The following is a 72,089-nucleotide window of genomic DNA, read 5'->3' on the forward strand; positions in this document are numbered from 1 at the left end:
ACAGCCGAGCGTCTGGTTGCACGAGACTACCTTAGGTCCTAAACTGGTTCCCTACTGATTGGTGTTTCACACGAGAGAAGCGAGATCAACAGGGTACCAGTTTACCTAGGTCCCAACCCAATCGGAACGCCTCGAATGTCTCGTGCACTCGACATAGTGCGCCATTCTCTACCCAGTGTTCTGTGCGCTACTTTTAAAGGGAAAGGAAACGAGAATAATTGTTTATATCATGTGATTATATTATCACGTGATTCCAAACGTTGACAGAGGTATAAGAGACGCTTGCGTAACGCCACCTTTGGTAAGAGAAGCTTGCGTAACGCCCCCTTTGTTGAGAGAATGATAGTGCGCGAGACATTCAAGGAATTCCGATTGGGTCTCAACCTAAACTGGTTCCCCGATGATTGGTGCTACACCAATGGTTGCTATACATAAGAAAAACCCTACTCCGACATGACCCTTTTAAGAGGGTGACCCCAAACTATTGTGAGACCATTTAAGAACCTGCCCTTATAGGGGTCGTCCGAAGACCCTTCGTGGGGTCCAGGATTAAAAACTGGGGTCCCTAGGTATTTCCGGTACCGAGATATGAGCCCTCAAAGAGAGCCCCCTTGGCCGATTTCGACCCTTTTTGCAAGTTATGGGGCTCGAGAATGGGTGGGGCTAGGGGACCCAAATTTGGGGAGGGACCTTGGAGGATTTGTAGGTCTGGGGTCGATGGGGCTAGAGGACCCCAATTTGGGATGGGGCCTAAAAGGGGTCCGTTCTCGGTCGCTTTGGGACAAATCGGCCCTTTTGGGGTCAGGGGTCCTTACAAGTGGGGCCAACATTTTTTGAATTCCGACTGGGCCGAAGTTGATGGGGCCAGACCGGACTTTTCCCGAGTGGCAAAAGGACTGGCCCCACTCTGTTGCCCCATGGGGTCCTAAGGGGCAAAACACCTATCACGACCCTACCTTTCTAAAGTTGTCATGCCAATCCACTCTGGCCCCCTCATGAGGCCTAGCCTTCGCTGAGTCATCAGAGGGCCCCATTTGGGGTCAGTTTTTGAGAAGATGGGGTCCCTAGGTACTTCCGGTACCGAATTATGGCCCATTGGAGAAATGGAGAATTTTACATTTTAAGGGCAAATTTGGTTACTTTTAAGGGCAGGTTTGGCTACCGGAATTATGGCTTTTTTCAAAGACCCGTCACTGCCAAATGGGTGGGGCCAGAGGACTCAAGATTAGGGAGGGGCCTTCCGTGTTGTCTCTCTCGAGCCCCCTGGGGCCAGTTTGCCCCAACGAGGCAGAAGTTTTAGAAAGGTCACCCTTTACTGGAAAACGTGTAGCTCTGGGGTCGATGGGGCTAGAGGACCCCAATTTGGAATGGGGCGTAAGAAGGGTCCGTTCTCGGCCCCTGTTGGGTAAATTGGCCCCCTTGGGGTCAGCAGTTCCCAGAATTTTTTAACCACTGGTCGAGCCCCTCATGATGGGGCCAGACCTAACCCTATTCGTTTTCAGAACTAGTGGGGCCCACTCTGTGCCCACTTGGGGTCGATTTGGGGCAAAGGGCTAAAAACCCTACCCCGGCATGACCCTTTGAAGAGGGTGATCTCAATCTATTGTAAAGCCCCCTTTTGGTCCTGCCCTTCCGGGTGTCGACAGAAAGTCCTTCGAGGGGTCCAGGGTTAAAAAATTGAGTCCCTAGGTACTTCCAGTCCCGAGATATGAGACTAGAAATTTGCCCCCTTTTGTCGATTTCGAAGTGTTGGGGCTCGAGATTGGATGGGGCTAGGGGACCCAAATTTAGGCAGGGGCCTTCAAAGGGAACGTCTTCGAGCCCCCTGGGGTTCATTTGCCCCCTTAAGGCCAATGTTTTTTTAGTGACACCCTTTACTGGAGGACTTCTAGCTCTAAAGTTGATTGGGCTAGGGGACCCTAATTTGGGATGGGGCCTAAGAGGGGTTCGGTCTAGGCACCCGTGGGGGCAAATTTTTCCCCTTCGGGTCAGGGGTCCCCAAAGGGGGGTTAAGAACTTTTAGACTGTCGATTGAGCCCCATTTGATGGAGTCAGCCCCCAATGTTTTGAGTGGCTAATATCATGGGGCCCCACTGCATTGCCCCATGAGGTCGATTTGGGGCAAAGGGCTTAAAACCCTACCCCGACATGACCCTTTTAAGAGGGTGACTCCAAACTTTTGCTGGCCCCTCAAAGGACCTGTTCTTCAGGGTGTCGACAGAACCCCTTCATGGGGTTCAGGGACAAAAAATGGGATCCCTAGCTACTTCCTGTCCCGAGATATAAACCCTCCAACAGAGCCCCACTTTGCCGATTTCGACCCTCTTTGCAAGTTATGGGGCTCGAGAGTGGGTGAAGCTAGGGGACCCAAATTTGCGCAGGGGCATTTAAGGAGAGCGGCTTGGAGCCCCATGGGGCTCATTTGCCCCCTTGGGACCCAAGTGTTTCAGGGTGACACCCTTTACTCGAGAACTTGTAGCTCTGGGGTCGATGGGGCTAGAGGACCCCATTTGGGACTGGGGGATAAGAGGGGTCCGTTCCCTAATCTTGTGGGGCAAATTTGTCCCCTTGGGGTCAGGGGTCACCAAAGGGTGGTTAAGAATTTTTAGACTGCTGACTGAGCCCCACTTGATGGGGTCAGCCCCATATTTTTTAAGGGGCTACTATTATTGGGCCCAACTGTATGGCCCCATGGGGTCGAGTTTGGGCAAAGAGCTAGAAACCTTATCCCGGCATGAACCTTTGAAGACGGTGGCCCCAAACTATTGCCGGCCTATTTAGGGATCTATTCTTCCGGGGATCAACCAAGAACCCTTCAAGGGATCCAGGGCCAAAAAATGGGGTTCCTAGGTACTTTCGGTCCTCAGATATGACCAATCGAAAGTTGGGGATTTTAAACGTTTTTTAATAGCCGTTTTGGCTACCGGAAGATCCGCAATCTGAAAAAATGGCTCACTCTCAAACTTCTGGGATTGTTTACGTTTTTGTTTAAGTGCCATTTTGACTACCTTTTAGGGCCATTTTCGCTACCTGAATAACAGCCTTTTTAAAAGAGGGGTCACTGCCAAACTTGTGGGGCCAGAAGACTCAAAGTTCGGGAGAGACCTTGAGAGGGGTCACCTTCGAGGGTTCTGGGGCCAGTTTGCCCCTTGTGGCCGGAGTTGAAAAATGGGTCACCCTTCACTGGTAGACGTGTAGCGCTGGGATCGATGGGCTAGCGGGCCCCAATTTAGGATGGGGCTTAAGAAAGGTCCGTTCTCGGTCCCTGTGGGGCAAATGGGTCCGCTTGGGGTCATCAGTCCCCATGGGTGGGGCTAGAATTTTTTAACCACTGGTCAAGCCCCTCATGATGGGGTCAGACCTAACCCTATTTGTTTTGAAGATTAGTGGGGCCCAACTCTGTGCCCACATGGGGTCCATTTGGGGCTAAGGGCCATAAATGTTACCTGACATGACCCTTTTAAGAGGGTGGCCCCAAACTATTATGGGTCCCTTTAGGGACCTGCCTTTCCAGGGATCGTAAGAGAACCCCTCGAGGGGTCGGGGGGGGGGGCAAAAAATAGGGTCCCCAAGTACTTCGGGTACCGAGATATGAACCCTCCGAAATAGCCCCTTTTTCTCTTTTGGACCCTTTTTGCAAATTTTGTAGCTCCGGAGTGGAAGGGGCTACGGAACTGAAATTGGGACAAGGACCTTGGATGGGGCCCCCTTGATGCCCCATGGGTCCAGTTTGCCCCCTGGGGCAGGATTTTCCTGAGTGATCACCCTCTAGTGCAAGACCTGTAGGTCCGGGGTCGATGAGGTTAGGATACCCCAATTTGGAAAAGGGTCCTTGGAAGGGGGCGATCTCGATCCCTGTGGGGTCCCAGAGCCCCAGTGGGGTCATGGGCCATCAGGGATGGGGCCAACATTTTTATAGTCAGGACTGAGACCTACTGGATGGGGCCAAACCAGACCCCTTTCTGTGCGAGAAATGTTGGGGTCGCACTCTGTGGCCCCATGGGGCCGTATTGGGGCTAGAGGGCTAAATACCCACCCTGACCACACCCTTCTAAAGGGGTGACCCCAATCCACTTTCGACCCTTGTTGGGAGTTGCCCTTCTAGGGGTCAACAGAGCCCCTTTCTGGGAGTTCCTGTGCGGAAAATGGGGTCCCTAGGTCCCGAGGTATGGTCACCGTGCTTGCTGGAAAGAGGGGTGATTTTTATAGGGCTACTTGGCTACTTGGAGGGCAGAAATGGCTACTGGGTCCTGGAAAATTGTCTAAGTGTTTAGGGTCAAAATGGCTACCTGACAGAAGTGAGGCAAAGGGTCCCCAATTCGACAGAGGGACCCTCGGAAGGGGGCGATCCGAAATCCTCATGGGGTGACATGGCCCCTCCGGTCATCGGGAATCCCATGGGGAGTACTCCTTTTCTTTTAAGGTTTGGTGCTCTGGAACGGATGGGGCAATGGGCCCCCAATCGGTTCGAGGCCCCTTCCATGGGGTGCCTCTCGGACCCCATGGGGCAATTTCCCCCATGCAAGCATTGTTCGCACGAGTGATCTTCCTTTTTGAATAACTTTTTGGGGGTGTTTGGGCTTCCGGGTCTAGTATGAGCTGAAGGGCCCTTCGGGGACGCGACCCCAACAGGTCCGGGGTCAGTGATCCCCCTTTTTTTTGAAAAGTCGGAATTTTGTCCCTTCCCGGTCATCACCTCAAAATCATTTTTTCGCGGGTCCGGAACTGATGGGGCTAGAGAGCTCAAATTACCGGAGGACCCTTAATAGGGATGGTAGTCGCCCCTCATGGGGTCTGTTGCCCCTTGGGGTCGAAGGGCCCATATGGTAACCTTCGAATTTTGGGTCATTTTTGAGTGCGTTTGAGCCCCATCTATGTTTTACCCAATCCTAGAGAGGCATTGTCTATCCTCAAAAGGTTTGTTGACAACAACTCCCCAATGGACCCCATGTTTCCATTTTCGACCTTTTTTCTAAGAGTCGTTGCCCTAAGGTCGAGGGGGTTGGAGGGTTCCAATTTTCGCGAGGAACCTCTTAAGGGACAGCCCTCGACTCCCACGGGGGAAATTTGGCCCCTTGAAATCAGGGGTCAAGTGGGGCCCAAGTCGATTTTTTCACTTTTTTCTACTTTTTTGAAGGGCCGGAAGTCCTAGAAGCCTTAGTGCTAGGGAATCGACATTCACGTGAGATGGGACCCCAAACCTCCCCTATGAGATCCCAAAAGAACAGCGTCGTACAGGGTAGCGGAGATATGGGGTCAGGACTGAAGTCCCCCAAAGGCCAAACTGGTGAAAATGGGCAATTTTTGAAAGACGCTATCTCCAAGATCCGTTGAGGGATCTTGTTGCCCTTTACAGGGCCAACATAGAAAGGATTGTGCAATTTGGGACCCAAAAATCAGGTGCCTGGGTCAAGGGCAAAGGATCTGTCTGACCCCCACCCTAGCCCCACCCTTTTGGGGCGAGTCGGCGACTTTGATTCTTCACTGAGCCCAAGTCTTTGGGGCTACCGAAGACCCCTTAGCACCCAAACATGACCTGGCCCCACTCTATTGCCCCATGGTTGAAAATAGGGGCTAGGGGCCAAGACCACTCCCAAGGCCTCCGGGAAGTAACTGGAGTGTCACCCGTCGCCTTTGACTTCTTCTGTAATATCCTTTTAGGAGCCGATCTGAAATGTTGGGGGTCCTTTGGGGTCGAAAGAAGGGGTCTAACCCCCTTTTCTAAAGGGGCACAACCCTGAAAAAACCATATTAGAGCGAGCCCTGCACTTTAAGGGCAAGTGGCTACCTTAGTAAAACATCATCCTATCCCCTTTCCAGGCTGATTTCAGGCGCGAAACTTGCCAGATCCGTAGGGCAGGGTCCACTCTTTATTACCCCACCCAGAAAAAATCTCTGAGGGAGCGCTTAGCACCCGGGGTGGGGTTGAAAAAAGGCTCGAACTGGCCACCGATATGAGATGTTAGAGCTAGTCTTGGCTTAAAAAAAAACAAACTTCAAAGTCCATCCCCAGCCCCCAAGTTGGGGATCGGGCTGCAATTTTGGGAGGGTAGGTTTTCAACCATTGTCCCTCGGACCAGGGTAAAAATCCAAGTAAAAATCCAAGGATAAAGAAAAACATACTATTAACCCAAAAAAATGAAGTACTTTTGTACTTAGACATTATTATAGGGTAAGTTGGTTATACCCCTTAGACCATCCTCGTTCCTGGGTCCCTTGGAGCCATATTTCTAGGGGTGCTGGGCTATCCCTTCCCACAGGGTTAGCCCTTAATTTTGACCCCCTATTCAACCCCTAGTTAGTTTTATCTAATCCTTTATGGGAAATCAGAGTTTAAGGGCATGTTTCGTCTTTTTAGGGATTTTGCCATAACTTTGTCCAAAAAAAACCCTAGCGTCCCGGGGTTTGGGGCACGTTAAAACTTGGCGATTTCCGCAGGATCTAACACCCACGCCGTGCCCACACCTTAATTACTCTACCCACGGGACTTGATATTTTAATTAGGCGGGCAACTAGGGTTAGGTTTAAGAACACCATAATTAGGGTAAAGCTTATCTGGTATCCCTCAAAAGTAGGTGTTTAGATCGCCCGGTTAACCGGGCTAGTTGAGCCTTGATAATTAACTTGGTATCCCTGAAAGGCAGGTCTAGCATAGGTCTCGCTGGGTGGTAAAGCTTATCTGGTATCCCTCAAAAGTAGGTGTTTAGATCGCCCGGTTACCCGGGCTAGTTGAGCCTTGATAATTAACTTGGTATCCCTGAAAGGCAGGTCTAGCATAGGGCTCGCTGGGTGGTAAAGCTTATCTGGTATCCCTCAAAAGTAGGTGACTTTAAGGCCTGGTTACCCGGGCTAGTTGAGCCTTGATAATTAACTCGGTATCCCTGAAAGGCAGGTCTAGCATAGGGCTCGCTGGGTGGTAAAGCTTATCTGGTATCCCTCAAAAGTAGGTGACTTTAGGGCTCAGGAACCCGGGCTAGTTGAGTCTTGATAATTAACTCGGTATCCCTGAAAGGCAGGTCTAGCATAGGGCTCGCTGGGTGGTAAAGCTTATCTGGTATCCCTCAAAAGTAGGTGATTTTAGGGCCCAGGAACCCGGGCTAGTTGAGCCTTGATAATTAACTTGGTATCCTTGAAAGGCAGGTCTAGCATAGGGCTCGCAGGGTGGTAAAGCTTATCTGGTATCCCTCAAAAGTAGGTGTTTAGATCGCCCGGGAACCCGGGCTAGTTGAGCCCTATTAATGAACTTAGTATCCCTGAAAGGCAGGTCTGGGATAGGGCTCGCTGGGTGGTAAAGTTTATCTGGTATCCCTCAAAAGTAGGTGTTTAGATCGCCCGGGAACCCGGGCTAGTTGAGCCCTATTAATAAACTTGGTATCCCTGAAAGGCAGGTCTAGCATAGGGCTCGTTGGGTGGTACAGTACCCGCAACGTTATTCTTGACATTCCTATCGTGCTCTATCGTGCGTGTATCCTATCTTTTCGTGCGTGTATCCTATCGTATCGTGCGTGTATCCTATCCTATCGTGTATCAGGTTTTCCGTTTTCTATCGTGTTTTGCGTTTATCAGGTCTATCGTGTATCGTGTTTTGCGTGTATCAGGTTTTCCGTTTATCGTGAAAATCGTTTATCGTGTAGCTTCGGAAACTATCGGGATCGTATATAAAATCTAATGAAAAAGTACGATACTTTCCGAAACCTTTATTCGTTTTGTTAAAGAAGCTATTTTTAGGAATCGAGGAAAGACGGTATATTTGAAGGAGAACATAAAGTTGTCGATTTTAAGGCAGAAGAAGAGCTATTTGTCTGTCCAGAGAGAGAGTGAAAATTTATCACAATTTAATTCTAAGTAGTCTGGAAAGTAGGACAGTAAACCGAGCACAGTAAATCTGAAAGCTCCTTCTGAAGTTCATAAACATTTGTTTGTCTAGAAACAGTTATTTGTAATTAACACTAACAGAAAAATAGGGAGTTCCGATTTGAAAGGAAAAATCAGTAAATTACATTGTTTATCACATACATGTATATTTTAATAATGGTTCTTTTTCTTCCGATTTTTTTTCCACGTGTATGCTACTTATATAGCAACTGCTGAACTTGTGCGCGTCCTTATATCTGATTTTGTGTATCACCCGTGTTTTGACAGCTAACATTCTCAGGGACATTGTATTTCACACATTTAGAAGATTAAGTTTTAAAAGGGTGCAAGGGTGTTGCATCCCCCAAAATTCTGCTCAACTGGGCACGATTCCGCTGTCATCGTTGTTTTTTTTTTTTTATATATACCTTGTACATGTACACATGTACCAATACTCGTACGTGTAGATACTGGAAATTTATGTTGGTTTTGATGATTATTTGAATTTTTTTCACACACTAAGCGTTTCAAAATTGCGAATTTAAAACAAGCCGGTTTTTGTTTATGTTTTTTAAACAGTATATTTATGTTTTGTTAACAAAATATCAATTCAAATAAATATGTTCCAATTACTTATGACTATCAATTATCAATCATAGTGTAAAAATATCTAACAGGTGTAGTGCGGTTGATTTTTTTTAAAGCGGTCGTTATGAAAATAACTTGAGATGTTGAATGAGCCGTGAACTTAGAGCTTGATGCAAAATAACCCCCTCCTCGCTACACGCACAATATTACTTGGTTTTATTTCATACTCAAGGTAATATACATTAGCATAAGAGAGCTACTGAAGCATGATATCACTACATTATATTACATTTAGTTAATTCCCTGTATAATCTATATATTAAACATTAGGTGACAATATAAGTTTTAGAATCATTGGCTGATAAAATTCATATAGATATCAAATAATGAATTCAATGCCGTATATATTTTATTATTTTTTTTAAATTTTAGCTGTGATGGCATTAAAAAAAACAAAAAAACGTACGACCGTGGATTAAAGAAATTATATGATACAAAACCGATCAATGTTTTAAACAAATGTTACCGCGACGGGGACAGGTAGCTGATAGTCATCCCGCGATGAGAACGCGGTTTTCCTGAGTTACCTATAGATTACCACGTTAGATTTTTTCTCATCGCGAGAACGCGGGAAACAAGAAATCCGCTTTGTCCGTAATGTAGGTATATAATGAACATTGAAATCCTTCAATATTATTATCAACATAATGTAAACATAATGTAATTATGTTGTAGGTATAAAATTTCGTTCCGTCTAAACCGTTTCTAAATTTACAACATTTCTATCAGGTTTTCCGTTTATCGTGAGGATCGTTTATCGTGTTTTGCGTTTATCAGGTCTATCGCGAAGATCGTTTATCAGGTTTTGCGTTTATCAGGTTTATCGTGTATCCTATCGTATCGTGCGTGTATCCTATCGTATCGTTCGTGTATCCTATCCTATCGTGCGTGTATCGTGTTCTATCGTTTATCATGTCAAGAATAACGTTGCGGGTACTGTAAAGCTTATCTGGTATCCCTCAAAAGTAGGTGACTTTAGGGCCCGGGAACCCGGGCTAGTTGAGCCTTGATAATTAACTCGGTATCCCTGAAAGGCAGGTCTAGCATAGGGCTCGCTGGGTGGTAAAGCTTATCTGGTATCCCTCAAAAGTAGGTGATTTTAGGGCTCAGGAACCCGGGCTAGTTGAGCCTTGATAATTAACTTGGTATCCTTGAAAGGCAGGTCTAGCATAGGGCTCGCAGGGTGGTAAAGCTTATCTGGTATCCCTCAAAAGTAGGTGTTTAGATCGCCCGGGAACCCGGGCTAGTTGAGCCCTATTAATGAACTTAGTATCCCTGAAAGGCAGGTCTGGGATAGGGCTCGCTGGGTGGTAAAGTTTATCTGGTATCCCTCAAAAGTAGGTGTTTAGATCGCCCGGGAACCCGGGCTAGTTGAGCCCTATTAATAAACTTGGTATCCCTGAAAGGCAGGTCTAGCATAGGGCTCGTTGGGTGGTACAGTACCCGCAACGTTATTCTTGACATTCCTATCGTGCTCTATCGTGCGTGTATCCTATCTTTTCGTGCGTGTATCCTATCGTATCGTGCGTGTATCCTATCCTATCGTGTATCAGGTTTTCCGTTTTCTATCGTGTTTTGCGTTTATCAGGTCTATCGTGTATCGTGTTTTGCGTGTATCAGGTTTTCCGTTTATCGTGAAAATCGTTTATCGTGTAGCTTCGGAAACTATCGGGATCGTATATAAAATCTAATGAAAAAGTACGATACTTTCCGAAACCTTTATTCGTTTTGTTAAAGAAGCTATTTTTAGGAATCGAGGAAAGACGGTATATTTGAAGGAGAACATAAAGTTGTCGATTTTAAGGCAGAAGAAGAGCTATTTGTCTGTCCAGAGAGAGAGTGAAAATTTATCACAATTTAATTCTAAGTAGTCTGGAAAGTAGGACAGTAAACCGAGCACAGTAAATCTGAAAGCTCCTTCTGAAGTTCATAAACATTTGTTTGTCTAGAAACAGTTATTTGTAATTAACACTAACAGAAAAATAGGGAGTTCCGATTTGAAAGGAAAAATCAGTAAATTACATTGTTTATCACATACATGTATATTTTAATAATGGTTCTTTTTCTTCCGATTTTTTTTCCACGTGTATGCTACTTATATAGCAACTGCTGAACTTGTGCGCGTCCTTATATCTGATTTTGTGTATCACCCGTGTTTTGACAGCTAACATTCTCAGGGACATTGTATTTCACACATTTAGAAGATTAAGTTTTAAAAGGGTGCAAGGGTGTTGCATCCCCCAAAATTCTGCTCAACTGGGCACGATTCCGCTGTCATCGTTGTTTTTTTTTTTTTATATATACCTTGTACATGTACACATGTACCAATACTCGTACGTGTAGATACTGGAAATTTATGTTGGTTTTGATGATTATTTGAATTTTTTTCACACACTAAGCGTTTCAAAATTGCGAATTTAAAACAAGCCGGTTTTTGTTTATGTTTTTTAAACAGTATATTTATGTTTTGTTAACAAAATATCAATTCAAATAAATATGTTCCAATTACTTATGACTATCAATTATCAATCATAGTGTAAAAATATCTAACAGGTGTAGTGCGGTTGATTTTTTTTAAAGCAGTCGTTATGAAAATAACTTGAGATGTTGAATGAGCCGTGAACTTAGAGCTTGATGCAAAATAACCCCCTCCTCGCTACACGCACAATATTACTTGGTTTTATTTCATACTCAAGGTAATATACATTAGCATAAGAGAGCTACTGAAGCATGATATCACTACATTATATTACATTTAGTTAATTCCCTGTATAATCTATATATTAAACATTAGGTGACAATATAAGTTTTAGAATCATTGGCTGATAAAATTCATATAGATATCAAATAATGAATTCAATGCCGTATATATTTTATTATTTTTTTTAAATTTTAGCTGTGATGGCATTAAAAAAAACAAAAAAACGTACGACCGTGGATTAAAGAAATTATATGATACAAAACCGATCAATGTTTTAAACAAATGTTACCGCGACGGGGACAGGTAGCTGATAGTCATCCCGCGATGAGAACGCGGTTTTCCTGAGTTACCTATAGATTACCACGTTAGATTTTTTCTCATCGCGAGAACGCGGGAAACAAGAAATCCGCTTTGTCCGTAATGTAGGTATATAATGAACATTGAAATCCTTCAATATTATTATCAACATAATGTAAACATAATGTAATTATGTTGTAGGTATAAAATTTCGTTCCGTCTAAACCGTTTCTAAATTTACAACATTTCTATCAGGTTTTCCGTTTATCGTGAGGATCGTTTATCGTGTTTTGCGTTTATCAGGTCTATCGTGAAGATCGTTTATCAGGTTTTGCGTTTATCAGGTTTATCGTGTATCCTATCGTATCGTGCGTGTATCCTATCGTATCGTTCGTGTATCCTATCCTATCGTGCGTGTATCGTGTTCTATCGTTTATCATGTCAAGAATAACGTTGCGGGTACTGTAAAGCTTATCTGGTATCCCTCAAAAGTAGGTGACTTTAGGGCCCGGGAACCCGGGCTAGTTGAGCCTTGATAATTAACTCGGTATCCCTGAAAGGCAGGTCTAGCATAGGGCTCGCTGGGTGGTAAAGCTTATCTGGTATCCCTCAAAAGTAGGTGATTTTAGGGCTCAGGAACCCGGGCTAGTTGAGTCTTGATAATTAACTCGGAATCCCTGAAAGGCAGGTCTAGCATAGGTCTCGCTGGGTGGTAAAGCTTATCTGGTATCCCTCAAAAGTAGGTGATTTTAGGGCCCAGGAACCCGGGCTAGTTGAGCCTTGATAATTAACTTGGTATCCTTGAAAGGCAGGTCTAGCATAGGGCTCGCTGGGTGGTAAAGCTTATCTGGTATCCCTCAAAAGTAGGTGTTTAGATCGCCCGGGAACCCGGGCTAGTTGAGCCCTATTAATAAACTTGGTATCCCTGAAAGGCAGGTCTAGCATAGGGCTCGCTGGGTGGTAAAGCTTATCTGGTATCCCTCAAAAGTAGGTGACTTTAGGGCCCGGGAACCCGGGCTAGTTGAGCCTTGATAATTAACTCGGTATCCCTGAAAGGCAGGTCTAGCATAGGGCTCGCTGGGTGGTAAAGCTTATCTGGTATCCCTCAAAAGTAGGTGATTTTAGGGCTCAGGAACCCGGGCTAGTTGATCCTTGATAATTAACTTGGTATCCCTGAAAGGCAGGTCTAGCATAGGTCTCGCTGAGTGGTAAAGCTTATCTGGTATCCCTCAAAAGTAGGTGTTTAGATCGCCCGGTTACCCGGGCTAGTTGAGCCTTGATAATTAACTTGGTATCCCTGAAAGGCAGGTCTAGCATAGGTCTCGCTGGGTGGTAAAGCTTATCTGGTATCCCTCAAAAGTAGGTGTTTAGATCGCCCGGTTACCCGGGCTAGTTGAGCCTTGATAATTAACTTGGTATCCCTGAAAGGCAGGTCTAGCATAGGGCTCGCTGGGTGGTAAAGCTTATCTGGTATCCCTCAAAAGTAGGTGACTTTAGGGCCCGGTTACCCGGGCTAGTTGAGCCTTGATAATTAACTCGGTATCCCTGAAAGGCAGGGCTAGCATAGGGCTCGCTGGGTGGTAAAGCTTATCTGGTATCCCTCAAAAGTAGGTGTTTATATCGCCCTGGATCTTGAGTTAGTTTGGTCTTAATAATTAACTCGATATCCAAAAGCAGGTTTTGAGGAATGGTCTTTTTAGTGAGTTATAATGTTGAATGAAAGTTTTGAGTTGATTTTGTGTACTGAATGAGGGGGGGGGGTAATTAAAATAATTTCTATGATTAACTTTTGATCAAAAATACCCTTCTGTACTTTCAAAAATAATTTCTAAAGATATGTTACTTTGACCACCGCTAGATATCATCAGTTTTGCTTTTAATAAGACTTCTTATTAAATATTATTTTTTTCCATGTTGCATTCGCTGTTTTATCTACTTCCTAGGGGCGAGATCGAAAGTTCAATGTCTGACAAAAAAACTAAATTCACATAGTTTTTACGTCCCCCCCCCCCTATCCGCCCCCACAACGACCCCCTAAACTAGATATGATGAGTGTTTAAACTATAATCGATTAACAAGTAAGAACAAACGAGTATAAATAACTCTGTATACCCTATCTTCTGTTTATTCACAAATGAAAGTGTAGATTAAAACTATCAAATGTTCATTAAAATGTAATATCGTCATGTAGTTTTAACAGTCACTTGTCTTTCTCCTTTTTCGACTAATGTGTAATCGATGTCGGATGAGAGAAACTTACAGAAGTTTTAACACCCCCCCTCCTCCCCCTAACTATTTGAATTTAGATTTTTATCCGAAATCAATCTGTTGATCTCGCCCCTTACAGTTTTTTATATCAAATTTCTTACTGTTTTTAACATCTGAGAGAATTAGGGTTTGATTAATTATGTTAATTAAATAATACTCTGTATACTTTCTATCAAATCGTATTTCTCTCCATATTGCGTTCATTGCTTTATTTATTTCTTACATTTTTAATAGTTCAGCTAATTAGGGTTTAATTAGTAATCTTAATTAGTAAAAAAAATCCCAACAATTTTCTTTGCCTTCTTTATCGTAAACACATTTCTTTACGAAATTATTCGACGTACGACTTATCTTTCTATCTATGATCAGGGGCAAGTAACTCGTGGGTCACCTGCTTTTGAGGGATACCATCTAGTCATAAATGCAGTCACACTAAAACTCAGCTAGATCAAATCGATCTTTGAAACGATGCATTTGTCCCAGAATGTCTGCAAAACATACCACTGATCAAGACTCAATTCGTTTAAAAAAGAAACCGAAACCGGATACGATGTTAACCGTATTTCTTTACGCATAGGCAATATGTATTGAATTTATTTCGTGATATTCCTTACTGTGGAAGTAAAAGCTAGGAATTTTAGAAAATATTTGACTTTAATAGTGCTTGATGATTTACACAGCCGACTTTAATAGTGCTTAATGGTTTTCACAGGGGGGTTTGCACCCCCGCACCCCCCCCCCCCCCCCTCGGTACGGGCCTGAGTACTGGGGAATCCTACAGGTATTTAAATCGCAAATACATAATACATGTAAGAGTTTAAATAGAGATGAAGGTAAGTTCTACGTCACTTGTATTTAAATACCAACCACAGGGCTCCGGTTAGGGAATATTACCGTCTCTATACAACACCCTCTTTCTCTGTTCTAAGTTTATCGTCTATATGTAACACCCTATTTCTCTGTTCTAAGTTTATCGCCTCTATGTAACACCCTCTTTCTCTGTTCTAAGTTTATCGCCTCTATGCAACACCCTCTTTCTCTGTTCTAAGTTTATCGCCTCTATACAACACCCTCTTTCTCTGTTCTAAGTTTATCGCCTCTATACAATACCTTCTTTCTCTGTTCTTAGTTTATCGCCTCTATACAACACCCTCTTTCTCTGTTCTTAGTTTATCGCCTCTATACAACACCCTCTTTCTCTGTTCTAAGGATTCAGTTATTCCCTATTGTATGTTCTCCAAACGAAGTTTGGAAGCTTTGTTTTTCTTGTTTCTTGGTCTGTTTACTGTGCTACGGTTGGAACGAGCGAAACCTTTAGACACTTTGTACATAACAGGCACGTAGAATTAAAAAAAAATCGAAGTTATTCGGGCGTGTATGGGGCAACTGTCAAAGCGACTTGAGACGTTTGATCCGTATCTTCATTTATCATATACCCATCAGTGTTTCGTGTTTTGATACTGTTGATTTCACAGAGTGAGATCCCACGTTCAGGATCATCTCAGTCAGGTTCAGTATCCTCTGAAACTTATGAAATCACAATGCATCAAAGAAAATATCGACCGCGTCACAAACAAAACCACGGGCACCTGAAGTATGGATATATTACACACACACACACCCCTATATGATATATTTTTGTGGCAATAATTTCTCTAAAATATATCGACGACGTTTTGTCTATAAAAGTAGTATAACGCCTCCCGATAGGGGGTTCAACTGAGTGCACTTTTTATGCAAATGAGGTCAAGCAAGGGCGGCTTTTGATTGGTCAAGCGGTGTCGGGGTCAACGGAGTGGTTCAATATCTAGGACGGGGTCAACCCTAGCAGGGGTTGTAGGCCGGGTGTCCGGTGAATAGACTGGCCTATGGCGGCTGGTCTAATTTTAGCATGCGGTACTTTCGCTTTGAGTTCCTGGAATGAGTTCCTGCTATTTTTCTGAAAATCAAATCCAGTGAAATCCTGTGTATTAAATCTAAAAGAATAACAGTGTATTAAATCTAAAAGAATAACACAAGGTTTTAAGTTGACATGTTTATTAAAGAACAATAGTACAATCCCCAGAGCTGGCACGGTCCCTAGTTTTACCCAGCGCTGTCTACAGGTAATATATATAAAGCGGCGCGCGGTGCATTGGGTGTCACTTTCGACATCATGTCACACAAGTTACCTACTGGACTTCCACGGAGTTATATTGAACAGCGATTGAGATTTTTGAATGATCAGCTGAACAGACAACGGCAGCGTGAATTACAACTCCGCAGAGAGAATCAACGGCGACTACAGTATTTACAGCGGGGAGGGGGGAAAAAGAAACTCATTTCGGATTATTACAAAATTCAACTGGAACGAGGACGTCAATCACGGAAATTTAAAGTCAAGGAAAATGTCTACAATGTTGCCTTCAAACCTATTCCAGAGAAAGAAAATACAGCCTTCATTCGTCGGCTCTTCCGGGATATGTTAAAAAATGTGAAACAGGAAATGCAGTGCAATCCCAATGATTATCTACGTTTAAATATTCGGCACCCGTCTCTGGATTCAGCTATTTGGTACGAATTTACGCAGTCCAATCAGCTCAACGAGGACAAAATTCTGAACAAAATAGAATCCGTCCAGCAATCTAAAAAGGAATTCCTAATCACCGACGGGGCAGTGCAGATGGATTTTTTCCATGTCAAATATCCACAAGGCAGCGGGTGCACTAAGAAAAAACATCTACACGTGGATAAGGAAAAATTCAAAACCTCCAAGAGAGCGATCGTTCGCATTCAAAATCCTGAGGATTCTCTCTGCTTGTCCCGGGCTATTGTGGTAGCACGTCTACACAGCCAGAAATCAAACGACCCGGCATGGGGAACGAAATGGTTACGCATGAGAAAAGGGGATAAAGATTCTCTCGATCAGAAACGAGAAGCGATAGCCTTGATGGAACAAGCTGGGTGTGTTATGAACCAGCCGTGTGGGCCACGTGAATGGGAGCAATTACAGCACGCGCTCGCCCCACAATATCGATTGAAAATATTTCAATTCAAAACGAATACAACTCGTTTACGACTGGAACCTATTTACAAAGGACCGGGGCACGGGACTTGTTTGAATATCCTGCTGGATAACGAGCATTACGATGCCATTGTGTCTATGCCTGGAGTGACGGAAAACAAATACTATTGCGATTATTGCGATGTTGGCTACAGTCACATTGAAGATCATCGGACCGTCTGTCCTCATCGATGCTCATTTTGTTTAGCCGATACCCCCTGTACCCCGGACGGGACTCAGACGAATTGCCCTCATTGTAAGGGATTTTTCAGAAATGCAGCTTGTTACCAGAACTATTTAAAACCCTACAGCAGTAATACAACGACCACGGTCTGCAGTTTAATGGGGCGCTGTAACCAGTGTCAGAAATGGATGTCCAAGCAATTATTAAAACGCCACGCGTGTGGGGGAAAAACCGAATGCCGCATCTGTCACAAAGTCGTCACCATGCCTCATCACTGCTTTGTACAGACGAAACCCAAACCTAAGAAAGAAAAAGAAGAAGAAGAGGAGTTGAAAATATACATTTATTACGATTTCGAATGCAGTCAGGAAAACGGTATTCACATCCCCAATTTATGCGTGGCAGAACGTGTGTGTCAACATTGCGACAGTGTGGATATCGACAAGCCCTGTTCTCATTGTGAAGGATTCGGATCACAACGCCGCTTCCTATTTCAAGGACCCGACACGTTAAAACAGTTTATGGAATGGCTCTTACAGAGCGAGACCGATGAGCAAGGCCATGTGGAACTCAAACACGATGAAGCCACCATCATTGCCCACAATTTCAAAGGATACGATGGGCAGTTTATTTTGAATTACCTGGTGCACACGGCGTGTATCAAACCCACCGTCATCCTGAACGGCAGTAAAATCTTATCCATGCAAGTCTTGGGGTTGAGATTCATCGATTCTTACAACTTTCTACCCTTTGCTCTTGCCAAGATGCCCTCTGCTTTCGGATTAACGGAATTGAAAAAAGGATATTTCCCGCACTTTTTCAACACGACAGAGAACCAGCAGTATGTGGGTCCTTACCCGGCCGCTCATTTCTACAATCCTGACGATATGTCCACCGCCAATCGTGAAGCCTTCTATACTTGGTACCATCAACAAGAGGGCAAAGTCTTTGATTTCCAGAAAGAATTCTTAGCTTACTGCATCTCGGACGTGGATATTTTACGCCGGTGTTGTGCCCATTTCAAGTCCACCCTGTTTGATCTGGTGGAAGTAGACCCCTTTCAAGAATCCATCACGTTTGCCAGCACGGCTAATTTAGCCTACCGACGAGGATTCATGGTTGAAAATACCATCGCCATCATTCCCAATATGGGCTACCGGCCAGCACGACGATATTCAGCTAAAGCTTGTCGATGGCTCGCCTGGCTAGAACATCAACATCACTGCATACGACATGCTAGAAATGGGGGCGAAGTCACGCTTGGACCCTATACAGTAGATGGGTATGATGAGGAATCTCGTATCGTGTACGAATTCTATGGCTGTTACTGGCACGGCTGTCCCACCTGTTTCCCGAATCTGTTGACTGACATGCATCCTCATCGTGTTCAGCATACGTATCAAGACCTCTACCTGGACACCTTAAAACGAGCCAGTGCTTTAGAAGACCAAGGCTATACAATCGTGAGCATATGGGAACACGAGTTTGATCGTCAGACCCTGACCAATCCCGACTTACAGGAATTTTTACAAGGAGTCGATATACAAGATCCTTTGAATCCCCGTGACGCTTTGTACGGAGGCCGGACCAATGCTACACGACTGTATTGTGAGGAGGGTGACATGCGATACGTGGATGTCTGTTCCCTGTACCCGTACGTGTTGAAATACAAGCCATTTCCCGTCCAACATCCCCAAGTCATCACCAGCCATTTCACCGATGTCAGAGACTATTTCGGGCTCATTCGTTGTCGTGTCCTCCCACCCCGAGAGCTGTATCACCCCGTATTACCTTACAAGACCGGGGGTAAATTACTCTTTCCCTTATGCCGCACCTGTGCGGAACAGCGCAACTTAGGACCCGACGAGCGGTGCCAGCATACCGATTCTGAACGCAGTCTCACTGGCACCTGGGTGACCACCGAACTTCACAAAGCATTAGATCTAGGCTATCGTCTCGACCGCATTTACGAAGTTTGGCATTTTGAGAAAACCAGTGACCACTTATTTCGAGCGTATATCAACACCTTTTTGAAAATTAAACAAGAAGCTTCCGGATTCCCCGAGGATTGTCAAACAGCCCAACAGCAGCAACATTACATTGAGGAAATTCAGCAACGAGAAGGCATTGCCATGAACCCGGCAGACATCCAGAAAAATCCGGTCCGAAGAACCATTGCCAAACTCTTTTTAAATTGCTTGTGGGGAAAATTTGCTCAACGATTACAATTACCCAAATCCCTGTATCTCACGGAAGAAGAAGAATTACAACAGAAATTACAAGATGCCACTTTAGAAGTCAAAGGCATCGAACTCTTAGAAAATCGTGAACGCCCCGAATGTGATATGATGCTGATCAATTATCAGGAGAAAGAAGAATTTTTAGAAGACTGTCCCTTTGGAAACGTGGTGCTGGCGTGTTTTACAACAGCTCATGCTCGTTTACATTTGTACGAGACGTTACAGCCTTTGGGAGAGCGTGTCTTATACTTTGACACGGATAGTATCATCTATCAGCACGACGAGACCCAGTTCAATCCGACCATTATCAACAGTTTAGGCGGCTGGACCGATGAATTGGGTGGAGATCGTATCATCAAGTACATGTCGGGCGGGCCCAAAAATTATGCATACGAGACCCAGGGGGGAAAATCTGTCTGCAAAGTCAAAGGATTGACACTCAATTATCGTGCCTCTAGAGTCGTGTCTCTCGATACGTTGGAAAAAATGTTAAAAGGAGAAGAAGAAGAAGTCCATGTCCGTTATCCGCACTTTATTCAACGAACCCGCCAACATGATGTGCGAACCATTCCTCTGGTGAAGAAATATCGCATGGTGTATGATAAACGTCAACGTATTCATGACTATGACACGCTGCCTTACGGGCATTAAAAAGGATATGCTAGAGAAAACCATCAGTCGGCAAAATGACGGACTACGAATCACTACATAACCCGGGTACACCACGTTATGCTCTACTGTCAGATCGAGTAGCGTCGTTTGAAAATGCTCCCGAACACTTGCAGAAGCTATTACCTACCATTGCAGAAGCGGGATACTTTTACAAAGGGTACGGGGATAACACGTGCTGTTTTTATTGCAACTTTGGACTTCACCATTGGGGAGCTGTCGACAATCCTTGGATACAACATGCTTATTGGTATCCTCACTGTCCTTACCTGAAGTGTAATAAGGGTAAACAATGGGTACGCCAAATGTTCGATGCCGTTAGCCGAATGCGAGACACGGGGAAGAATTGGGGAGACTTGTCTGTAGACAGTGTGGAGAATCCGGCTACGACGACGGAGAAATGTCATCTGTGTTTAGAAAGAGACTTGAGAATAGCTTTTTTACCTTGTGGTCATTTATGTACTTGTGCTATATGTGCTACGGGACTGAAACAATGTCCTATTTGTAGACATAGTGTTGAGCAAGCTGTACGTATTTTTATTTGTTAATAAATATGTATGATCCCATGAACTTGTGTCATTTATCAAGATGTATACCTACGAGACACTTGAGCCTTTTCAGTTGAAACATGAATTTACCATGGTGGTGGCTGGACCCTCTAAATCGGGTAAAACAGAATTTGTGAAGCAACTGGTACAAAATACGCAGTGGATTGCACCGCCTCCCGAAAAGATAGTATGGTGTTATCGAGAATGGCAGTCCGCGTACGAATCCTTACAGGACAAGGTCACTTTTATCCGCAATATACCTCAAGACGATGAGCAGATAGTGGCGGATCTCAGTACGCGTCATCTACTCATTTTTGATGATATGATGGGAGGTAAAGCCATCGAATCGATTGTCGACTGGTTTACGCGCAAAGCGCATCATCGCAATACCAGTGTCATTTATATCACACAAAATCTGTTTGATCGAGCAGTACAACATCGTACCATCAGTCTGAATGCTCACTATCTTGTGCTGTTTAAAAATCCTCGAGATAAATCTCAGATTGGGGTATTAAGTCGGCAATTACAAATGCCGCATTTACTTCCAGCCTATGAGGACGCCACCCGTGTACCTCACGGGTATTTACTAGTGGACTTGAGTCCTCAGACGTCGGACGATTTAAGATTAAGAAGTCAACTCTTTACCAACTTGGCAGTGCACATGCCCCCGAGAGTATAAATAATGTCACATCATGGGCAGGTGTATCATTCGAAAGACAGTCTTCACCATGGGTAGACCTTCCGCGAAGAGTAAATTAGTCAAAACGTTACGCCGTTTACAACGGGAACGGGATCCCGTTCAACGGAGCCATCTCATTGAATTAGGACGTAGAGCCTTACTCAACTGGTTTGCGATGGGAGCTCGAAATTTATTGCGAGGCGTCTTACCAGGCAATAAAATCACTCAGCGGTTCATTCAATCCCATCGCCAAGACTTGAGTGTCATTGCCGATAAGAAGTCCAATGAAGAAGAGCGTAAAAAAGCCATTTTGAAACGAGGAGGCGCCGGATTCTTAGGAGGGACCATTATCCGTCATTTATTCAAATGGGAAACAGGCCGTAAGCCCCGTGGGGGACAACCCAAGAAAACCAAGAAACCACGGGCTAAGAAAGCTAAAAAATCACCTCAGAGAATTCCTAAACTCATTATTCGCTTACCTAAGAAGACACCTAAGAAGTCCCCTAAGAAGTCCCCTAAGAAGACACCTCTCAGGATGAAGAATCCGTTTCCCAATTGGGCTCCAAAGAAAACCCCTCTCATTGTGAAGATGCCGTTTCCCAAAGCCACTCCCCCCAAGGCGACTAGAACGTTAGCCGATCTGAAAGCCGGATTAGCTCAAAAGAAAATGGAACGACCCATGCATGGGCCTATAGGAAGTTCCAGAACCAGTGATACTGCTCTACCGAGTTTTGCTCATACCTTTGGAAGCATGAAATTTCAACCCTTAACCACCTCAACACCGGTTCAGGTGCAAAAGAAATATAAATGTAAATTTTGCCCTCTGGTCTTCAATGCGAGAGAGAACCGCAATCGTCACGAAGAGACCGTCCATCACAAGCGTTTTGATCCTAAACATCCGAGTGCCATTGTCCTGGACTAGGTATAAAAAGGAGGGGGAAGGTGCCCCACCCTTCATTACCATGGCTCATACGAAGAAGTGTGAATGTCGATTACGACCTCATTTACCACTCTTGCAGACGTTAGCGGCTCCTCACTATTCCAGCAAATTAAAGACAGAGGTGTTGAAACATTGTTCCAATGAGTGCATTTTAAAGATTTGTGAGATTGTGTACAATCTATTAAAAGGGGTGATTCCTCTCACTCCTACTCAGAAGCGACAACTGGGTCGAAAGAAACACATCTTAAGACGCTTAGTCCGACCTCAACCCGTGAAAAAACGACGAGGTATACTCATCCACCAAAAAGGATTGGGTTCGTTTGTGTGTGGCAAGATTTGTAAGAAATCATGAGTCGAAAAATGGTGTTGGTACCGGAAGCGATGCTCAACGAATTAAAAGGCAAATTACCTAAACCTCCCGAATTTACCTCGACTATTGGTTTACGCAGTGATTTGGACGAGATTGAACATCGAGATGATTTAACCGAGAAAGAAAAAGTGGGGTTGTACGGGCATCAACTTCATCGCTATCGTCAATATTTACAACAAGCTCGACACCCCACCACAGCGACTCTCCCCTCCCCAACCAGTGCAGCCAGTGCCGCCTCACCACCCTCAGCTGCCTCAGCATCCGATGACTTGGAGGAACAGATTATCAAAAGCGTCAATAAACCGGGTCAAAAGAAAGCAAGTTTATTACTCGATCATCTCAAGAAATCCAAAGTGGTGACTTGGAATAAAGAAGGAGAAATCAGCTATAGAGGACGCAGGGTTCCCGATTCCAATATTGTGGATTTAATGACCGAAGCCCAACGACAAAGACCCTTAAGACATCGTGATCCCCCCGCGGGATTAGAGGAATTTGCTCAAGCGTTAAAAGAGACTCATGCCCCTAAAGGATATTTGACCAATCGTGATGTTATAAAAGCCATGGACAAGCCCGGAAAAATCAGTACTCCTAAACCTATAGAAGAAGAAGATGAGAGCGGATTTCAAGAAATCTCTGGTTTTGACCAATCTTTCTATGAAACTCCCAGACGAATGATGACCCCTAAAAATATCAGGGAGGCTGGTAAAAAGACATCACGTGAAATTGGAAAATGGTTAAATCTACCATGAAACCAGAACAGATCTTACAGCAACTGTATTACGATCCCAAGACAGGGTATGGGGGAGTCCAGGCGTTGTATCGTCAAGTGCGTCAATTAGGACACAAGATTACCCTGTCTCAAATTCGAGAATGGGTGAAAGCTCAAGATACCTATACCTTGCATAAACCGATACGGAGGAAATTCAAACGACGACAAACACGAGTGACGGATATGGATGAACAATGGCAATTAGATTTAGCCGATGTCTCCAGCTTGAAACAAGACAATAATGGGTATACGTTTTTATTATGTGCCATTGACGTGCTGTCTAAATATGCCTGGGTCGTGCCTTTAAAACAGAAAACGGGAAAAGAAATGATACAAGGCTTACGACGGATTTTTCGAGAGGGACGTCGCCCCGTGCGCATTCAGTCCGATCAAGGAAAAGAATTTACCAATAAAGAATTTCGTCAAGCCTTCAAATCCATTCATTTCTTTACGACCCGTAATGCCGAAACCAAAGCCAGTATTGTGGAACGTTTTCAACGCACGCTGAAAGCACGCATGTGGCGGTATTTTACACGTCATAAAACACGACGGTATGTCGATGTCTTGGCCGATCTGGTGTATGGTTACAATCATACCTATCATCGCAGTATCCGGCGAGCTCCTGCTCAAGTCAATGCCAAGAATGTCTTGACCGTATGGAAAACCTTGTATGGAAAACAGAGTGCCGATACCACGAGTCGTTTGCAAGTGGGGGATCGTGTACGCATTAGTAAAGCCAAACGTACGTTTGAAAAAGGATATTTACCGAATTGGACCAAAGAACTGTTTACCATCTCTAGAAAAGTGCCAGGACGAAACGTCTATCGCATTCAAGATGATCACGGGGAAGAATTAGAAGGAACGTTTTACGAGAAGGAATTACAACAAGTGATTAAAGACGATGATGTCTACGAAGTGGAAGAAATCTTAGGGTATAAAAAGCGGCGTGTGGGAAAAAAAGTAATTTCAGAAGTCAAAGTGCGTTGGAAAGGATATCCCCCCAGTTTTGATTCATGGATTCCGCAAGCGGATCTCATTCGGCCATGACCGCCCAGTGGACTTTCTTGGGTGAAAAAGTCCCTCGAGCAGAAATTGTGTATTTTGCACAATTATTCCTGTGTTTAACCATCATTATCACCTCGGTCGTCATGTTAGCCTTAGGCGATCCCAATCGCGATTTTTGGATGGTCACCTTAAGTTCTCTCGTGGGCTACGTCATGCCTAGTCCACAAATGACGTTAGCGAGCCCGAGTATAAAACAGGATCGATCTTCTTCAGATTCACCAGTTCACCATGGCTAACACACAGTACGCCTGGAAACAAGAGGGAAAGAAAACGGCATGGTTTGCGGATAAGCAGATGTGTTTGATGCATTGTAAACAACACAAAGTGTTAGATCAACCGGTGTACTTGTACAAACGTATACTGATACCTCACGGATGGTCAGCCTTTATCATGAAGACTAAGTATCAAGAGTTTCGCTGGAAAGTCAAAGCCTTCTGGGGATTGATGGGACGACAAGACGAATCCGATTGGACCTTAAATGAGAGTCCTTGGTTTGACCATTCCGAGGACTGTCTCAGACATTTCAAAGACATGATCAATGAAGGTTATGATGTAGCCGATTGCTGGGGAACCCGACACTATCTGGTGATGCGACGACGCTTAGTCCCGAGACGAACCCTGACGTTACCAGACTCGGATGCGTTGATGTGGGTTGGTGGTGGCCGCGATCAAGAAGAATGAATTGAATGTATTGTCATGTTGTATGTTGTTTCAAATAAAAAATTGTGAAAAAACAAAACGGTGTTGTGTATAAATAGAGAAGGAAACAGAGACAGGGGCTCATTTAAGACATCATGGCTGGAGGAGAAGGGTTTTACATGACTCTGTTGAGTGATGGGTCGATGGAATCGTTTCCGACGAATACGACGGCTCAATTTAAAACGTTATTGCCACACACCATGGACTTAACGGATGGAGCATGGGAAGTCGGATTGACCGAAATGATGTACTCGGCCAACTTACAAAACGTATCGGATAGCGAGGCTTATGTCGACGTTCTCATTCCAGATCCGTATACGCAACATGTCCAAGATCCCAACACTTATAAATGGGAAAGATTTAAGACAGAGAATATGGGTAAAGTCACGATGGCCGGGTGTGAGGTGGTGGTCCCCTGGGCTCTGACGCCATGGTCCCATCTCTTTGCGGGAGGGGATAGTTTATTTCCCTTCGATATCATTCGCATTCACTTCCGACCCGGAGCTTATACACAACCTTTGGCGTTAATCAATGAAATCAACGCAGCCTTAAGGAGAACCGTGTGGAAAGTATGGAGCGAGTTAGGGAATCCTAACGACGAGGGGAACAACCAGATCTTAGTGTATCACCCCGAGTACGATCGTGTCGAGTATCAGTTTAATGGGAAAGCACTGAGATCCACCCCCATGTGCATTCGTTTCCCTACACCCTTAGCGTACAAGCAAGGTCTGGATAGTGACAAAATGATCCTGGGCGATGAAACCATGACGAAATGGATCAACGTGAATTACTTGGGGAACACGACCATGGATGTCTACGACAATCTGAAAGCCATGTATGTGTATTGTGACATTGTGGATCCTCAAGTGGTGGGCACCAACAAATTGAAATTATTGAGAGTCGTCCCCTGTACGGGTCAATACGACGATCGACAACAAGCCCGTTGGGAACCGATTCGAGCCGAATATTTGAAACTGAGTAAGAAATATTTCGATACCATTGAGGTACACATCATGAATTCTTTAGGGCGTCCTATGGGCTTTTTAAATGGGCGCTCCTTAGTCAAACTTCATTTCCGCAAAGTGTATTGAAAGATGAAGTACCATCGAGGAGTCAGACGCCAGAAAGGACACGGAATCTGGTTTCTCATTCCGTGGATTGCCAATGCCATTGGGGGTCAAGCGGGCCAAGGAAAGAAGAGAAAGAGACGGCGTAAAAAGTATAAAAAGCGGGTGTAACCTCTAACGAAGTTCATTTACATCAAGATGCACTACCATAAAGGTTTAATACGGCAGCAGGGTCACGGGCTTGGAGCCCTGCTGGGAATAGCCAGCAAAGTGGCGGGTCCCCTGATCAGTGGATTATTAGGTGGAGCCCCCGCACAACAGCAACAACAACAACAGCGTCCTGTCTATCAAGAGAGATATTATGATTACGACCGCCCTTATCGCTCTTATCAGAGGAGACGACGTAGAAGCCATCCAACAGAAGAATATGATCCAGAATCTGAAAAGCAGAAGGGAAAAGGATTTTTCACCGATTTACTCAAATCGGGGGCTAAAAGTGCCTTAAAGGCTGCTGCTAAAACAGGGATGGATGTGTTAGATAATAAACGATCACTCAAAGACGCTCTCAAGACACACGGTGCCCAAGCCCTGAAAGAGACAGCAGGGTATGCCCGTAGGCGAAGATCTCGAAAAGCCCCATCCAAACGAGGAAGAAAAGCACGCACAGGAATACTCAGGAAGCCTGGAACCACGACCCTCAAAAGAAAACAGGTGGGAAAACAGGTGGGAATACAGGAAGGAAAAGGATTTGTTAAAAGAAAACAACGTATCTTAGCTCGGGGAGGGCCTCATAAGAGACCTAGGAAGCAACCTAGGAAGCGATCTAGGAAGGGAGGTAGGAAGCTAGTGAAAAGGGGTAAGCCAAAACGCTCTCTGGATATTTTCGACTGAGAACCCTATAAAAAGGGGGTGAGAAGGAGACCAGAACACATTTGATGCCAGTTCACGCTGAGTAACACATCGTTCCAATATGATGCACCGAGAATCTTGCGCTTGTGGCACCAGCAGTTTAGAACTGTTTAAAGTGCCCCCGACCAACGTCACTTTAGAAGATTCGAAATGGATGGAATATTACCCCATTTCCAGTACCCTCAACTCGGATACGGCTCCGATTGAATTTGAAATCAAAGGACAAGGAGATGAATATCTGGATTTATCCCAAACTTATCTCCAGATGGTCTGTAAATTCACGAAAGCCAATGGAACGAATCTCACAGGAGGCCATTCGACCTCCACCCCCGTGACTAACATTCTCCATTCCCTGTTCAGTGAAATCGATGTCAGTCTCAATGGAAAAGTCATTACCCCGGGGACGGATACTTATCCCTACAAAGCGTATCTGGAGAAATTGTTGTCTTATGCACCCAAGACTCTGGAAACCCAGATGAGAGCCTGTAGCTTGTGGGAAAAAGATACGGCAGGACATATGGATGAGGTCAAATTAGAAGCTCTGGCTCAAACTCCTGTGGAATTTGCAGTAGTGAATAACAAAGTCAACATCGCGGCCGTCATCCCGACTCCCGAGTATCCGGATGATTCCAAGAATGTAGGGTTGAGAAAACGTCACGAGAAGATTACAGACAGTAAGGAGATCGTGTTGATGGATCGATTACATCTGGATTTGTTTGAGCAAGAGAAATGTCTCCCTAATGGTTTGGATGTCCGTCTCAGATTCAATCGCGCTCGACCCCAGTTCTACATGATGACCGATGCCGGGAGTAGTGGGAAAGTGGTCATTCAAAGTATGATCTTGTGGGTGAGGAAAGTCAAACCTGTGCCGAGTATCATTAATCTCATCAATCAGCAACTGAGTACTCAAACGGCGAAATATCCATTGAGACGAGTGGAAGTGAAAACCTTCACCATTCCTAGTGGCACCCAATCTAAAATCACCGATCATCTGTTTCAAGGACAGATGCCTAAACTGATCGTGTTGGGCTTTGTGGACAATGCGGCTTTTAATGGGGATAATACCAGAAACCCCTTTCATTTCCAAAATGAGAGAGTCAAGAAATTAGAAATCAGTATCAATGGAGAAATGATGGAAACCCGACCTTTGGAACCTAATTTCACCGACGATCAGTACCTGAGATCGTATTTGAGTCTGTACAAAGGCTTGGGAAAATTAGGCCAGGACTGGGCTCCGGACATTACCCTGGAAGAGTATAAAAACGGTTACACCCTCTGGTGTGTGGATTTCACGAAAGATCAAGAAGCCCAGACGGATAAATTTCATCTCATACAGACGGGGAACTTGAGAGTGGAAGTGCAATTTGCCGCCAACGTGGCCAGGACCTTAAACTGTGTGGTGTATGCCGTGTTCGACAATCTGCTAGAAATCAACAAACAACGAGAAGTCAGTATCGATTACTAAGAGAGAGATGGATACTCAGCAATTGAGAGATGTTTTACAACGAGATTTAGGACCGGCGTTTGCCGGTGTGTATCCTCGAGATGTCATACCTGAGCTGTTACCTCATCACAAAGCCATCGTGGTGAATACAGACCCTCACGATCGCCCTGGAGCGCATTGGGTCTGTTTGTATTTGAGTAGCCCTACCGTCGAATATTTTGATTCTTACGGATTACCTCCCAGCCATAAAGACATCCAAGACTTTATTCAACGCCACGGAGAGACTTGGATTCATAACACCCATTGTTATCAAGATTTGAATACGGATGTCTGTGGATAATACTGTGTGTATTTTTTACATCAACGCCATCGCCATAGAAGCACCGTACAAGAATGGTTACTTCCCTGGAAAGGCACGGCCTTACAACGCGATCGTTTTGTGGCTGATTGGTTTAAAGAGACCTTCCGAAAACCGAGAACCCATCAAGGACAAACTTGTCAATGTCAAAGACTGAATGTATTGTAAACTATGTTATTGTTATTGTTCATAGTTGGAGTTTAATAAAACGTTGAAAAAAAATTTTTTTTTTCTTGTCATTGTAATCAACCATGTCTTTTCAAAAAGAATGGGTAGCCCTGAAAAGGGCTGTTTTCTTTCTCTCTCTGTTCTTGGTCTTTTCTCTTCTTCTTCTCTCTTCTCCTTCTTCTCCTTCTCTTCTTCTCTTCTCCTTCTCTTCTTTTCTTCTCGGTCCCCCTCACTGTCTGTTCTTCTTCTTCTTCTTTCTTCTCTTCTTTTTCTGCTCCTCCGGGGGTTGCTCGTGGTCAAACACAAAAACAGGCAACCACCCGTGTTTAAAAAACAATCTCCCCGGAGGCCGTTGCACCACTTCTAACTCTGCGTCCCAGTTTTCCTCAGGCGGGGGCAGATCCTGGCTCATGGGCGGTGGGGGAAGAGCCTCCCGTGAGGCCGGCGGGGCAATCTCTTGCTCCCAATCCTCCTCCCATTTGATACAATAATCATTCACTGTAGGGTCTGGTCCTACTCTACGGCTCATGGTTCTGGTTCCTTTAAAAAATCGGAATGCCCGATTTTTGACGTTGCGCTCGTTTTAAAAAGGCGAGAGCGCGGACGTCCTCGAAAACATCCCCTACCTCAGATGGCTGACGTCATGTTGATGACTCATAAAAAAAAAAACAAAAAAAAAACAACACTATATACATAGGTCACTTGTTACCATTTTTCTCAATCATGTCGTTTGAACGGTACGTGCAAGATGAGAAAGATGTACTAGTGTGTGGGTATTGCCGAGGACCTTGGAGAACTTGCGGCTGTTTTCATTATAAAAAAGAAAACATCCTGGCCAAACATAAGTGGATAGAGTATATGGCAGAGCTGAATTATTGTCCCTTTGTCTATAAATGTTGTGGTCACACTAGAGAACCCTGGCTACCGTGTAAGTGTCCGCAGCATTGTACCATCACCCCTGAAGAAGAAATAGCGCATAAGGACTGTACCTGTGAGATCTGTCAGGAGTTTAGAGAGCGCTGGACTCAGAGAAAGTTTAAACCCCACCTGTTTCAACATTGTCCTTACAGTCAAGAACCCCGGTCAACGTGTACCTGTGAGACCTGTCAACCAGCATGTCGGTGACGGATCTACGAGGAGATGTATTATCTCTACCTTGGGTGGATGCTATTGTACAACAATGTAACTGTTTAACGGTGAAACCTCATGGATTAAGTCAACGTATTGCTGACCGATTTCCTTGGGCTAATCTGTGTGCGACCCGACAACCTTTAGGACGGAGAAATTTAACTATAGCAGCGGATCGAGGAATACCGGGTACTGTGTGTATTATGCCTCATTCTACTCATCCTGATGTGATCTGTTTGTTAGCGCAATGGGATTACGGGAGAGGCACTCAACGCTTACCCCTGTATGCCGATACCCCCGAACAACGTGAACTTTGGTTTCAACAATGTTTACAGGAATTAGGCACTTTGTCTTACCAGACTTTAGCGTTTCCTTATCGTATTGGATGTGGATTAGCCGGAGGCAATTGGACTCATTATAGACAATGGATTTGTGACTTTGCTTATCAGTATCATAAACATGTTTACATTGTCAAGAAAATGTAACTTTATTATAGCTTTATTCTAGCTATTACTTGTGTTAATAAAACTTTTTTAAAACAAACTTGTGTGTTTCTTGATTTTTGCCATAAAAAGTGTCTTTTCAAAAAAGTTGGTGGCCCTGAAAAGGGCCGTTTGGTCCTAAGGACCGACTTCTAATGCCTGGTTCCGGTAAACCGGCATAACGGGCACCGTCCCCGGGTGTGTCGCCGCTCCTGTAACTCTTCCACGCACGAGCAGCAAGCTGGGCGCTGCCCACATCCCCTACACGTGATACCGGAGTGTACCCTGTCTTGCCAGCAGACAGGGCACTTAAACCAGATAGGAACCGCCCTATCTGCCCAGCCAGGGACAGTCATAGGGTGGTTCGTCGGGGGATGAGTTGCCACCGGTGCGTGGGTTGGTCTCGGTGGCGGAGTCCTCCCTGCAAACCGGATGGTAGGTGGTGGGGGTCTTGCAGGGGCTGCCGGTCTCGGTGGTGATGACGTGTCTGCCACCAACAGCGACGGACTCTGGGCTGGACTGGGAGGTGGTGCGGGGGACGGTGACCTCGGTGAATACTCCACCGGTGACGCTGGTGAGTCGCTCATCGGCACCGGGCTGTATTCCACCGGTGCCGATGGGATCGCTGGTGGTGGTGTTGTAGGCGTCGCCGGGGAGTAAGGTGGTGGTGGTGAGGGTGGCTGTGGGGCCCGTCGGCGCGGTCTCGTAGCCGTGGACATCCGAGCGGTGCGGCGGCGGCGTCCACTCCCTTCATACTCTGCCCGCACCCGACAGATGATCTCACGGACCCCACTCTGGTCGAAAGGGGAGAAGGTGCTCAGGTCGTTCTCAGAACGCACGACCCAATTCTCCCCTACCCGTTCCTCAGCCACCACTACCAGCCGGTACCGAAAGCCAGGCAAGGTCTGGAAATTGTAGAGCGGGTCTCTTCTTGCAGCCATTCTTCTTTCTTCTTTCTTCTTAAATAATCTTCAAAAATCTTCTACAACTGTGCTGGATCACCAGTGAAGCGAACTGGCGAGTGCGTCGGTATATATCAGGAAAGCGCGGACCTCCTCGAAAACATCCCTCGCTTCGGAGACGAAGCCAAGATGGTGGCCGTCAAAATGGCGGATTTGTGCTTTCGAGTAGAGAGTTTTTTCTCATTGTCTTTTTCTAGACATTCGATATCTGTGCAAGGTAGATTTAATCTGATAGATTCTGAGACGGCGAATGCGTTAAACTTATTTTTATTTTGCTACGTCGTATAGTTTTCAAAGAAACAGAGGTTAAAGAGCTCGAGTCGAGGTTCAATGTTTCTTCACCACCTCTTTAAAAATTTATTTCTCGACCATGTACATCCCTAAAAACATCTCATAAGGTCTATTCGATAGAAAACACCTTATTTGATTCGATTTTCACTCTACCTTTAGGATTTTCTGGATTCCTCATCAAATAAACCCTTCTCTGAGAGACTCAACCAAACACAGCTTTCATGGCACATATTTCAAATACATAACTCCCACACACAACACCAATTCACATGTCTTTTTAAAATAGGGTCCAACATTTTTTCCATTTCTCGAATCCTGCGTTGAAATCGATATCGATCAGCGGCTACAGTCATCCAGATACTTGTCCGGTCTTCTTCGGGTAACCGATACACTTCATTATTGTCCAGATTAAAAGTCACACGTTTAACTTGACGTACATCTCTCGAAGACATCGTAGTCTGATTTTCTCGATTTCTGCTCTGTCTGTGGGTCGAATTCGTTTCAATTCCTGGCCCATTAAATGAATCAATACTAAGGCTTGCGGGGTGATCCGGTTCTCGATCAAATACTGACAGAGACATGGATAGTCCTTTAAGCTGATGGGAAATAATTCTTCTCGCATATAGTGTAACACAAATTCAATCTGCCAAGAATGAATGTCTGTGAGATAATCCAATACATAAACTATCGCTTTCTCTGTGATGTGGTCACTGCTGGCCATCCTCCGGGAATAAATGAAATGAATTAAGTTCTTCACACTTTATGTATACTTCTCGAAGCCAGTCCTTGGTGATACTTTCAATCTCGGCGGTTTTTTCAGGCATGCGTTTCTTGAATTCCTCCCCCAGGACATAAATTAACATCAATCCCGCATCGTTATAGAGATTGATGTATATCCGGTTCCGTAGATCTGTATATTCGTCCAGAGTCATTGGAAACACTCCCGCTATCAGAAAATTTTTAGCGAATTGAAACACCGTATCGTCTTGCATTTTCTCGACCCATTCTAATGCATGGTTATGCGCTTTTTCTGCGATGTTGTCACTTTCAGCCATGGTTTGTAAATGAAAAAATTCCAAAACGTTCTTGTTTTATAACAGGACCTCCATTCCTTTCATACGAATCAGTTCCACGAATCCTTTTTGTAGACAATCGCGTAAGATCCGATCAATGTCACTCATCTGGTCTGGAAGGTTCTGTTTCAATTCCTCAGCATACAAATAAATCATGAGTAAACGTCCCGTATTGGTATTCTCCGCTAATGAATCAGCAATCCGTTGAAAACTATGTACATTTCTGACCTCCGGTGACATCTGTTGTACAAATTGACGAGCATTTTGAATGAGAGGATTATGTAAGGCCACGTTCATACATTGTAGTACATAGCTATATCCATTTATTCTCGTAGTAGCACTGCCGCCCATAGTAAATAACGAACGTTCAGAAAACACCTGTATTTATAGGTAAAGGTTATGCATCACGTGATCAAACACCTGCACCACGTGATCAAACACCTGTACGTCAGCTGGTTTTTCTAAAGTCATTCTTGTCTGACCTTCAGTCATGGATACACGGAGAATTTTAAGAGCGAGACGCCGCCGCCAGGGAATACAACAAGTGGAGAATTTAACCATAGTAGAAGATTATGTAGACGAGATGGAGATCTGGGACAATTTAGTACAGAGATGTCGGCATCGATTACGCTGGGGCCGATCTAAAAATTGGTGTTTTGACTATGTATTGCGGTCACATGAAACAGTGGAGGATATTTACCTGCGTTTAAGTGACATGTACCTGAAAAATTCCCCCCTCATACAGTCCATGATTTACCAGTTTTACACGTTATTGAACGGCACTCAAAAAGTATCGGGATTTATTCGACTGGAGAAACCACGTCACCGGAGAAGTGTATGGGTATTGTTTTGGGATGCACACTGGATGTGGGAAACCATCGAAGAGATACGTTTCCCCGGGAGAAGAGCTCGACAATTAGTACAACACATTATATCAGAAGATCATGACTTACACGTGTATATAGAAGAACCTGCGTATGAAGCCGGCCATTTTTAAAAATAAAAACTTCATGCACAGCCCTTTTTAGGGCTACTTTAAACACCAATATAAGTTCCATTCCACTAAAGTCAATGTGTACCAATGTGCACTAGCACGCGCTGGTCGCGAGAAACCGGCTTTTCAAGTTCAATTAGTGCACTAGCACGCGCTGGTCGCGCGATGTTCTAGCTGAAACCGGTTTTTCCAGAAAAAGATGATGCAACCACGTGCTCCCCACGTGTCCCCCACGAGACAGAATAGTCTAGACATTTTGCTGGCTATAAAAGCGGAGCCCCAGTGTCAGTCCTCATTCGATCTTCAATCACCTTCCAGAAGACATGGCTCAGAAACAACTAGAATTTGTGGACAAAGCTCAGAAGAAAATAGATCAGCTGGTACAGAAGGAGATGGGGCCACAGAAAGACTACATTGAACTGAAGAAAGCTAAGAGTGACGATCAGAAGACTGAACTGGGGAAGACCTCGAACTTCTTGCTCACGTCTCCAGACTACGTTGCTCAAAGAAGAAGAGAAGAGAAGAAGATGGCCCAGACCTCGAACCAGACCACGAGCTTCAATCTCACGCCTTCAGACCACGTTGCTCGACAAGAGAAGATGGCCCAGACCTCGGATTACCTCCCTAGCCAGAATCCGACAGACCCCGGATTAGGCTTCTATTTTCCCGATTCACAGGATGCTACGGGACTGGAGATGGGCTTATACGATAAACTCCCCTTCGGTGGAGAAGATTCCCCCATGAGCAGGACCGATTTCGCCATCATTACCACGACACTAGACGGGATCGTTAACCGCATTAATGTGCTGAGTAATGAGATTGGAAATCATACCACAATCCTACTGAAGAAGCTGGAAGAGCTGACTTCTAAAAAACCTAGGAAGGAATACACTCCAGATTACACTGCTAACCCGTGCTACACGTGTGGAGAAACAGGACATTGGTCGCCGGATTGCCCACAGAAAACAGATTATCCGCAGACCAGTAAGAAATCGAGGTCAGCAGATTCTCAACAGACCAGCAAGAAAACCAAACAAAAGGATCCTTGCTTCAAATGCGGAAAAATAGGACACTGGATTAGTGAGTGTCCAGAAGAACAAGCGGAGATAGATGCGATGATTGGGTCCGTACCTGGCTCAAAACCCCCTGTGAAGAGAGAATACACACCGTTAGAGATGTGGAATCCGCCCGCACCTACTGAAGAACGGCCAAAAAAGAAGAAGAAACTCAGCAGAAAGTAATGGACTGTGCTTGAACTGTTATGCTTATTGAACTGTTTTTTATGCTTATTGAACTGTTTTTATGCTTATTGAACTGTTTTGCATTGTTCTATGCTTGTACCATTGTTCTTTAATAAACATGTCAACTTAAAACCTTGTGTTATTCTTTTAGATTTAATACACAGGATTTCACTGGATTTGATTTTCAGAAAAATAGCAGGAACTCATTCCAGGAACTCAAACCGAAAGTACCGCATGCTAAAATTAGACCAGCGGCCATAGGCCAACTTATTCACCCGACACCCGGCCTACAACCCCTGCTAGGGTTGACCCCGTCCTAGATATTGAACCACTCCGTTGACCCCGACACCGCTTGACCAATCAAAAGACGCCCTTGCTTCACCTCATTTGCATAAAAAGTGCACTCAGTTGAACCCCCTATCGGGAGGCGTTATACTACTTATAAACAATAATACATCAGTCATTCATATGTCGATTCGATATATCCCTGTGAGCTAATTTTCAAATTTAAGGTAACTCGTGATATCTTGTTTAGAAAAATGTATACTAAACGATAAAAGAATAAAAGAAGCAATAATTTCTTCCACTCTCGGAAAAATAAATCACAAAATCTTTTGATTTCTTGAATTACTTTATTGGAGGAACTTAATTTTTTCGGGAAAAAAACTCTTTAAAAATGCGTCATTTTATTAATTTCACCTTATTGAAAATGATAGAAAATAGTACAAATGACTAAATAAGAGACATATTTCAAGCCCTATAAAATCTGTAAAATCCAGGAGCTTCTGGGGGCTTCACCCACTCGGCCTCCACCAGGCCTCAAGGCGGCCCCCAGCCTCATAAAGTGGCAACCCCGTCACTGCAATTCCTGGATCCGCCCTTGAATGCTGCTTACCTTAACTGTAAAAATGCATAGAAAAATTTATAGATTAATTTCCGCACTGAAAATATATTTCGCCAAGCAACAAAGCACTCTATGTCTCTAAGGAATATAATTCAAAACAACGACACCCGTGGCTAGCTACGTATAGACGAGGATAAGCGTTGTTCAGATTACTAGGGACCCGTGTTTGTCCAACTCTCTATTTTGTATTCCATATAGGATTTATGAGATTGGTCACTGTTCGTTATCTTCACCTTTCACTGAAATGTGTAAATATAAATGCTTATGGTATTGAAACTTTTCATCATTAATTTGAAAGAACCCACATGGATTGGAGTTACTGACCAAGGAGGCGAAGATAACTGGCGGTCAATCACCACGGGAGAGAACGTACCGTACACCAATTGGTCCACAAACAACCCCGACAATAACCAAGGAATTCAGCATTGTGGAACACTGAATTGGAATGGTAACGGTTACTGGGACGACGATACCTGTACGAACGAATTCCCCTTCATCTGCGAAGTAGGAGATAAAACATCCTTCAAATTGAAAGAATAGCTACGTGTACATAATCTTTCAAATAAATTTAGACGTTACAATACACATATCTATCAGTCTCTTAAATGACCCACCCCATTTTGACCGCCGCGGTGGTCTAGAGGTTAGAGCATTCGCCCAGCCTGCAGAAGGTTGGGGTTCGAATCCCGGCTTCAACATACTTATCTCGTTAAAACAGGTAGTGACAGTTCCATCGCCAAACGCTCAGCATCAAGTGTGAATGTCACGAGTCCTCGGAGATGACCTTAGAAACAGATGCCCTGTGTCACAGTAGGTGTGGCACGCTAACGAACCCTCACTGCTCAATGGCGGTAAGCGCCGAGCAAAGGCCTAATTTGGAAATCTTTCACCGGTCTTGGTGACGTCTCCTTATGAGTGAAAAATTACCGAGAAGGACGTTAAACAATTTACAATCAATCAGTCACCAACCCACCAACCCCGTCTTTCAGTACTTTCAGTACTTTGATTTTAAATAGAAATATTTATACACCTACAACAGAAATGATGCAGCAACTTAGATGGATGCCTCTGTCAAACTATTTTGTATATAGAACCATCATTATTGTCTTCAAAGTTTTACATCGTCTAACCCCCGATTATTTAGATGGGTTTTTTTTTTCAGTATGTTCATGAAATTAGCAGTAGATCTACCAGATTAAGTCAAAGTAATTCATTATACATCCAACGAGCAAAGACACATTATTTTAGAAGATCTTTTACAATTTACGGTTCACGGTTATGGAATAATATGGCAGAAGTTTTAAAATATTACCCAACATTGGAAACTTTTAAATCCGCTTCTCTTAGAATTTTTTTTTCATTCAGGAAATTAAAACCATATAGATTTGTTTTTGATTATTTTCAGGGTTTTTTTTTTTCATTTATCTATTTATTTAGTTCCAGTTTTAAATACGTAAATAGCGTACATGTATGTATAGAACATACCTTTATATAGCCTACTATTTTATATTGTGTCTGTCTAATACTGCTGTCTGTATATATGTTTTCACGACCACAATGTAAAGTAATTTTAAACTCATTGTGCTATCCTGTTTAAATAAAGGACATTATTATTATTATTATTATTATTACTTATCGAGCATTGGGGTGGACCTAACATGAATGTATGTATATCATTTGTCATTTACAAATCAATTAAGGGGGAGGGGGGTATCTTCAGGGGTTTGGAATGACTGCTTGTCTTCGTATCTGAATAATGCGAGAAAAGTAAATTCAAATTAACCTTGTAGCCAAAGCGTAAAAAATGTGGCGTGGATCTACAATATTCTAACAATTTAATAAGTGTGGAGTGGCCGGAAGATTAAGTTTACGCTGATATTTTGAAATAATAATTTTAGCTTAGCATAATTTACAGTAGCGGATCTAGTGGGTGGGTTTTATTTGAACGTTATCAACCAAATATTATCAGCATTTGCTCTTTTGCGGTCTTCAATTCACCTCCCTTTTTGAAAGAATTTTCTTAAGACATGTTAATTTAGAATGTCGATCAACCCGGCCCTAAGGTCAATCTGGCCCCCAAGTCATTACGGCCACAATTACCGTAGTCCGTCCCAATATACTTTTTATAGATAATTTCTATTTATGATTTATGTAATGGGGTGGGAAGTACATTTATGTTTTATAAATGATGAAACATTGTTTAATATGGTAAATAAAAAACGTATTAATTCATCAAATTTGAATTAAAGCAATACAAGTTAAATTTTAAAATTCAAAATAAAAGATCAAATATAATAACATAGACAATTTTATAGAGAATTAATTCATTATCAAAATTTCATTTGAGTGGCACGTTTGCTATTTATTATTTTTTCATACTTTTAATACTCAAAATTTACATGATGTAATATTTTAAAATAAATGAAATGTGTAGGTATCTAAATCTAAATCATGGTTATAATCACTACAAACAATATAATTATATTGATGTTTGGATGAAAATTATAGCATTAACTGTAAATAAGAAGACAGTAATAGCTAAAAATATAAACCTAGGGGCCGGATTGACTGGGGCCGGATCAACCTGGGACGGAACGACTATAATAGGGGACGGATTAGTTTTGGGGCCGGAACGACCTGTTACCGTTAATTTATACCACTAAAATCTACAAGAGTTGTCTTTCTTTAAGAAGCAGAAGACACTTGCTGTGAAAACGGAAATGGCTGCCGAATTCTGAAGAAAAGTTTATTTTAGGGATCTTTACAGGTATACTTAGGAAAACTGACTGTCAGGTACAGTGCTATTAGGTAACACACTGAATATATTGTCTGGTTAATTATCTATATAGGTAACGGCATAATATGTGAGTTGTAGAAAAGAAATATCTATGGGATTGTCAACTAGGCCTAACGTAATTTCTGTGGAAACAAGGGGGTTATTTACATTCGGTCTCAGACCGAATATAACTAACCCCCACAGAAATTAGGCCACAGGAGTTTGTAAGCATAGCACATTTTATTAACTTTATTGAATTTCAAACTCCTGTGATTAGGCCTATCGACCGAATATAACTAACCCCCTCGTTTCCACAGAAATTTTTGAGTTTGTTTACATCGGTGGCGGATCTAGGCAATTTTAAAAGGGGTGCGACCTAAATCTGTACTTTTTCTACTCAAGACCATAAAATGACAAAAAAATTCTTTCTTTTTAAAAAATTATTCAACCAAATGTGAGGGGAGGGGAGAGGGGGGGGGGGGGGGGGGGGGGGGGGGGTAACCCGCTGTAGATCCGCCACTGGTTTAGGTCACATCTGTCTCTGGGGACAAGGATGACATATGAAAAGAGGTTCAAAGAACCACAGGGTACAATATGACATTTGATATAAAGGTTCAAGTTGTTTAATATTATAACCTATGTGTTAGGAGTAAGGCCTAAGGACTTACAGAATATTTTAATTTATGCACACCAATGTGACCACCACCCACCCATTAGTATGGGACAGCATAGGAGTCTAAACTTTTATATAGAAATGTATTCAAAAATTTAAATTCAGTTTACAAATAAATATGCATGCATCATCTTTAATTTGTACACAACACGACTCTTGTGTTCAAGATGAGGTCACTAGGAGGAATACACAGAACTGAGATTTTTGTTTTAAAAGAGATAATGCTGCAACTCCTCATTCACTGTAGATTACAGTTATTTCATGTTAAGATGACCCCTGGGATTAGGATGGAGTCACAAAAGAGTTGTAATTATTATGTATGAATAAAGTAGACATTTTAATGAAAATCTTTTAAAGGACCAAATCATGATGAATTATATTTTTTTTAAAATGATGTGTACTAGCATCTCCATGTCTTGTAGATTCATAGTTAACATCGCGACCTCTGAGTCCAGGTAGGGGAAGATGCACTATATCCACCTGTGGGGTTTCGTTGTGGGGCACAGCATAAAAAATGTATCATTTACAGGAGTCGAAATTAACTTTTTTTTTACCACAGGCTAGTTTTAGCCTGTGGGTAAAAAATCCGCAGGCTAAAATGAAAACCTACAAGCTAAAATAAAAATAATGAAGCAGTGCTCTTTTTTCATGTTGTTTTTTTTTTAAATCAATTACATGTATTTTTCCCATCATTATTCATTACTGAGCCTTGTGGGTCAATAGGCATCGTTTGGAAAAGACACTAAGTTACGTAAGTCATGTTTAGGTCTCTTGATTATCGCACCTCTAATCCACAACCTGTTTACCGCAGGTCCAATTTCATGCCACATCAGATTTGTCACTAGTGATTCTTCAAAGCGCATCCGGGACTCATGGTTTTATAAGCAGCACGATCACGAGTCCCATGAACTTTTTTGATAATCGTCTACGCGGTGAGCAGTGCACTTGTGTCATCACTACAACCCGACCTCAATATGACAATAAATTAATTTAGATAGGACATTCTCATGATTCTGATGAAAATAACTACCGGAAGACTTGGTAAAACATAGACTACGACTTTTTTTCTTCTTCTTAGATAAATGAATAACAAAAACCTCATACTTAGAATTCAATTTAATCACCCCTATAGGTGAACAGGACTCGTGGCACATGCATTTTTCATCATAATCCGATGTCCGACCTCTAAAGCATTTGTTTGACTCCCGAGTTCCTTCAAAATCGTAAAAGAAAAATCCAGATAGAAACGGTGGTTGAAATCGATCGTTCATGTAAGCATTTGTATGATTCAGAGTGCAGGTTTAAGAAAAGCGAATGACACATTACCGTATAAAACGGATACGATACGATCATAGTTTGTAAATCACAACTCGCTAAAATTTTCAAGTGTCCACTATTTTTACTCGCTATTCTTCAAATGTACTCGCATTGTGCGAGTATTTCTCGTTAATTTTGAGCCCTGCATTTAGTGTAAATTAAAAGAATATTAATATCAAAGAATAATTGAAAAACTAATGATTTGGATCTGAACGCTGCTCAGGATGTACACTTGTTTGTCTCGGGCTCGTAACCCTGTCCAGCTTGTTTTGTTTTGTACTGAGATGTTTGTTTATGTTTTTTATTTAATTCGTATTGTTTATTTTATCTAGGATGTTGTCCACTAAGCTAATGATGGGGATTGTAGCACTACCCTGCACACAGACATGGAATGGATTTGCCCAGTCCATTATTAGAAGAGTGACCAGGACTGTTCGTCTCATCAGAGAAGTTTCTCGAGAAGCATTACAAGGTACAGAGCTACATTATTTTAAATAAGTTTCACTTGACCGGCTATCAACTTATATTTTTAAATAATAATTTGTGAACTTTTACCACCCCTTGGGCCCAATGGATATGAAAATGGCTGGTTCAAGTTTTATGATTCATGAATATAATAAAACACTTTTATTAAAAACAGTTCTTAGATTTCAAACATTCATTGTTAAACTTACTAACACTGTTACACATAGTATATATATTGTACCCAATAATCATGTTAACTGCTAGCAAATAATTCAGAAAAGAAAAAAAAATATATACACTGTTTTTATAATCTCTTGTAGAAATAAATCAAGTCTTCTTGTTACATAATTTAAAGATAATATTTAAAAATGAGTCTGAGCTAGGTTTTGTTTGTCACATAAAACTAACGCAATAGTCGATGCCATCTTCGTTTTCTCACTCTACAGAGGGATTTCATGTAGGTACTCATTTCTCCCGAGTGTCTTGACATTCACCAGCTGGCAACATTATGTGACTCGATCAGCTCAGCCTCATTTACATTCTCAATTTTGGCAATAACTGATCATTGAAATTTTTTAGGGACTTGTATGAATGGGCAGAAGAATTTTATTTAACTGACCACCCCATCATTGCCTGCTGTTGGAGACTGAACACTTTATTGAAAATTGCTGGGTGTAGCAATCAGTGGGTGTCCTTATTTGCCCTGAGAAGAGTCAGAGAAGTATTCATTTTTATTGCAAAAAGTTTAGTTCATGTAATGAGCATGAACACACATTTTACAGTTATCTCCCTTAGACTATGTAAATTATAATACAGCACTTGCTATTGATGTTATTTTACATATTAATGTTGATTGAATGTTGTCAATTTGGTTCATAGTCAAAGATATGAGTTATAGCTGCCTGTATTGTACCAGTTTACATACAGTTACCTACAGAATTAACAGTAGATTACATGTACCTGACTCCCCAGGTTACCTGAGTGATTATTGCTGTTGGTCTGCATCCATCATTGTGTTTCGTCTGTCGTGCATTACCAGTATTGAACATGTTATATACCTGTCTTTAGATGGGACGTATTAACTTAAGGTAAAGCAATGTCTGTATGTCCGTCTGTAAATGTAATGTGAAGTATTATGGTACAGCAATGTCTGTATGTCCATCTGTAGATGGGATGTATTATGGTACAGCCATGTCTGTATGTCCATCTGTTGATGGGATGTATTATGTTACAGCAATGTCTGTATGTCTGTCTGTAGATGGGATGTATTATGGCACACCAATGTTTGTATGTATGTCTGTAAATGGGACGTATTATGGTACAGCAATGTCTATATGTCCGTCTGTAGATGTGGAGTATTATGGTACAGCAATGTCTGTATGTCTGTAGACTGTAGATGGGGTGTATTATGGTATAGCAATGTCTGTATGTCCAACTGTAGTAGGGAAGTATTATGGTACAGCAATGTCTGTATGCCCGTCTGTAGATGTAATGTGGAGTATTATGGTACAGCAATGTCTGTATGTCTGTCTGTAGATGGGGTGTATTGTGGTACAGCAATGTCTATGTCTGTAAATGGGGTGTATTGTGGTACAGCAATGTCTGTCTGTAGATGGGGTGTATTGTGGTAAAGCAATGTCTGTATGTCAGTCTGTAGATGTGGAGTATTATGGTACAGTAATGTCTGTATGTAGATGAGACATATTATGGTACAGCAATGTCTGTATGTCAGTCTCTAGATTGGGTGTATTATTGTGCAGCAATGTCTGTATGTCCGTCTGTAGATGTTGTGTATTATGGTACAGCAATGTCTGTTTGTCCGTAGACTATAGATTGGGTGTATTTTGGTACAGCAATGTTTGTATGTCTGTCTGTAGATGGGAAGTGTTATGTTCAATCAATGTCTGTATGTCTGTCTGTAGATAAGACGTATTATGGTATATCAATGTCTGAACGTCTGTCTGTAGACGGGGCATACCATGGTACATCAATGTCTGTAAGCCCGTTTGTAGGTGGGACGTATTATGGTACAGCAATGTATGTATGTCTGTCTTAAGATGGGATGCATTGTCCACCATCTGAATACTTTATTATGATGTATGAAATGCCCTCTAATTTCAAGAATTTTAGGGGTTTTAGGGCGCTGAAATAAGATTTCATTCCCATGCTAAAAAAGCAGGTATTTTCCCATTTTGTACTGTGAAATTCCCAAAGAATGAAAACAAATCAAAGCAGGGTAGCCTAATTGTTCATAAATCTTCACTGGCCCATAAATTACAATTTTTGCCTCAAATTTGTTATGTAGACTTAATATTGTGGCCTCTGCTTATTTGAATGAAGTACGTAAGCTTTGACCAAATTGAAAGTCAGAAAGAGTCCAGTTCTATTCACTCTGGATTGGTTTTCTCCCTACTTCTTTGTATGAAACATTTCTCCCAAGTTCAAACAAATGCCATTATTTTTCCCAATTGCAAAGGCCCAGACCCTTCCAATGAAAACCTTAAAAAACCAGAATTTAAAATGTAAAATCCATTGCCCCTTTGCCAAGGTCAGGCTCCAAAACAGGGTCAATATAGGAAACTTATCATTGCCTTTGTATCCTTATTATTACATATAACCAATGCTCAGGTGACCGATAAAGCCAGTGTTTAAGTCTCCTGTTTAGAAGATAACAAGCTGGCTTCTTTTGACAAAATTCATGAAGATTTTAATTTGTTGAAACTTTCATTTACTTGTCTGATTTCTGGTCATTCCAGCACTCATTGTCACTTTGGTTTTTCAGCTCCCTGGGCCTCATGAGATGGTGACACCTTGCAGTAGGAGCAGTTCCTACCGATATCTCTTAAAAGCAGACAGAGGTTCTCATAGCATCTGATCCATTTCTGAAGACAAACTTTTGTATGGAGCTGGTAAAATTTCTATCTTTTATTAGCTTGTTTGAGCTATAAGCTCAAGTGGGCTTTTCTGATCACCCATTGTCTGTTGTACATCTGTCTGTCAAACTGTCAGTAAACTTATTTTCAACTTCTCTACAATCACATAGCCCAATTTCAACCAAACTTAGTACCGTTAAAGGATTAAATTCGTTACCTTCAAATGTTAGATAATCAACAAATGAAAAAAGATAGCATTGGGTCATTTAAGAATCATCTCCATATAACTAATGAGCTAGAAATGACGAAACCTCTATAAGTCATGTGAAACCTTCATGACATATTGTAAATTGTTTTGAAGTCTGACTCCAGAGGATAGGATTTATAGGGTTATCAGTGCCTGGGAAGGACAAACACAACAGGCCAATGACCCCATTTATTGTAAAACGGTGGGGACATTCTGAAATTTATTGGGCTGAAATGATATATATTGGGGCCATTTTTTCTTACCGAAATTTATCCATTTTCCGTCATCATTGTCGTAGGGGTCATCATAAACTTTTCACATGTTCATCTTCTTCTCCAGAACCAGTGGGCCAATTTCAACAAAGCTTGGCACAAAGCATCCTTGGGTAAAGGGAATTCAAGTTTTCTTCAAATGAAGGGCCACACCCTTCTCCAAGGGGAGATAATAGCCAAATAGTGAAACTATATTAACATCTATAAAAAAAATCTTCTTCTCAAGAACCACTGGGTCAATTTCAACCAAACCTGACACAAAGGGATTCAAGTTTGTTCAAATGAAGGGACAGGCCCCTTTCCAATGGGGGTTAACTGCGAAATAGTGAAAATACATTGACAACTTTTTAAAAACCTATCCAGAAACAATTGGTAAAATATAAGCCAATCATGGCACAAAGTATCCTTGGGTAAAGGGGATTCAAGTTTGTTCAAATGAATTAGGGCCATACTCCCTTCAAATGGATGATAATCACAAAAATGCAAAAATAGGGTGGGGTTGTTTAAAATGATCTTGTTAGGAACCACTGGGCCAGAAAAGCTGAAATTTACATGAAAGATTCCTGACATAGTACAAATTTAAGTTTGTTAAAATCATTACCCCCGGGGTTCATTAGGGCCACAATGTGGGATCAAACTTTTACAATCAAATGTATAGGTAAAATCTTTAAAATTTTCTCAAGAACCACTGTGCCAGGAAAATACAAATTTACATGAAAGCTTCCTGACATAGTGCAGATCCAAGTTTGTTAAAATTATGGCGCCCGAGCGTAGGATAGGGCCATAATAGGGGATCAAAGTTTTACATATCAATATACATGTATAGGGAAAATCTTTTAAAAATCGTCTTTTGAAAATCACTGAGCCAAAAAAGTTTGCATTTACCAGAAAGCCTCTTGACATAGTGCAAATTCAAGTTTTTTGAAATATGCCCCCAGGAGAAGGGTGGAGTCAAAATAAGGGATCAAAGTTTTATATACAAATATAAAGGGAAAATCTTTAAAAATCTTCTTCTCAATAACCACTGGGCCAAAGAAATTTACATTTACTCGAAAGCTTCCTGACATAGTGAAGATTCAGTTTTATAAAATTCATGGACCCTGGAGGTAGAATGGGGCCACAATAGGGATCAAAGTTTTACATGTAAACATTTGGGGAAAATCCTTATATCCTTAGGATAGAACTATTTTGTGAACTTTACGCTGGAAGGTGAGGGGGTGGAGAACTATTTTCTGAACTTTACGTTGGGAGGTGAAGGGGTGGAGAACTATTGAATTTTACGTTGGGAGGTGAGGGATGGAGAACTATTTTTTTAACTTGATGTCGAGATGTGATGGGTTGGAGAACTGTTTACAGAACTTTATGTACTGAGGTGACATGGATGAGAATTATTTTCTGAACTTTGCGTTGAGACAAGAGGGGATGGAGGACTATTTTCTGAAATTTACTTTGGGAAGTAAGGGGGTGAGAAACTTTTCATTGATTTCGTATAGGAAGTATACAGAGATTAGATATTGTGTTGTGAGTGTTTTTAAATTTAGGTTTGTTATCAGTGTGGTACATTCAGAATGATTACATGGATTTTTTTATACATATTTGTGTTCTAATAGCATAATATAATGGTGGGAAGAAATCATTTTGGTTACCTAGTACTTAATGTTGAAATCAATTTTACAGGGTAGCAGTTACGTAGATGTCCAGCTTATTGATGAGGATAATTTCCCTGAGACTCTAACATTTTGTAGGACATGGATAGCTTTATTGCTGTAGAAAATGTCAGGTTTGTTAATGAAATTAAGTAAAATGTTTTATGCCTCATTCATGCCATGGCTGGGGCATATAGTATTAACCCTTTTTAGCTCACATGAGCTGAAAGCTAAAGTGGGCTATTCTGATCACATTTTGTCCAGCATCAGTCTTTTCGTCTCTTCATGCACTTTTAACATTTTCGACTTCTTCTTAAGCACCACAGGGCTAATATCAGCCACACTTGCCTCAAACCATGCTTGGGTAAAGAGGATTCAAGTTTGTGTAAAATGGAGGACCATGCTCCATCCAAAGGGAAGGTAATAAAAAAGATAGGGTGGAGTCATTTTAAAATCTTCTCAGCAACCGCTAGGCCAGAAAAGTTGAAATTTATATGAATTCTTCCTGACATAGTGTAGATTCAAGTTTGTTCAAATTATGGCACCATGGAATAAGATGGGACCACAATAGGAGATCAAAAATGGTGAAGTCATATTAGAGGATCAGAAGTATTACATAGTAATACATAGGAAAAATCTTTTGTAAAATTACCCCTGAGTAAAGGCAATTGTAAAGCTATGACACAGCTAGTTTTTTTTATGATTGCAATTGGTTGTTATTCGTCGTCGTCCATCATGCGTTAACATTTAAACATTTTTAACTTTTTCTTGAAAGCTACCTGTTCAATTCTTTTCAAATTTAGTATGAAGGACAAGAGGGACATAAATTGTAAATTTCAAGACTCCAGCACCCCTGTGGCATTAGGGGCGGGCCAAAGACTGCCCAAAATTTACCAATTTCCAAAACTCTTCTTGCCTGCGGCACATTTTCACATCTCCTGCAAGATGCCCGTGGCCAGAACAAAGCTCCTAGAAGCTGTGTATATTCGCAAATAACACACACCATGGAACACGGAGGACACGGAGTATCTCCGTGGATTTTCCACCGTGGTCTTTCCACGGTGGGGTGTATAAAACTTGTGTCGTGTACTGTACTATGACAAATATTAAGCAAGCACCTGCACGTTAGTATATTCATCTAGAAACTCCACCGTTTTTAAATACATAATGTAATCTCTGTAATTTCTGCTTCCCTTGTTCATAATAAGCCTTTTGATTTTATGAAATGCTGACCTCCTCATAACATTATTGCATCAAATATTTTCCGTTTTCCATTCCGTTCCGTCTTCCATTCCGTTTTCCGTTCCGCGTTTTAGCAACACCCCAAAGAAAAGAGTGTAGTCAACGACCATGTGTAATTAACTCTCTACATTAAGTGTGGACATTTTATTAACACATGGTATTCTTTTACTAATCGACTAAATTTGATTTTAACATATATTATTTTCCAGATGTTTTAACAAAAGAATTCCGCACAAGTTCCTAAATCTTAGAATGTCCTCTCCAACTAAAGAATTCAAGATTAAATTGTTGGTCATATAGAATTGTTCAAGTTCTCTTGGATTTAGTAAAATGAAAGATTTAATTCTTATTCACTATTGAAAAGTTATCAGCAAGTTGAAGTTCAAATATAAGTTTTGCAGCTGGAGTGAATCTTCAAGGTCACATTATCAAATATAAATTTATCCAAGAGTCTTGTGACAAAGAATCTGATATACAAAATATGAAATCCCCAGCTTAAATAGTTCTGGAGATATGACCTTCTTGGGCTTTTCTTAAAAGTTGGTCAAACTCCAAAGCCAATGTCACAAGTAAAAACTTTGATAGCTAAAATTGTTTTGTCACAAGAAATGCACACATGAAAAATGAATGACCTATCACTTACAATTCAAAAGTGATGAGCAGCAAGGTTAAAGTTTCACCTGAAGTTTGGAAATATATGTCAAACTTCAAGGTCAAGATTGCAAAGTCAAAGACAATGGTGTAAAATGAAAGGTTCTGTCAGAAGGAATCTATATACAAAATCTAATGGCCATACTTTATATAGTTCAGGAGATACTGTCTAAGTTTGAGATTCTTTAAAAAAAGTCAAACGGTAAGATTTAGGTCACAAGGTTGAAATCTCTGGTAATATCAGGAATGTCTTTTTGCATAGAATGCTGATACATGAAATATGAGAGCCATATGACTCGCAATTCAAAAGTTAGTAGTGATGTTAGAGTAGGGGGCAGACATACAGGACAGGACAATATGCCTCCCCCTCCCCGGCTATAATCACAGGCATATACATGTGTAAAACACTTGAATCCACACACCTGCTACACTTGAAAATGATTTGTTTAAGTGAATTGCCTGCACTATCTAATCGTGTTTGCATATTAACATGACTAACCATGACCCTGCTGTTTTTAGATGAAGAATTTCAAAAACATTTCCATATACATCCCCGTAAAAACGTGCGTCCATTATTATGCTTCTGCCCCAACCACCCCAGCCTTCCCCGAGGACCACATTGTGAACAAAATTGAATCTGCACTACCTCAGGATAATTGCATATTGATATGATTAATTATGACCTTATTGTTCTTGTGAAGAATTTTCCTTTATATCTCCATGTAAAACTTTGACCCCCTGATGAGGTCCTACCCAAACCCAGGGAGGCCTTGGTTTTAACAAACTTGTATCTATACTAATCAGGAAACTTTTACATCAATCTAATTTTTTCTGGCCTAGTGGTTCAAGAGACGATTTTTAAATGACCCACCCTATATTTGCCTTTTCTTGATTATTTTCCCTTTGACCCTTCATTTGAACAAACAGTACCCCCGCGGTGGTCTAGAAGTTAGAGTGCACGCCCCACATGCGGAAGGCCGGGGTTCAAATCCTGGCCACGACAGACCTAAGTCGTTAAAACAGGTAGTGACAGTTCCATCGTCAAACGTTCAGCATCAGGTGTGAATGTCACGGGTCCTCGGAGATGACCTTAAAAACGGTAGGTATGGCACGCTAAATTTAAATGTTAAACAAGATACAATCAATCATTTGAACAAACGTGAATTCCCTTTACCTAAGGATGAATGGTACCAGTTTTGATTGGAATAGGCCAAGTGGTTGTGGAGAAGAAGATGATAATGTAAAAAGCAGGGTTGGGAGGTTAATACCGCCCAGGTTTTAACCAGTGGTTTTAACAGTCCCGGTCAATACTCCCCAAGTGGTCAATTGTGATTTAAACTGTCCATTTTCCTATTTTTGTACATTTCTTGCACAGATAAAGATAAATTAAGTCTTTTCATTATACAGATCAATTGCTGATTAATATTTTTAATTAGATAATCAAATGTAATTTCATAAGTTTAATATATTTGGCTTGCTGAAACTGACCGAAATATCTTCAGTACCTACCAGAGGGTCACAGTTCTATAGCATGAGGGTCACAGTTCTATAGCATAGATTGACAATTGGAGACAGACCTGTTAATACATGTACCTGGACAGATTAAGAATAAAAGGTAGCTGGACATTACCTGAGCACAGGAAGCAGAGTTGACAGGTATTAATAAGCATAGGCTGGGACCAGAGATGACCAGTGTGCCTGTTATTGTTATGAAAACATCGCCAACCCACCCCCTCAAATGTTTATTATTCAACAGTTAAAATGAAGATTGATGAAACAATACTTATAGGTAGTTCTTGTTAAACTAAGGAATTTGAACAGAAACTTTTGCTGCATCTTCCCCAATTCAACAGAGTCAATTGTACATTATTTATTTAATATTGTCACTTATCAGTATATTATAAACTGATAGTGCATGTTATGAATTACAGTATTTACCATAATGGTCACTTAAACGTTTAAAATAAATAACACAGACAATAATGACCAAATAATTTTCAATCGACCAGTATTAACTAGTATTGACTGGTTTTAACTAGTATTATTGACCACCGGCCCAGTCAATACTCATATTGACCACTTTTTTGCCAACCCTGAATTAAAAAGTCAATAACAACAGATAAATTTCAATAGGAAAAGCTCACTTTGTATTGTGGATATTGGCCTGGATAGTTTTGTGTGTTTAGAGCACCTGCCTATTACATATGTAATACAGGGGTGTCGGGTTTGATTCCCGGTCCAGTCAAACCATGGCTATCGGTTTGAATAGCTCAGTGGTTAGAGCACCTGACTAGTAATACAGGGGTCTGGGGTCCAATTCCTGGTCGTTATATCATGGGAATGAAGGGCCTTTGATTCGATTCCCGGTTCAGTCATATCTTCTTTTCCTTCCCATTACATCTACATATCACATACTATCCTTGACAATTCAGTTTGATATGATTACACTTTGTTTATTTTGTAGGACGGTGGAGATTTAGATAAGTGGTGTGATGTTATTGATGGTAAACAGAAGACTGTGACCTTGAATCTGAAGATCTGTGATGAAGACTGGACGTTTGGGGTCACTCTCTGTTACAGTACTACAAATCTAAGTAAGTACTCAGTAATAATGTAAGACTGAACTCTGTATCATGTTTATCTAATATATACATTGTAAAATCAAACACAAATTAATTCACAAACAAAATAATGTTCTGTTAAACTCACAAAAACAAGTACATGTTACACATCACAAACAGAGGTCTGTAATGTACACAGGACTGTAATTAACAAGGGAATGTAATTAACACAGGGCTGTAATTAACAAGTAGAAGGAATTAACACAGTTCTGTAAATTACAGTATATTGAGCTGTGTAATTAACACTGTGTAGAGATGTGTAATTAACACTGTGTTGGTAGATGTAATTAACACTGTAGAGCTGTGTAATTAACATTTTATAGATATTGGATTTTCTTCATTTTAGCAGTGTCATGCTCAGCCACAAAGAGGTTGTCTCTGATGTCCACACATAAACCCCATGGAAACTCTAAATCACAGTGAATGTAACGGAGGAACTGTCCGTCCTGATCTAGGATGTGGATACGGTTATTGTGAGGGTCTGCTGTCAGGATGTGACTCTGGCTGTCTGTAGTGATGCCGTATGGATAAAATGATTGCTCGGTATTAGAGGGATGACCAGTGTATCTAAATCGGAGTTTTCCTGACTGATTGACCACCACTACTGCTCTAGCGTTACAGTCAGCCACACAGATATCCAGGTTCTTGTTCTCACTGAGGTATTTAATGTAACCATCAGATGAGTAGAGAGGACGACCCTGATCATCAAACTGAATGCTTTGTTTCTCTGTGGAGCCGGAGTAACGCACGACTTTGGATTGTTTGAGATCATCACTGATCATGGTAACCAGGAGATCGTTACCCGCGGTACAGCAGACAGAGAGAGGTACCCACCCCTGTAGTGTGATCACGGTCTGTATCTGTTTATTCTTAACAATGTTTATAGTGTTATCATTATAGTCAGTATAAACAAGATCTCCGTCCCGTGTCACTGCTATGTCTGTTGGTCTGTTCCCTGACTTGGTTTGTATTGATGTCAGTAGTTTACTCTGGAGGTTGAGCAGCTTCATGGTTTCGTTCTCCCCGCGTGTCCAGACTTGATCTTCACTCAGACAGCTAACACTGTATAGATAGTCATACCCAGTGTCTATGGTGGCGGTGACGCGCGGCTCATCAAGCAGTGGTTTGACTGGAGGAGACGATACAGCTTCTGCTGACTTCATTGTGTCGCCATGTTCTGTGTTAATGGATAATGGCGACAGAGAACCGAACATTTCATTGAGCTGATCTTTGTTTATTTTCTGAGGAGAGAGACTCGGTGCTGTAACTCGGACTTTAGGGGGTAATGTTCTAAATTCGGAATTTCTAGATTTGTAAGTAGAGGTTAAGGAGACGTCATTTGATTTTAGCATTGATTTCAAGTCGGACATGATCTGTTTGAGTTCCGCCATTTTCTGTGTGATTTCTTCTGTGTTTTTATGTAGCGCGTCCAGATGTTTAGTTTTCATCTCCGCAATGGCGGATTTCCGTCGGTTGACAATGGCGGTGATCTCCCGGTGCAGGATTTCTCCTTGTTCATCGGCACCTGTCGTCAGTTTCCCGTATTTCCTTTCTAATTCGGCTTTCTCAGTTTCGACATCAGACGCCATTTTTTCATATCGGGGATACATTCTCTTCTCTAATTCTTCTAGATCTTTTTGTAAACTTTCTGTTTTAGCGCTGAGTTTTTCCAGAATATCTGATATTTCGTGACCTTTGTGTTTTCCAAATAAGGCGCAGGTAGAACAGACAGGAATGTCGCATTTTTCACAGTAATGTTTGCATTGTTTATCGGCGTGGTCTGGACATTTGTGGTAGTTAGGTGTAGACTTTCTGTGTAAAAAGGGCACGACTTTGTGTCTTTTAGACGAATCTGAGACATGCTTTCCTGCACAGTTAACACAGAGATTTATATTACAAAGTTCACAGTGACTCTGTAGGGGGACAGTTTCACAGAGGTCACACAGTAGGACTTCCTGAGCACTGCGCCGGGGATGCATTTCTGATGCCGGGATCACACGAGAAGTTTACTGTTAATTAAATAAAAACGGAATTTCATTTAAAGATGTTGACAGATTAAAACAATTAACGAAATAGAATTATAGTATGATATAAAACACAGCGGTCATTACTATAATAATAATTTAGTCTCACCTTAAAATCCAACATGGCCTCCCTGTTCTTTCGACCTTCCGTCTAGTCCTGAGCTTTAAATACCTGTGCGGCGTGTCAGCCTGTATACACTATCTACGTGTTATCGCTTGAGTAAATATATAGTTTTAAAGTTTTGTTTGACCTAGTTTATGTTGGGTAGTTTTGCTAACATTTACGTCAGACATATAGATTTCCTTTCATTAAAAAGTTGGAATCTGCAAACAATGTATAGATATAACTTTTTTGATTATATCCCTTTTTACATTGAATTCGGCCTTTTGTACAAATACAATCATATTTATAGCTAGAAAAAAAAAAAGCGATTAGCAATATTCATATTGGACGCAGGGAGGAGGGGGGGGGGGGGTGTAGCGGACCACTGTTTGGGGGGATTTCATGCAGCGGACCTGTTTTGTACCAATTACATATCTTTGTTTTGATATACTTAACATTTTTTTCTGTTGTAGAATGAGTTGAGTGGAATAATGAACCTCCAGATGTCTATGTACACGTGTTTGAATAAACTGTAGCGCATGTGAGCTTATCCTGTATTATGTGTTCGAGTTTTTATTTCTTTAATATTTTAGGATTTAATGAATTAGTGGAGCGGCGGATCCAGGAAGTTTTGAAAATGGGGGGGGGGGGGGGGGGTACCATTAATTTTGAATTTCAAAGGAAGGAGGGTCCACCCAATCTCTATCCGGAGTTCCTTGCTCTCACTTACACCTGTTACATGTAACATCTCAAAATAAGCAATGTTATTCCACATGTAAATCCACTTTTTTTACGGCTAATAAAACTAAGAACTATTTTATAAAATATCTGGAAAATGTAGGACAAGCAACTATTTGTATATTTTTTTCCATTACTATATATTCTTAATGTACCTATCTATAGGCCTGGTGCAATAGAACTACCCAATATCTATGTTTCAACCCAAATCAATGCTTCTTGTGTCACAAAAAGACTTGACATGTGCTCAATATTTATTTATTTACATATATTTTTGTAACTGAAGTCAAAACCATACTTTATTTGAGCATACGTGCCATTTTACAAAAATCTTGTAAAACCCTTGAGACGTTTACAGAGGTGTAAGGAACGATAACTCTGGGTAGAGATTGGGGTCCTCCCTCAAACTGCGTTATTTGATATTTAGTCTTTTGACGAAGGGGGTGTCCAAGTCCCAGACCTCCCTCTGGATCCGGCACTGTAGTGGATTACAACGCCCAAACCTCCCTCTGGATCCGACACTGTAGAGAATTACAATTCCCAGACCTCCCTCTGGATCCGACACTGTAGTGAATTACAACTCCCAGACCTCCCTCTGGATCCGGCACTGTAGTGAATTACAACAGAGATTATAAAAAAGGACTTCCTTCCAGTGATTTATTTCATAATGATGTGTTTGTTATTATATGGCGGATCCAGAGGGGGTCCGGACACCACCCCCTTTTCTTGGTTCAATTTAGAAAAATCGTAATGTTTCACAATTTTGACCATTTCATTTCAATTTGTTTAAAAAATATATTTCTCCGATATCTCTTTTTTTTCAAATTAACATGTTTTTAGAAGATTTTATCCGTAGATTAAAAAAAAATTAGCAAATAATATTCTATATTTTCATTAATATTTTTTTTGTTAAAAAAATTAGAACGTCTATCTGAGTCGTTTTGGCTTGTTTTCTTAGATAATCATATTTTGCATGAAAGGTGAAGATAACGAACAGTGATCAATCTCATAACTCCTATAAGCAATACAAAATAGATAGTTAGGCAAACACGGACCCCTGGACACACCAGAGGTGGGGGATCAGGTGCCAAGGAGAAATAAGCATCCCCTGTCGACCGGTGTCACCCGCCGTGAGCCCTATATCCTGATCAGGTAAACGGGGTTATTCGTAGTCAAAATCAGTGTGCCAAGAACGGCCTAACAATCGGTATGAAACACTTTAGACAGCATTTGACCCAGTGATAGGTTGTATTAACGAACTAGATCGTTCAGTATAACGACCATATCAAATCACAGCGAAAATTGGACTCTAGAGTATTTTATTTGGAAACAAAGTGCCGTTTTTATCATTCCGGGATAAATCACAAAAATTGATATAAAGTTATTGAGAGCTTGTATAACTTTTTCGATGGTAAAATCACACTTCATAAGAGGTGTTTTAACGAGCCATTAAATAAAGATTTATTTTAATGAGTTACCGTAAGATTTCTTAAAAAGTATGAGTAACATAAAAGTTTCGTTCAAGAAGCAGACAATTTAAAAGTAAAAAAGAAGTGCCAGTGTATTTTATTATACCGGTAGAAGGCCAATCTCTAAAATTTACAAAAAGCGTGAAACGATTACACGAATCGAAAGAGGGATGAGATAGACTGGGAATTCACAGATTTCAGAGAAATTATTGCCACCAAAAAAAAATATCAAAAAAGGGGGGTTAGTAATATCCATACTTCAGGTGCCTGTGCTGAAACCAAGCCGCACAAAAATTATGTTTGATCAAAATATGTACATCATACGAAAGCCCAGTGGCGGATCTAGAGGGGGGGGGGGGTGGGGTTGCGACCCCCCCCCCCCCTTTGGATTCACTAAAAAGAGAAACTATAGCGTTATTAAAATCCTAGGCGATGGAAATTGTTTATACAATTGTGCGTCAATATTTCTATCAGGTGATGATAATTTAAATTATCTTTTATATAGCTTGTATCTGTAATATTTCATTTTATTTATTTAAAAAAAAATGAATCACTGGGAGTAAATCGGAATGCATTTTAAAACAGGATTCGTTTTAATATCAAGAGTGACGGATCTACGTCTGATAATTATACAATAACATTAATCCAAATTTGAATTTAGAAATACAAATTGATAGCATTCCTGTTAAGTTGTCGTTTAACTATGTTAACGTACGTTATAACAACTCTCATTTCAGTGGCTTATTTAAGGGGGGCGCAGCCGGCGCCCCCCCCCCCTTAAAATTTCCAAATCTAAGTTAAATCGTAGTATATTGTTTAGACAAATGTAGTAAACGATAAAAGGAGCAATAATTCCTTTCACTACCGGAGAAATGAATGACAAAAATTGAAAATCTTTTTGATTTCTTGAATTACTTCATTGGGAGAAATTAATTTTTTCCAAAAACCCTTAAAATTTGCGTCATTTTACTCATTTCACCTTATTAAGAATGATAGAAAATAGTAAAAAGGACTTAAATAGGAGACATATTTTAAACCCTATAAAATCTGTAAAATCCAGGAACTTCCGGGGGCTTCGCCCTGGACCCATTGGGGGCCTCAAGGTGGTCCCCAAACCCTCTGCCTCATAAAGTGGCGCCCTTCGCTCTAGCTCCGTAATCGCAATTCCTAGATCCGCCCCTGCATTTCCTCTTTAACCCCCCCTCCCTTTGAAAAAATTCTAGATCCACGCCTGAAGCCTATTAGTATCATTTAAAAAAAACAACATTCCATTATCTCGTAATTACGAGAAAAGATCTCGTAACTGAGAAAAGATGTAATTACAAAAAAAATGTTCACGTAATAACGAGAAAATATTGATATAAAGCCGAGTTACACATCTCATGGATAATTCTGGAAACGCGTTTGATACTATTTCCCTCTTTGTTGATTGGTCAGCAAATCGAAGTGATCTTATTCAAAGTGTGTGTGACGGTACATATTGTCGTCTGATGATCTTATTCAAAGTGTGTGTGACGGTACATATTGTCGTCTGATGATCTTATTCAAAGTGTGTGTGACGGTACATATTGTCGTCTGATGATCTTATTCAAAGTGTGTGTGACGGTACATATTGTCGTCTGATGATCTTATTCAAAGTGTGTGTGACGGTACATATTGTCGTCTGATGATCTTATTCAAAGTGTGTGTGACGGTACATATTGTCGTCTGATGATCTTATTCAAAGTGTGTGTGACGGTACATATTGTCGTCTGTGTGTGACGGTACATATTGTCGTCTGTGTGTGACGGTACATATTGTCGTCTGTGTGTGACGGTACATATTGTCGTCTGTGTGTGACGGTACATATTGTCGTCTGGTGTCGCATGACATAGAAACGCTAAATACCTATAATTTTCGTACCGGGTTATAATTTACGTTCCGGTCCACCTAAGTTTAGTTCCGGTCATAATCACACTTTTAGAAATATGAAATGCATATGTTTACGCACATTTCTTGTGGGTTTTATTTCTTTCATCGGGTTATACAATAATCAAAGACTAATATCATTAGAGCCGGATTATTTATCCGTCTAATTTTGTGTTCTCAAAATATGTCAAATCAACAGGACCCAGTTGCACGAAGATCTTTTCTCGTAATTTCGAGATAATTATCTCGTAATTACAAGATAGTGAAAGGTGAATTTATTTTTTATATGATACTAATCGGCTTTCGTAACATCACGCCATTCCCCCAGAAAACATGAAACCTGGGCAGTGTTTCATAATTATAAATAACATTCTACGAACCTGATCCGGATATATTTTGTATCCATTTAATCAAATTAATGTCTGCTGTAAGTAAAAGTATTTTGTCAGATTACGCTATAAAAGTCACAAGGTCATTTTTACGTTACGGACAGCAACTTTGTGCGCTTTGTCATTGAACTCGTCTTTCAGCAATCGAACATGCAGCCATGCAAGTCAAAGTCAAGTGAGTTAAAGTAAGAACTGAAAACTATTGTTATCAAAACAATTGCAGTTGTCCTGGTTATGGAAAACGAGTGAAACAGGTATACAAACTTTACACATTTTCTAGTTCTCCAGAACTACAGTGCCACTTTCTACCAAACGTACTGTAAAGCATTCTCTATTCAAAATTGTTCAAATGAAGGGTCACGCTATTTTCACAGAGGAAATAATTAAAATATAGTGAAAGTATTGCGGCATTTAAAAAAAGATATTTTGTCACTGGACTTGAACAGACAAAACTGATACAAAGGCGTCCTTAATGAGTGGGGATTTAAAATTGCTCAAAGCATGGCTCCACAGGGGGTAGAGTTTGTCCACAATCGGGGATAAAAGTTTTAAGAGAGAATGTTTAACAGTCTTCATCTCAATTATAACTTTTTTTTTAACTGAATTTATTTCTCATCACAATTACACAATTGTATACAGAGATTTAGTACATATATTTTATATAAAAGTGATGGTAATATGTCACTAAATGTTTTAAGGCATGCCTGAGTATGGAGATAGGCAACATATGCAATTTTAGATTCGAGTAGTCATTGGGTCGGGGAGCAAAGTTTATTAATATTTCTTGTAAAGGAACACAATTTTCTTAGAAAAGATTGCTTGTTTGAATTCATTATATTTTTAAAAGTGATGATGTTTTTGAAACGTATTTGTTTTGGTGATAAACATTGTTTTCTTATATCAATCAGAGATTTGCAATTAAACATGTAGTGGAATTCATCACCAATTTCATTTAAATCACATTTATTACAATGTCTTGTTTCTCGGGGCTCGTTTCGCCAGCGTCCACTTTCAATAGGTAAATGATGATTACAAGTTCGAAATTTACAAAAGGTTATAGCATCTTTTCTGGGTAGGATATCCAAATATTTTTCAAATTTTAATTCATCCTTGTACATTCTATAGTTTATAGTTTTTGATAGTGTTTTGATGTCAGAATTCCACTTTTGCTTGAATTGATAGAGTAAAATAAGTTTTACTTTTGACTTTAGCCAGTTTGGATTACATGCGTTATTTTGCCAAATGTTAGAAAGTCCGCAATTGTTAAGGATATTTGACACGTTCTTGAACCAATCAATCTCTTTCGCGTATTGGTTTGTAACATTATTACCCAGTTTTAACAGGAGATTCGCTATTTTTGTTTCTTTACTAAGTGCAATTTTGTGCCAAAATGAGATAATACGCGTTGTATTTGTATGTGCATGGGATGTTGGCCAAGTTCACCGTACACCATGCAGTCGGGGGTAGATTGTTTTAACTTCAATAATAATTTGCAAAATTTAAGGTGGACTCTTTCTATAATTGCATTATTTGAAAATCCCTACACCTCACAGCCGTATAATAAAATGGGTTGAACAATTTTATCAAATACATCTAACTGACACTGTATTGATAGGTTATGCAAACGTCCTTTTTTAAGAATCTCATAAACTGCTTTATTGGCTTTTTCTACTTGTTTTTGTTTGGCTTTTTAATAATAATAACAGTCAATACGTTAATCAGGTCAATATGCAAGCCTCCCCACGTAGTGTACAGGGGTTTGTGTGGAAACACCAGGACCCCCCCCCCCCCCCTCCCAAAAGAAAATAACTTGGGTTCTCTACACTAGCCCTGTGCGTATTGTAGGTTAAAGTTTCTTCAATTCATGTCCCCAAGGGTAGGTTGAGTCCACAAGAGGACAACAAAGTATAGGGACATACATTGTAACTCTTTAAGATAATCTCAAAATCAAAATTGTCGTCATTAGTCGTATATTCATATTGTAATCGTCAACAGATGGTGCAGATTCAAGTTTGTTCAAATGATGACCCCCAGGGGTAGAGTTCGGCCATAATAGTTGATCAAAGTTTTACGTGAGGGTATACATTAAAAGGACAACAGGACAATGGTAAATTATTATTGATATACAAACATCCTCAGGTAGTATTCAATTCAGTATTAGTTCAAACAATGGTCCGGGGAGGGGGGGGGTCTCAACAGAATGCGCTCATGAAGTCTGCTAGCATAAATCGTGGCAGTCCATGCCTTCGCGTATTTTTCGAAATGAAATTTAGATAAAATGACATCTGCAACAACATCCCAAGAACGTCAACTCAAAGTGAACGTGTCAATTTCAGTCATGTCGCGGTTCTACAGGAGACGAGAAACCGGACAAGATTGAACGATTTGTTTATAGAAATGTAGCACAGACCGACAGTAATTCACAAACTCGACTCCTGTCCAGGTGCAACTGGTGTCGAAGTTAATCGATACCTTAATAATTAAAATAATATTACCTTAAACAAAATAATAAAATTGATTAAACTTCAGTTTCTAAGACTCCACAGGAGACTGAAAACTACCACGTCGACTAGAATTTGAATATCACGAACATTTTTTATCGAATGTAAATTTTACTATCATCCTTGCCTGTTTATATATATTGCTGAAGCCTATAGGTGCTGGGATATACGATGAATTAAATTTCAACCGCTAAATCATTAACGTGGCGGGCACCTCTTAATTGGCCGCCATATGAATCAACTTGCGGTCATCACTTAATTTATATGACGGGCGCTGCTTAGTTTCTCTCTCTCTCTCTCTCTCTCTCTCTCTCTCTCTCTCAGTCTCATGTCTCTCTCTCTCTCTCTCTCTCTCTCTCTCTCTCTCTCTCTCGTAACCCCCTCTCCAATAATTAGTAATGTGTATGCTCTACTATTAAGAACATTACCGTTTGTCGATCTGCAGTTAATTGAAAAAGGTTATATGAATGTTCATGATATCAGATGCATGTAGACATATGCGCGCACGAGAACATATTATGGGAACTTAATATATACCAACATACCAGACGTAGAACTGGGGGGGGGGGGGGGGGGGGGGGGGGGGGGGGGGGGGGGGGTGCCACTTCAGCTTTTTTGACGTAAAGTTTATTTCCGGGTTTTCACTTTACCTGCAAAAGTTAGTTATTTAACATGGAACATAAGACATATTGGAGGATTGGCCCCGCCCCACTCTTCTGGTGACACATTGCAGTAATGAATGTAACTGTGAATGAACTGATGAATCAAAGACGAACGGACCCCACCCCCAACCCACCCACCCTCGGGCCCCCACCTTCTACTTCAGGAATATGGAGCTTGGGCAAAAAAAATTTTAAGATTCCTTTTCTGCATATCAATAACTTTAGAAGATAATTCTCCTACGATGTTCCCAACAGTTTTCAACATGATGCTACATTTGTACGTAGAGATCTGCGTTCGACCGCCTCTAGAAAATAGATACACTCGTAACTCAGCAGTAGAAATTTAATTCTTTTTACAAATTAATAATGAATAAATGATCTTTATATTCAAAGTCGGACATGCAAACAATGAACATGAGGTATATACTACGTTTTTACCAGCTTGCACACTGGTGTGTGTGTGTGTGTGTGTGCGTTTGTAAGCGCCTGAATCACGCTACACGAGTATGAACACACACCTTTTATCCCACTACATTTTTTCTTCCCACTACATGCACCCGTGTAGTGGGAAGTATTTCGTTCGGAAACGTTAACTCTCATCACACTCGATTCAAAAAATATATAATAGTCATATGTGTCGGTTTCCGGTGTGTACGTGAATTTTGTCACACACAATCACGAGTCCAAAAGAACAGTTTACACACTTAGCTCCATTGCGTTAAATGCGCATGCGCAATGAGAATTTCCTGTTTAAAGATGGCGACAACTGTTCTCAGTAAGTATAATATTTACGTTGGTATTAGGGAATTATTTCGTTCTTTTCTAAAAGAGAGTTGTGGTAGAAGGCTAAGAAAAGGTCAGTCATAACAATTAGAGTTTAGAAAGAACTAATAGTGACGTCACATGAATGCTAAATTAAATATCCAAGGGGATATTTCTTGGTTAAAAAGTGTCTATTTTAAAATCAAGATTTGTTATTATAAATCTGACATTTTATTATCATCACTTATATTTATTTAATAACGGACCTGAATTTCAATAACTTTAGACCAGAATATTCAAAAAATCATATTTGTATAATCGACAAAATTAGTAAATCTAAGACAAAAATACAACTAGTGCAATTATATGGACAAGTATATATTCATTTAAAAAATAATAAGCAAGAAATACACACTAGCAAATTAATCTCTTTCACTCTGACATTTATCGTGATTTTAATTTTAAGGATTGATAGAATATAGAAGCTAATGCAGATCAACTTTTCTCAGAAAATATGTCATATTCACAAGGAAAGCGTGCAATAAGTGTTTCAAATTTATGTGATTTATTATGTCTTTTCCTTTCTTCATTCTAATTGTTTTGTTGATCGTAATATAAATCTGGAAAAAGAAGCAAGTTGTCCCAGGCAACCCTTTGTTTGTAATAAGGGCTACTGAATAGGTAATCCTTTGAGGAGAGACTACCAAAACTCATAAGTCACAAGCTCTGGCATAAATTTTGCAGGTCTTCATTTGTAGTGATTGGAGATTAATTGATTGTTAGAAAGAATTGGAAACTTGAGAATCAATTAATAAGTTATTAATTCCCTTTGAATTTCAGAGGAGAAAGATTGTGGTGAGAGAAATGAGAGAAAATAAACTTTTTAAAAAGCTTTTAAGTGCACTTTGTATCAGTTTGCATTCACTTATTAAACTATCATGCAGGGTTATAATACAGATGTTCAAGTGATATATTTAATCAATTTCATAATTGATAATAACAATTTATTAATTTGCTAGCAGATGATAAAAAATTTAACTGATTAGCAATTATTGGGGATCTTTTCAATCAGATTATCAATTTAATCAATCAATAGGTACATTACTTTGAATCATGGTACTATAATGAAAGATTTTTAAGCAAAACAATGACTATGTTGATATTGACTATGATATTCAAGCAACTGCCAAATACTTTCCCGATTATTATTAATTTGTGTAGAAAGAATGCATCCATTGATCATAAATTTAGCAAACAATCAATCTAATGCCCATTGTGAATTTAGCTGCATAACTGTAGCTTTCGTTAAGTTAAAACACTTGCAATTTATTGCACACAACACACAAACCTGTACAATGTTGGACTTACAGTATTTCTATTATTTCCTAACATGCACAAACATTGAAGACATTTCACTTCAACCTTGGAAAGTGAAGCATGTTAAATTTACATGCAGACAGAGAGTAGCATTTCTACCTGTAAACAAAACCATATAATTTCTCATATGAAAATATGAACTTTTGAAATATTGTGATGGTCAAAAGTAAATACATGTAGATCCAAAAATAGAAATACTGTTTGACTTTAAACAAAAATATAGATTTTCCCTTTTGCTTCATGATCAGGCAGATGCAAAGGGAATGTAAATACTGCAGCACGGTGTCTTGCATGAGCAAGTGGTCTGTCAGAAATACCCGATTTTTTTCCTTAATTGATATTATTTGTATATCTATTAAACTCATTTCTTTACATTTTACATTTCGTCATTTTTGGTTATTTTCCGTAAATACATTTCGCGGGTTTTTGAGCTCATGCACCAGCGCTTAGTATATATACTACTACTGGTCAGTGTTCGGGCAATGCAAGATTCGTTAAAAGCAACAAAGGTCGCTTTTGTATTTCTGTGCTTAAATAGCCTTCCCTCCCACCCAGCCCATTTTCAGTTTTGAATTCATCTGTTTTCATTGGTGATTTTTCAGCTTTGTCAATTTGATGTTTGCTTATTAAAAGCGATCTTGTAACGAACGGAACCAACCTATTCACTTTTTCTGTTTTGTTTTATTATCAAATAGTCAAGAAAATATTTATTTTCGGACGAGGGCACTGAGGGAGAAAATAAAGGGACATGGACACGATTTGAGCTGAAAATTTTCAAATTTTATTTTTTCATTTCTAATGTTTAGAATGCTTAACTAAGGTATTTCTAATGGTCAGCAAAAATTTGAGTGTCAGTTGTCAAAGTACGTGGGAGATGCAGAGCTCACAATTCTTTGTAATAAACAAGGCTTGTGCCATGTTTTTGTTTACATAGGTTGAATATACTAGTAAATGTTTCGTTTAAAGCAGATAATTCTGAACACAATTAAATACTTTCTAGTGTTTGGCATCTCATTTTGGTTTAAACATGCTATTTTCTATTAAGCTATCTATATGTAAACAAAAATATGGCGCAAGCCTTGTTTACTTTACAAAGAATTGTGAGTGCTGTATCTCACTTGTAACTCAACAACTCCTATTCAAATTTTGGTTGACCATTAGAAATACTTTTGTTAAGCATTGTAAACAGTAAAAATGGAAAAATGAAATTTTAAAATTTTCAGCTCAAATCGTGTCCATGCCCCTTTATGATGTACTATTTCTAAATAAATATTTCTGATTACAATCATCAAATTACCTCAAATTCCATTTCTTAAATTCTCATCAGTACTATTTTTAGACAGCAATCCCAATCATGTGACACTCATATCAATGTCCAAAACAACCTGGTTTGTAATTGTAATTCCGGATGAATTTTAAACAGCTGGTAAGGGATGATTTAGAAAGCGTGAAACCTCCCTTAAATATAAATTCCTGATATATATGTTCTTATTTTCATTGCCATAATCAAAAAATGAAATACCTTTTTAGAGCCAGTATGTCACTTTGTAAAAAAGAATTCAAAATAAAAATAAGTATTTAGGCCATGCCAATTTGTAATCTAGTTCGTCGGATTCGCCGCTTCTATTTGTAACAAATCCAAATTATAATATTATCAAAAAATAGTATCCGCCCGCGTGTTCAAAAATATCCGTAAATATTTTTTTTAATTTTTACAACAAGCGCACAAATAACCTTGATGTACATGCTGACAATGACAGAAACGCGGGCTCTCGAGAAATTTCCTAACAGTGTAATACGGTTAAGTTATTCATGATGTCTATCTTAATATGTACGATACTTCATAACACTGGATTGGAAGTTGTTCCTTATGCTGGAATCGAACTGGAAGCCGATGAAACTTTTGAAGCGCTATTCGATGCCACTATTTAAAGAACATTGATAGCATATGATTGATTGTTTGATTACCCTATATATTGACTGAAGTCTCTCTTGAGAATATTTCACTCACATGAAGACATTACCATTGCCGGTGAAGGGCTGCAAAATTTAGGCCTATGCTCAGCGCTTATGGCACTGAGGGATCTTTATCGTGCCAAACCTGCTGTGACAAGGATCTCAGTTTTTGCAGTCCTATCTGAAGGACCGCCCAATTCATTCGCCTCTTACAACAAGCAAGGGGTACTGATCGATGACTATTTTAAACCGGACCGACAGTTAACGACAAATTCACAAAAGGTTTGGTGATGTCATATCAAAATTCAAGAAAATTCTCAAAGCGATGCAATGGATATTGCATTTGCAATGAATGTCAAAACTGGATGTGTCCCTAGCAATATGCTTATCTCTGAATCGAAAGTTTGTAGAAATGAAACTTAAATAAAATGCTTCAAAAAGACCTTATCAGTTAATGTTGCAAAGTACATGTATTAGGTATAAAGAAAATAAGTCTTTGAAACCTGAAATACTTCTTATTTATTGTAAACTATATCAACAAAGTTGAAAAATATTAAGTTTATGTGGTAAACAAATGATATCTGATGATTTTAGATCTTTATTTTTAGGCGCCCGCTTTTTAAAATCACACTTAATTCAATTAAAAATATTTATATTTCTTGTATTCGCTCGCCTCATAATTTTTATCTCCAAAATTAAAAATAATATTTGTGAAATAATTTCGCCCTCTCGCCTCACTTTTTTTGTTTGAAAATCCGAAGAACTATTTTACAAATTGGTGTGGCCTTACATATTTAATATCAATCATATAATAATAATTAATGAATATTACATAAAAACTAAATGTATACATAAACGCTCTTTCCTTCTAGTACATGTTCCCTACATACAATGTTTTATTACAGCCGAGTGCCAATTTGGTCAACATGTTTTATTGCTTATCCTGATTGACAGCTCTATTAGTTGGAACTGATCTAGTGTTTGCTTTCTTCGTTTCTTCTAAAACTGGGTTTAGCATATAAAGATTTCTCCAAGTCCACCCAACGTGCCAATCCTTGTTCTCAGATGACTACAAACCCCGTCCACAACTCGCATGCATTACACATAACACTTTACAACAAGAGCACTGTCCAAAATAAAATAAAATTCTTATGATGTGCAATGGGTTTCAGGTATATATACTCATGTAAAAAAGAAACTGTTCAGTGTAGCTAACTTTTCATAGATAATCGTTGATTAACTCACTGAAAACCACGTATATCAGCAGTTGGTCTGATTTCTTTTGCAAGTTCAAAAATGTGCTTTTTCATAAACCACTTAGCAGTTTAAAAAAGCGCAAACTGCCCAAACCCAGTATATACTTGGATGAATTAGATATTGAATTCATTTCTTAAATAGATCTGAATAGAATTGTTTTCAGGTCACATGTTGCCTCTCTTAAGGAATACATTCTGTAATTACAAGAATGTCTGCTTGCACCCGAGTCTGTTTCACTTGAATTGATCATTGTTCCAGGAATGTCCAGTTCTGCCAAGAATTCCAGATAAAGACTGGACTGTATCCCAGTTGCCTTTCAAAGATGGTCAGGGTACATGTAGTCACTGTAGAAATTCATGACAAATTACCATTTCACTTAAACTCATCATTGTTCCAGAAATGCACAGTTCTGCCCAGAACTCCAGATTTAAAGACTGCATCCCGGTTGCCTTTCAGTGATGATCGGGGTACATGTAGCCTGTCGAAAGTCATGACAAATTACCATATAGTCAAAACTAAAATATCCTAGAATAAGATAAAATTAAGTCTGGTCTATTTTGAAATCTTATAGGCAAAGAAAAATTGCTTTTAAGAATGTCTGATACATACACTTGATAAATTGTAATCTATCTATCCTGCTATCTGGCCACGATATTCAAATCTTAAAAGTACGTATTCCAAAGTTCTGCATGTTTACAAGATATTTACCTTACTCAGCTGTTACTATCAGTATCACGGTCACCATCCGTTTGTCAGTTTGTGATGGTTGGAGCAAAGACGCATTGGGCCCAACATATCTGGGCATGAAATGTAATTCGAAGCATCTCTCCTGATCAATCATTGAGTAAATACTCATCATGTATGATCAATCTATGCTCAGAGTCCAATTCCAAACAACAGGGTCTACAACGTTAATTTGACCTCGATCTGCATTCACTTCCTGTGAAAGTGAAAGTAGCCCAGTAGGCACTGAAATCATGGCTGCTAGCTCGGTTATGACTAGATGGTATCCCTCAAAAGCAGGTGACCCACGAGTTACTTGCCCCTGATCATAGATAGAATGATAAGTCGTACGTCGAATAATTTCGTAAAGAAATGAGTTTACGATAAAGAAGGCAAAGAAAATTGTTGGGATTTTTTTTACTAATTAAGATTACTAATTAAACCCTAATTAGCTGAACTATTAAAAATGTAAGAAATAAATAAAGCAATGAACGCAATATGGAGAGAAATACGATTTGATAGAAAGTATACAGAGTATTATTTAATTAACATAATTAATCAAACCCTAATTCTCTCAGATGTTAAAAACAGTAAGAAATTTGATATAAAAAACTGTAAGGGGCGAGATCAACAGATTGATTTCGGATAAAAATCTAAATTCAAATAGTTAGGGGGAGGAGGGGGGGGGTGTTAAAACTTCTGTAAGTTTCTCTCATCCGACATCGATTACACATTAGTCGAAAAAGGAGAAAGACAAGTGACTGTTAAAACTACATGACGATATTACATTTTAATGAACATTTGATAGTTTTAATCTACACTTTCATTTGTGAATAAACAGAAGATAGGGTATACAGAGTTATTTATACTCGTTTGTTCTTACTTGTTAATCGATTATAGTTTAAACACTCATCATATCTAGTTTAGGGGGTCGTTGTGGGGGCGGATAGGGGGGGACGTAAAAACTATGTGAATTTAGTTTTTTTGTCAGACATTGAACTTTCGATCTCGCCCCTAGGAAGTAGATAAAACAGCGAATGCAACATGGAAAAAAATAATATTTAATAAGAAGTCTTATTAAAAGCAAAACTGATGATATCTAGCGGTGGTCAAAGTAACATATCTTTAGAAATTATTTTTGAAAGTACAGAAGGGTATTTTTGATCAAAAGTTAATCATAGAAATTATTTTAATTACCCCCCCCCCCTCATTCAGTACACAAAATCAACTCAAAACTTTCATTCAACATTATAACTCACTAAACAGACCATTCCTCAAAACCTGCTTTTGGATATCGAGTTAATTATTAAGACCAAACTAACTCAAGATCCAGGGCGATATAAACACCTACTTTTGAGGGATACCAGATAAGCTTTGCCACCCAGCGAGGCCTATGCTAGCCCTGCCTTTCAGGGATACCGAGTTAATTATCAAGGCTCAACTAGCCCGGGTTCCCGGGCCCTAAAGTCACCTACTTTTGAGAGATACCAGATAAGCTTTACCACCCTGCGAGCCCTATGCTAGACCTGCCTTTCAGGGATACCGAGTTAATTATCAAGGCTCAACTAGCCCGGGTAACCGGGCGATCTAAACACCTACTTTTGAGGGATACCAGATAAGCTTTACCACCCTGCGAGCCCTATGCTAGACCTGCCTTTCAGGGATACCGAGTTAATTATCAAGGCTCAACTAGCCCGGGTAACCGGGCGATCTAAACACTTACTTTTGAGGGATACTAGATAAGCTTTACCACCCAGCGAGCCCTATGCTAGACCTGCCTTTCAGGGATACCGAGTTAATTATCAAGGCTCAACTAGCCCGGGTAACCGGGCACTAAAGTCACCTACTTTTGAGGGATACCAGATAAGCTTTACCACCCTGCGAGCCCTATGCTAGACCTGCCTTTCAGGGATACCAAGTTAATTATCAAGGCTCAACTAGCCCGGGTAACCGGGCGATCTAAACACCTACTTTTGAGGGATACCAGATAAGCTTTACCACCCAGCGAGACCTATGCTAGACCTGCCTTTCAGGGATACCAAGTTAATTATCAAGGCTCAACTAGCCCGGGTAACCGGGCGATCTAAACACCTACTTTTGAGGGATACCAGATAAGCTTTACCACCCTGCGAGCCCTATGCTAGACCTGCCTTTCAGGGATACCAAGTTAATTATCAAGGATCAACTAGCCCGGGTTCCCGGGCCCTAAAGTCACCTACTTTTGAGGGATACCAGATAAGCTTTACCACCCAGCGAGCCCTATGCTAGACCTGCCTTTCAGGGATACCGAGTTAATTATCAAGGCTCAACTAGCCCGGGTTCCCGGGAGATCTAAACACCTACTTTTGAGGGATACCAGATAAGCTTTACCACTCAGCGAGCCCTATCCCAGACCTGCCTTTCAGGGATACTAAGTTCATTAATAGGGCTCAACTAGCCCGGGTTCCCGGGCGATCTAAACACCTACTTTTGAGGGATACCAGATAAGCTTTACCACCCTGCGAGCCCTATGCTAGACCTGCCTTTCAAGGATACCAAGTTAATTATCAAGGCTCAACTAGCCAGGGTTCCTGGGCCCTAAAATCACCTACTTTTGAGGGATACCAGATAAGCTTTACCACCCAGCGAGCCCTATGCTAGACCTGCCTTTCAGGGATTCCGAGTTAATTATTAAGACTCAACTAGCCCGGGTTCCTGAGCCCTAAAATCACCTACTTTTGAGGGATACCAGATAAGCTTTACCACCCAGCGAGCCCTATGCTAGACCTGCCTTTCAGGGATACCAAGTTAATTATCAAGGCTCAACTAGCCCGGGTTCCCGGGCGATCTAAACACCTACTTTTGAGGGATACCAGATAAGCTTTACCACCCAGCGAGCCCTATGCTAGACCTGCCTTTCAGGGATACCGAGTTAATTATCAAGGCTCAACTAGCCCGGGTAACCGGGCCCTAAAGTCACCTACTTTTGAGGGATACCAGATAAGCTTTACCACCCAGCGAGCCCTATCCCAGACCTGTCTTTCAGGGTTACTAAGTTCATTAATAGGGCTCAACTAGCCCGGGTTCCCGGTCGATCTAAACACCTACTTTTGAGGGATACCAGATAAGGTTTACCACCCTGCGAGCCCTATGCTAGACCTGCCTTTCAATGATACCAAGTTAATTATCAAGGCTCAACTAGCCCGGGTTCCTGGGCCCTAAAATCACCTACTTTTGAGGGATACCAGATAAGCTTTACCACCCAGCGAGCCCTATGCTAGACCTGCCTTTCAGGGATACCGAGTTAATTATCAAGGCTCAACTAGCCCGGGTTCCCGGGCCCTAAAGTCACCTACTTTTGAGGGATACCAGATAAACTTTACCACTCAGCGAGCCCTATCCCAGACCTGCCTTTCAGGGATACTAAGTTCATTAATAGGGCTCAACTAGCCCGGGTTCCCAGGCGATCTAAACACCTACTTTTGAGGGATACCAGATAAGCTTTACCACCCAGCGAGCCCTATGCTAGACCTGCCTTTCAAGGATACCAAGTTAATTATCAAGGCTCAACTAGCCCGGGTTCCTGGGCCCTAAAATCACCTACTTTTGAGGGATACCAGATAAGCTTTACCACCCAGCGAGACCTATGCTAGACCTGCCTTTCAAGGATACCAAGTTAATTATCAAGGCTCAACTAGCCCGGGTTCCTGGGCCCTAAAATCACCTACTTTTGAGGGATACCAGATAAGCTTTACCACCCAGCGAGACCTATGCTAGACCTGCCTTTCAGGGATACTAAGTTCATTAATAGGGCTCAACTAGCCCGGGTTCCCGGGCGATCTAAACACCTACTTTTGAGGGATACCAGATAAGCTTTACCACCCTGCGAGCCCTATGCTAGACCTGCCTTTCAAGGATACCAAGTTAATTATCAAGGCTCAACTAGCCCAGGTTCCTGGGCCCTAAAATCACCTACTTTTGAGGGATACCAGATAAGCTTTACCACCCAGCGAGCCCTATGCTAGACCTGCCTTTCAGGGATTCCGAGTTAATTATCAAGACTCAACTAGCCCGGGTTCCTGAGCCCTAAAATCACCTACTTTTGAGGGATACCAGATAAGGTTTACCACCCAGCGAGCCCTATGCTAGACCTGCCTTTCAGGGATACCGAGTTAATTATCAAGGCTCAACTAGCCCGGGTTCCCGGGCCCTAAAATCACCTACTTTTGAGGGATACCAGATAAGCTTTACCACCCTGCGAGCCCTATGCTAGACCTGCCTTTCAGGGATACCGAGTTAATTATCAAGGCTCAACTAGCCCGGGTTCCAGGGCCCTAAAGTCACCTACTTTTGAGGGATACCAGATAAGCTTTACCACCCAGCGAGCCCTATGCTAGACCTGCCTTTCAGGGATACCGAGTTAATTATCAAGACTCAACTAGCCCGGGTTCCCGGGCCCTAAAGTCACCTACTTTTGAGGGATACCAGATAAGCTTTACCACCCAGCGAGCCCTATGCTAGACCTGCCTTTCAGGGATATCAAGTTAATTATCAAGGCTCAACTAGCCCGGGTTCCCGGGCGATCTAAACACCTACTTTTGAGAGATACCAGATAAGCTTTACCACCCAGCGAGCCCTATCCCAGACCTGCCTTTCAGGGATACTAAGTTCATTAATAGGGCTCAACTAGCCCGGGTTCCCGGGCGATCTAAACACCTACTTTTGAGGGATACCAGATAAGGTTTACCACCCTGCGAGTCCTATGCTAGACCTGCCTTTCAAGGATACCAAGTTAATTATCAAGGCTCAACTAGCCCGGGTTCCTGGGCCCTAAAATCACCTACTTTTGAGGGATACCAGATAAGCTTTACCACCCAGCGAGCCCTATGCTAGACCTGCCTTTTAGGGATACCGAGTTAATTATCAAGGCTCAACTAGCCCGGGTAACCGGTCGATCTAAACACCTACTTTTGAGGGATACCAGATAAGCTTTACCCTAATTATGGTGTTCTTAAACCTAACCCTAGTTGCCCGCCTAATTAAAATATCAAGTCCCGTGGGTAGAGTAATTAAGGTGTGGGCACGGCGTGGGTGTTAGATCCTGCGGAAATCGCCAAGTTTTAACGTGCCCGAACCCCCGGAACGCTAGGGGTTTTTTTGGACAAAGTTATGGCAAAATCCCTAAAAAGGCGAAAAATGCCCTTAAACTCTGATTTCCCATAAAGGATTAGATAAAACTAACTAGGGGTTGAATAGGGGGTCAAAATTAAGGGCTAACCCTGTGGGAAGGGATAGCCCAGCACCCCTAGAAATATGGCTCCAAGGGACCCAGGAACGAGGATGGTCTGAGGGGTATAACCAACTTACCCTATAATAATGTCTAAGTACAAAAGTACTTCATTTTTTGGGGTTAATAGTATGTTTTTCTTTTTCCTTGGATTTTTACCCTGGTCCGAGGGACAA

General features: G+C 41.0%; 3 protein-coding genes and 1 long non-coding RNA gene across 4 annotated transcripts; 1 reads left to right on the top strand and 3 right to left on the bottom strand.

Moving 5' to 3' along the window:
• Nucleotides 1-27,011: 27,011 nt before the first annotated feature.
• LOC125662678 (uncharacterized protein F54H12.2-like) lies at nt 27,012-28,415 on the top strand. The gene is made up of 2 exons (XM_056150901.1): nt 27,012-28,046; nt 28,176-28,415. The coding sequence occupies exons 1-2, from the start codon at nt 27,012-27,014 to the stop codon at nt 28,413-28,415; spliced, it is 1,275 nt and encodes a 424-aa protein (XP_056006876.1).
• Nucleotides 28,416-30,682: 2,267 nt separating this feature from the next.
• Nucleotides 30,683-31,471, bottom strand: LOC130050685 (uncharacterized). Its single transcript, XM_056150902.1, has one exon. It carries the CDS (start codon nt 31,469-31,471, stop codon nt 30,683-30,685), a length of 789 nt encoding a protein of 262 aa, XP_056006877.1.
• Nucleotides 31,472-50,781: 19,310 nt separating this feature from the next.
• LOC130051063 (E3 ubiquitin-protein ligase Midline-1-like) lies at nt 50,782-52,757 on the bottom strand. Its single transcript, XM_056152353.1, has one exon. It carries the CDS (start codon nt 52,755-52,757, stop codon nt 51,096-51,098), a length of 1,662 nt encoding a protein of 553 aa, XP_056008328.1. The 3' UTR covers nt 50,782-51,095.
• An 11,519-nt stretch (nt 52,758-64,276) lies between these two features.
• LOC130051065 (uncharacterized) lies at nt 64,277-66,887 on the bottom strand. Its single transcript, XR_008799473.1, has 2 exons — nt 66,633-66,887; nt 64,277-66,402 (listed from the first exon to the last, which is right to left on the bottom strand). It is a non-coding gene; the product is annotated as an uncharacterized LOC130051065 (long non-coding RNA).
• Nucleotides 66,888-72,089: the final 5,202 nt, after the last annotated feature.

This window comes from Ostrea edulis, chromosome 10 (genome assembly GCF_947568905.1).
Source record: "Ostrea edulis chromosome 10, xbOstEdul1.1, whole genome shotgun sequence".
NCBI classification, from domain to species: Eukaryota; Metazoa; Mollusca; class Bivalvia; order Ostreida; family Ostreidae; genus Ostrea; species Ostrea edulis.

What these genes read in the sequence shown, in the direction of transcription:
- LOC130051063 (XM_056152353.1), bottom strand. Translation starts at nt 52,757, where the DNA reads ATGCATCCCCGGCGCAGTGCTCAGGAAGTCCTACTGTGTGACCTCTGT.
- LOC130050685 (XM_056150902.1), bottom strand. Translation starts at nt 31,471, where the DNA reads ATGGCTGCAAGAAGAGACCCGCTCTACAATTTCCAGACCTTGCCTGGC.
- LOC125662678 (XM_056150901.1), top strand. Translation starts at nt 27,012, where the DNA reads ATGATGCACCGAGAATCTTGCGCTTGTGGCACCAGCAGTTTAGAACTG. An exon ending in TTCATTTCCAAAATGAGAGA is followed by an intron (nt 28,047 to 28,175) that starts GTCAAGAAATTA and finishes AAATTAGGCCAG; the next exon opens with GACTGGGCTCCGGACATTAC.